The sequence below is a fragment of the Callorhinchus milii genome, unplaced genomic scaffold, assembly GCF_018977255.1.
Source record: "Callorhinchus milii isolate IMCB2004 unplaced genomic scaffold, IMCB_Cmil_1.0 Scaffold15, whole genome shotgun sequence".
Lineage (NCBI taxonomy): Eukaryota > Metazoa > Chordata > Chondrichthyes > Chimaeriformes > Callorhinchidae > Callorhinchus > Callorhinchus milii.
In genome coordinates, this window is record NW_024704756.1 from 4,743,061 (window position 1) to 4,794,996 (window position 51,936).

The window sequence follows — 51,936 nt, forward strand, 5'->3', positions numbered from 1 at the left end:
GATTCTCTGTCCTCACAGATTAGCGGAGTCTATATAGCCAAGTGGATAAAGTAATTAAGACTATGTCGATTAACGGCTTTGATAAGGAACTGGATAGAACCAGGATTTAGAGGAATGAGGATAACTACAGATTGAGATGATCAAGTGTTATGTGAATATGATGGGATACTGAGCTACTGCCATGATGGAAATGGCATCCTCAGGAAGACAAGTAGAATAAATGTTTTAGAGTGCTTCACAGTGATGGGCGTGCACTCCGAGGAATGGGGAGGGGGATGTAACCGTAGCTTTGGTCAAAGAGATCGGTATTTAGATGGGGTATAAAGACAGAGGGAAAGAGACAGGAAGTTCCATAGGTTGTGGGTAAAACCACTGAAGACTTTTGGCTGAAGTCAACCATGCAGGATGCAGGGAAACAATGACAAAGATAATATTTGGGATAGAGAGAAGCTTTCCAAGCATCTTTTAGAAAATCAAGCAGTTCAAGGAAATGGAGCTAATTGTATAATGTTTGCGGAAGGAACAGGTTTGTTGGGCTGAATGGCTTTCATCCTTTCTGTGTGTTATTTATTGTTAATTAATAATGATAATCCTTGCATTTTATACAGTACCTTATCACGTCGTGGAGACATTTCAAAGCACTTCACAGAATATATTGTAAAGTAGATTGACTGTATATTTTGCGGGTGAAACACAGCAGTCAATTGCGCACAGCAGGGTCCCACAAACAGTCGTTGATTGAGTGACTGCATTTTTTTGAAGGGATTATTATACCCGGAAAGCAGCACACGTCATCTGATGTGAAGTTTTATTGGGATTCCAGTTCTATTATTTGGAAGGTGCATTAGAAGCAGGAGTTGCTAACCCTGCGATACCCCTGTAAAGCACTGTCATACTAAATAATAGGATGCAAATTTCCAACACGTTCCAAGTTCCTGCCATCAACCTTGCCGTTGGGGGAAATTCTGAATCGAGATGAGGTGACCCCAGAGGGAAAATCAGAGCTGTTTTGTACAGTACACAGAGCAGCATTGGCAGATATTTGAAACACAGATCACCTACAAACCGTGACAGCTTGGAAATAGCATAACCCACCGGAGAGGGGGGTGGGGGGTGAGGGGTGGGGTAAGAGTAAAAAAATGGAAGTGGCAAAAAATGGATATAACCGGGAAACAAAGTACAAGCTTGGGATCTGGAATGGGATGATCTGATTGATTGCTATAATGATAATACTAATAATCCTTTCATTTGATATACCTTCCGGTTTATAATTTTGCTTAATGCAGCAGAGAAACATCACTGGCAGCAAATGACAAGAGATGAGAACCATCAGCAAGTCTGTGTTTCAACTTGGATCTTTGAATCACACAGAACATGAAATGGAAAATCACAAAGCAAAACAGCTATTGCTATTCTGGGACTCATATCCCATTTAAAGCTGTGTCAAAATATAAAATACACCATCAACCAAAACAGAACACGGTTTTTAATCACATTTTTAAGCAAACAGTAATGAAGTATAGGATTAAACAAATCTACATTCACACACACACACACACACACAACTGGAAATGCAAGAAAAATCAAGTTAACGTCTTAGAATCGAAATAAACTGAGAGGAAACCTTTTGAGGTTTATTACACAAAATAAAATCACTGTTTTTTGGGGGGGGAGAAGAGGGCAAAGTGACAATATAACGCATTTAAAAAAAACACTGAATGCAGAATATTGCAGACGATTAAAGGAGAGGAAATGCAAATGACAATTTTTGTAGCAAATAAAACCAAAAGGGATACGTGTGATGCCCGAGACCTTCTGTGAAAGGTGGAGAGGGAGGGAGGGAGGGAGAGGAGGAAGGAAGAGGAGGGAGTGAAGACTGGAGATAGATGAAAGTGGGGAGGGGAGAGGGGGAGGTGGGGGAGAGTGTTGGGGACACGCAGAGAAAGAGAGGAGAAGAAGGGAGTCGCCTGTGTTGCAAACAGCAGCTTTACAATCTGGGGCTGACAGAGGCGGGTTAGCAAGAGGCCAGAGCACAGAGCACAGGCAGAGAGAGAGAGAGACAGAGAGAGAGACAGAGCACAGAGCACAGGCAGAGAGAGAGAGAGACAGAGAGAGAGACAGAGCACAGAGCACAGGCAGAGAGAGAGAGAGACAGAGCACAGAGCACAGGCAGAGAGAGAGACAGAGAGAGAGAGACAGAGCACAGGCAGAGAGAGAGAGACAGAGCACAGAGCACAGGCAGAGAGAGAGAGAGACAGAGCACAGAGCACAGGCAGAGAGAGAGACAGAGAGAGACAGAGCACAGAGCACAGGCAGAGAGAGAGACAGAGAGAGAGAGACAGAGCACAGAGCACAGGCAGAGAGAGAGAGACAGAGAGAGAGAGACAGAGCACAGAGCACAGGCAGAGAGAGAGAGACAGAGAGAGAGAGACAGAGCACAGGCAGAGACAGAGAGACAGAGACAGAGAGAGAGAGACAGAGCACAGAGCACAGGCATAGAGAGAGAGAGACAGAGAGAGACAGAGCACAGGGACAGCACAGGCAGAGAGAGAGAGACAGAGCACAGAGACAGCACAGGCAGAGAGAGAGGCAGAGCAGAGAGACAGAGCAGAGACAGAGGACAGAGAACAGAGCACAGAGACAGGACAGAGACAGAGCAGAGAGAGAGACAGAGCAGAGAGAGAGACAGAGCAGAGAGAGAGAGAGAGAGACAGAGCAGAGAGACAGAGACAAGAGCACAGGGACAGCACAGGCAGAGAGAGACAGAGCAGAGAGACAGAGGACAGAGAACAGAGCACAGAGACAGAGCAGAGAGAGAGAGAGAGACAGACGACAGAGACAGAGAGAGACAACAGGAAAACACACCACACACACACACACACACACAAGCAGTTTCTTTCTGGCTGCTGGAGACATCCCTGCGAGTCAGTGATCCAGCAATTTCAGACCAAGGGAAACAGGGGGAGAGAGATCAGAACAGAGAGAGAGAGAGAGAACACACACACACACACACATATATATATATATAGACTATAGATAGATATTGTGCAGCTGTTGGGTTTATTTTTCTGTTTTCACATCTGTAAAGGATTTTGCCTGTGGCTCTGCCCCTGTGATGGTGCCTCGTGTGGACTGATCACGTCGGTGGGGTCGGAGGGGGAAGGGGAGAAGGTGGTGGAGGAGAAGGAGGAGGAGAAGGTGGTGGTGGAGGAGGAGGAGGAGAAGGTGGTGGTGGAGGAGGAGGTGGTGGAGGAGGAGGAGGAGAAGGTGGTGGTGGAGGAGGAGGTGGTGGAGGAGGAGGAGGAGAAGGTGGTGGTGAAGGAGGAGAAGGTGGTGGAGGAGAAGGAGGTGGTGGAGGAGGAGGAGGTGGAGGAGAAGGTGGTGGAGGAGAAGGAGGTGGTGGAGGAGGAGGAGGTGGAGGAGAAGGAGGAGGTGGTGGAGGAGGAGGAGGAGAAGGTGGTGGTGGTGGAGGAGAAGGTGGTGGAGGGGCAGAAGGTGGTGGAGGAGAAGGTGGTGGTGGACACAGTACAATGAAAAGCGAGAAGAAACTGACGCGGAAATGGCAGCAGCTGCCGGGGAGGAACACCTTCTGCTGCGATGGACGGATCATGATGGCCAGACAGAGGGGAGTGTTCTACCTGACGGTCTTCCTGATCGTGGGAACCAGCGGCTTGTTCTTCGGCTTTGAGTGAGTAACAATGAAGCAGGTTTTTTTTGTTGTTGTCTTGTCTGTCAGTCAGTCTGTGTGTCTGTCTGAGTGTCTGTGCGTCTGTGTCTGTGTCTGTGTGTGTGTGTGTGTGTCAGACAGAGGCAACAGCAATTGGGGTGTGTGTCTGTGTCTGTGTCTATGGGGGTGAAAGGGATGGTCATTGCTACACTTGCAAAAGTGTCTCTCTCTCTCTCTCTCTCTCTCTCACACAGACACTGACACAGTCCAATTTATTTCGTCTGATGTTTTATTTGAAATCCCAATCCACACTCCCACACAAACACATTTTTTTTTGTGAAAAATTTAAAAAAAATGCTACATTTGCAGCCTGATCTGAAATGATATATAATCTTAAAAGAGCCATTCCTCCTCCCCTCCCCTCCCCCCCCACCCTCTATACTGATTTATGGCTGACAAATGACATTAATTGAACGTGAATTGACATCAATAAGCGACATTCATTGTACTGTGGACCCGGTTGGATGGCTCGGCCTGCAAAAATACACAGTCACTACACTGGACAGCGATTCCGGCGACCAGCTTGGAGACGTCCTCCCGACGAGAAAGGCGCTGCATCAAGTGCACGGATTATTGTTGTTGACTGTATTGTTATAATCCCGCGTCCGTCTGTCAAATCTCAGATTTTCAGCTCGAGTTATTTTTGACTGATTTAACAGCAAACCGCCCCCCCCCACCCCGCACCCCCCCCCCCCCCCACACACACACCACGCAGAGGCATTTCGTTCCAATGACTTTGCAATCTGTCTCCTCATACCAATCGGGCTAGGCAGCGCTGTGATCTTGGCAGCAGTGGGTATTGTTAAAACCCTATTTCCTCTTGTGGAAATGCTTTAATCGCCCATCTGCCTCTGAAGTATTTATTAATGACGTTTCCTAAAAATCACGGCGGTATCATATTACACTAAAGTTCACGGAACGCTGTCTTAAAGAAGCACTGTCATGGGAGCCAGGACAACACGCAGTCAGTGATTTTCATTGTAAGTCACGAATGCCGGGAAACCGTTGGGATGTGTTTCTCTGTGATTGCAGACATCCATCAGAGTATTTGGCAAATCCTGATAAAATAATGTTTGCCAAACACTTTGCTAAGCGTAAATCCATTTACAAGAATGACATTTTTTTTTGTGCGTGTCATGAAATTATTCAGCACTTGCCTACAAAATATATAGTCAATTCACTTTACAGTGTATTCTGTGAAGCGCTTTGAGATGTCTCAACGACATGATAAGGCGCCAAATCATTATCATTATTATTTTCTCGTCCACAGCCACTGATTTTAAAGTTTGCTTTAAGCCTGCACCAATGGCTCACTGTGGGTCAACGGATTAAGTGGCTATGAGACATATGGTTTGATTCCTAATCTCTGCTGAGAGTACTGGGAGAGCACCTAAAGACATCGTCAGTGTCCCTGGGCTAGGGAGAGGAAAATTCCGCCTCCAGCTTTCCTGTGCGCCATCCAGTGACCTCTCGGGGTCTGCTTGGAGCTGAACTTCCTCCAAGGTGCCATGTTTGGCAGTGGAATGTCGGAATCCAGCCAGCCCTCTGTGGCGGTCTTGGTAGTCCAGTTCTTGAGCCAAGTGGGTCTGCTGTATTCCAAGGCACTGCTGATGACAGAACAGCTGGTCTGGCTTATTGGCAGGACATGGAAGGGCAGACCAATCACCGGATGCAGGGAATCCTTCCAATCAGCTCCTGTTAACCCTGCAAGCCACAACCGTAATGGGTAGGGTGGTCCTAGCTGGACAAGCAGCGGGAAAGCTTGCCAGACAGCAATATTAATGGCAAGCTATTCGGTTTTAGCTGGTTAGACTCCAGCAGTTACCTCAACGCACACTCTGGGGTCCCCAAGCCTTGACTCTTGACAACCTGCGCCTAATACTTTCCAGAATGAGGTAAGCAGGAAGCGTCCCTCCAGGATGAGAGTGCACATTCCATTCCAACAGTCTATCTCTGGGATTTCCAGGTGTCGGTGGGATGCACAGAATTCTCAGTTTGGGTTGGATACTCTTGAACACGGTGATGGGTTTCCGTATGTGTCAGACACCCGCCTGACCCAAGAAAAGAAAAAGGAATCCCCTGGAAATGGTATATGTGTGGACAACAACAGCGTTTTCTATAGCGTCCTTCACCGTGGTAATATCTTGAGGTGCTTTGGCTAACAGATATCAGCCCCAGGTGTGGTTTGGCTCTGTTGCTCTTCCTTGCCCCCGTGCTTGAGTGGCTTGGATGAGTCACTATCCAGATTTTCACTCAAAGGCACTTGTGCAACCAGCATGAAACGAGGAGAAATTGGTTATTTCATGATTTGAAATGATGGCTGCTGAGTATACGCTCAGCTGTTCCCGGGAGGGTGGTCCACGATGGAGAGCCAAACCTCAATCATGTCTTTGCTGTATCTTACTGTGCTCCTGTACAATGGGCTGATGTGGAAAAGAGGATAGGATGTAATTAACGTGAAATACATCTAAGAGCGGATGTGATTTTGTTTTATATAAAATTGTTTTTTTTAAAAACCAAAGGAACTCATCCAATGACCTACATTTATTTGTGTGTCAGCCTGGCTCGGGGAGAGTCACAATGTTTCGTCTCAAAGGCAGAAGGCTGTGGATTCATGCCCCATGTCGGGATTTTGAATTCATAATCGAGGCTGACACTCCAGTGTAGTGGTGGGGGAGCGGTGGACAGTTTTACGTGCTGTCCTTCGGATAAGGTATTAAACCAAGGTCCCACCTGCCTGATCAGCTGGATATTAAATATCCCATGGTATTATTTGAATACCTCAGATAAAATCAGTCACTCACTTCATAGCTATTTGTGGGACATTGGTATGTGAAAATTGGCTTCCGGGTTCACCTACAAAATACCACATTCATTACAATTTACAGCATATATCCTGTGAAGTGCTTTGAGACATCCTCTCAAATTTGACTAGGGAGCATCATGGCTGAGCCAGAGCCTGTGCACTTTCCAGAAGGGAAATTGGATAGAGCGCAGAAATGAAAGAAAATTTCCCTCATAATACTAATCCTTCCATTTGATGTAGCGCCTTATCACATCTTCGAGACGTCGCAAAGCGCTTCAAAGAATATATTGTGCAGTTAATTGACTATATATTTTGTGGGTGAAATCCAGGGGTGATGAGGCCAAAGTGGTGCCCCAACTGCTCCCTCTATTGCGATGAGGAGACAGCCTGGTTGACCCACTGACCTGAATGGTATTGGGCTGATGATAGAATAGCCAACTTCTGCACTCTTGCAACCAGCTTGTCTATGTAGAATTAGTTTTTTCCCAAACAACTGTACATGGGCCGCAAATGCACAGTTGTAATGTGCGGAAAATTTGAAAGCTTTTCATTTGTTAATGAAGCAAATTATGTATCAGGATGGATGTCGTGGGGGATGTTGAGTGCGATGCACTGTGGCAATGTGCACAGTTACTGTGGGACTTCACGTCGTAAATTCACGTCATGCCAGGGCTCTAAACCTACTGGGCCACGGAGCACCACTCCAGAAATAGAACTTGTGATGATGAGAATCGTTAGTGTAGTGCTGACTTTTTCTTTTGTCCACCCCCCACCACCGCTCCCTCCCATTTGTTTGGTTCACAAAACTGCCCCGCAGTATGAAACAAGAGGCTTTGGTGATCATTTGATGAGTGATCAATCCACGGAGCTGAACATGAGGAGTTATCAATACATGCTGTGTTTGAACCTGTACTCCTGTTTTCAAATCAACATTTATAGGACAGGATGACCCAACCCATTGCACTGCACATCCAGCTGCTTAGACCAGGGTCAGCTGGCACCACAGTGAGAATACGAGACCTCTCTCTGTGTTGGTCGCTGTACCACATGCTGTCTGACAGAAAGGGACAGGTTGCTAGTGGTAGAAAAGTGATCCTAGGAACATAGGAATTACTAGATGAAAAAAGGCCAAGGTCCATGTAGTTTGCATTCTGCCATCCTGGAGTTGCATACATGCTGCAATAATGGGGATGTTGATCGCAATTAATTCTGTATGGATTAGTCTACAACAGAGTGGAAAGCTATTGAACCTTAGATCCAAAGTTGGCTGGTTCTTCCAAGCATATTTCCATATTTCCATGTCTCAAATTACTCATATTATTACTAGATATTGTTTTCTAAAAGAAATATCTCATTTGTATTTGATTGAAATACAGTGCAGCCTTGCTCAGCCTCTGGGTCAGAAATGTTGCTCTGTTTAAAATGCAAGTGCTACTTAGTCTCTGTTTGTTCTTTCGTTTCCAAACATCAATAATTTATTTGCTTTATATTTGCCAAATGGTGTTTGAAAATATCTCGGAAATAACTGAAACCGAACAATTCAAATAGCTTTGTGCGACGATTCACAGTTCAGTCTTTGCAAACTTGGGCTGTGACCCAGGAACCAGTGCATCTGAACAAACTATTATTAATAATCTAACTTAATTTAGATTAAGGACTTGATTTGCGTGGAGGGATTGTAGTGTGGGGGAGCCGGGGTGAAGAAAGGTGTGCTTTGCGTTAAAGCTGTAGCGACTGTCATTAGACTAAATGGAAATTGATGAGGTATGCGTGAGATTTAATGCTTGGTTAAAGTGCTTTCTGGGGGATTTCTGTGTAAAAAGTGAATGGAGACAGTCAGCTGGGACTTTTGTGATGAATGTTCCTGGACTCAGATGATTTTTTTCCCTTTTCACAGATGTACTGTATAGTTTGTTTTAACAGTTGCTTTTTGGTTTACTAATCCAGAGTAGCCTGAGTTTTAAACTAAAGAAGCAGAATCTGACAAGTGGAAAATCAATCCCACCGTAACCTTTATTATAAAGTCATATTGAAATATTTCAGTAGTATTTCATTGTTAAACAGTTTTTCAGTATTGAAGGAAATGGATGGTATATCATGGTTTGAAATTAACTACATGTGTTTATGTAGCTTTTACTGGTTGATCTATTTTCCCTACATTTTATTGCTTTGGCACAATTCACTCCTAAGAGTGAATACACTAAGCTTCGTTCATTTATTTGCAAAATACAATACTAAAAGAAAATGAGTCACTCGTGTGGGACATTGCTGTGTGCAATTGGCTGCTGTGTTTCGCCCACAAAATACACAGTCACTACACTTTACAGGCTAACGTCTGGCAGACTGCTGATCATGGCTTGGCTTTGAAACTTTGTGTTGCTGAGAATTGGGTTCCACAGCCCAGAAGAGTTCAGAGTTCACTTTTTTTCATAAAAATAGCTGACCAGCAGTAACGCAGTTCAAAGACCAACGTTTATTGACTCCATGTAACTGCAGAAAAATTGTCCTTTCGGATGAAATGCAGAAGATGCTGTTTGACCAGAGTAACGCGCACTTTGCGTAGAGCAGTGGTGGAATGATCAAGGCTGAGTACAAGGCAGCAGTTTGCGTAGAGCAGTGGTGGAATGATCAAGGCTAAGTACAAGGCAGCAGTTTAACTCTTGTGGTCAATAAATATTTATTTGTTTATCATCATTGTACTTTAGTGCTATTTCTTCTGTGATATCTATTTTTGAAATTATTTGAATATTCCCAGTGATGATTTAGCTAAATGTTTCTGTTTCTCCACACAAAAAAAACTGCTTTTTTACATGACGTCATCGAGACATCTCAAAGCGCTTCAAGGGAATTACTGTAAAGTGCAGTGACTGAGTATTTGTAGGCTAACTCGGCAGCCAACTTGCGCACAGCAATATCACACAAACAGCCATGAAGTGAATGACCAATACAGCTGGGAGTGACTTGAATTAGCGAGCAACATGAAGCCCCGTTGGATTATTAGCGGGTGCAGTATTCAGTGAGTCAATTATCGTAACTCTTTACACACTTTTGGGTTTGGATAAAATCAGGCAACTGAATCTAGTTTTCAATAGTTTTAGTTGAAATTTTGAGACATCACCTATTTGTTCACCCAGGGTTAAATGTGAAGTGTTTTCGAATGAGAATTTAAGTCGCAGAATGGAAGTGAAAACAATTGGTCAGTGACTAACAGAGACACCTCAACTCCAATCGCAGTGAATTTAAGCTGATTTTTCTCTCAAGTTCTCAGACATACAGCTTCACTGGTCTTGGAAAAATACGTAGAGCTATTCTTTCTGTGCTGTTTGGGTTAATGCATTTTAGCGATCTATAAATTCACAACAAGAGATTGCGCTTTCCTGGAGCATAAACGTCTTGAAGCAGTTCCCAAAGATGACGAGAATCGTTGTGCACAGAAAGAAAGTAGGGGGTAATTTGAGAGTGTTGAGCAAAGGCACTGTTAAATGTTAAATGTTTTTAAGAGCTTTTTAAAGACGCAAGGAGAAAGGATTTTGGGATAGTTCCAGGGAGTGAAGACATGGCTGAGGCGAAAGGGTTACATTTGGAAGTTAATTGATCTGCTACTCAATTGACTTGAACCACAATAATTTAAATGTTCTTTGGCAGAGTAATACAGATAGCAATGTAGAGACATTTTTATGACTCCAATACAAAATGCACCAAGCAGGTTATGGAATAAAGAGGGCTGGGCTATGCCCTTGCAAGGAGGAAACTGTCAGAATGTGTGTCTTGTACTGATTTGTATGTTTGTGTGCCTTTAACATACTGTTTGTTTCGAGAACAATCGGTCCAGTCCTTCCTTCATTCTTTCCTTGGAACTGAATGTCCGAAAGGCTTTCAGATTAGACTTTCTAATTGAGGATTTACATTGTAGAATCAGTGTGGCCAATGGGTGTGAATATTAGCATGCATGCTTGGCTTAACTATTCAGTCGTGACCTAACCATTCAGTCTCCATGTTATAAACATGTATCACTTCCTAGCGTATGCATGTGTCTTGTCTCTGTGGTTTAACATTGGTGAGGGTTAAAAATTTGCTGGCTTGGGACGTCTCGAAGATGTGATAAGGCGCTATATCAAATGCAAGGATTGTTATTACTATTCTTATCATCTGGATTGGACACAATATTGCCTGGTTGAAGGAAGGATACTTTTTTTTTACAGTTGCCAAGCTGAGCTAGTATGAGTGAGATGTATTACTCATGCCCGATGGTGGGTATTCGCTGGGTGCTTCTCTGAGTTACAGCAGAGATGGAGATCGTTGTGGAGCCGTCTGACAGGAGTTATATAAATAATAATAATAATAATCCTTGCATTTGATATAGCACTTTCCACGTCTTCTAGAATATGCTGTAAAGTGAATTGTCTGTATATTTGTGGGCGAAACGTGGCAGCCAATTGCACACAGCAGTGTCGTGGATTGAAAATGATCAATTTATTATTGTTTTGTTTTTTTGGAGGGATTACTATTAGGCGTGTGGAGTAAGGAAACTTGCCCAAGGTTTCGCCCTGCCTGGAATTGAACCCAGGTGTCTCGCTTGCAAGGCGAGTGCTCTAACCACTGAACTACAGGACTTTGAGTTGCCGCAAAGTTGGTTTCAGGGCCTGACTGCCCAACTTGAGGTAGCAGTGGTAATAATATTGATAATCCTTGCATTTGATACAGTGCCTTATCACATCGTTGAAACGTCCCGAATGCTTCGCAGAATATACTGTAAAGTGTAGTGACTGTATACAGCCAAGCCAGAACATTTTTGACCAATGCAACACTGGCACTGAACTGTAGTATACAAATAACAACTTACAGCTGCTTTACATCTTTCTCAGCCTAATGACTGAACAAGAGAGTGCTTGGTTTCAGAGAGGCTTCAGGGAACTATGTCTTTTGATAATCACAGAGGTTCTCTATCAAGCTTCCTGGGATTCCAACTAATTTGAGCCGGCAGCTTTTTGTGTGGGTGGGAAGTGAATTGGCAGCTTGTCACTCTTTGAGGGAGAAATATCTTTTTATAGATGTTTCTCATTCAGCAGCCTTCTGGCCAGACAGCATCTGCCAAAGATCTTTTTCCCGTCACATTTCTGACAAACAACATTTGGACGTCGTGTTCATGCTTTGCTGCAACAACAACAACAACAACAACAAGTTATATTAAAATAGTGCCTTTCACGCGGGCTAGTGTCCCAGAGCGTTTTGAAGTTACTGCATTCCCCATTGCCCTTAAGCATTACTTTAAATGTGGTTGCTGCTCGAAATCAAAGGCTGGCAGCCTCTGACTGGAATTTGTACAATGCCAAAACAGGTCGGTCCATTCGGCAGACATTCCTAATGCAGTGATTGATCCTGTGGCAGAAGTGATAAAGCTAAGTATTGGAGAGGCACAGAATCTCTGATGCCCGATATTTCCTTACAGTTATTAATGGATAAATAGGAGCATTGGAGTCTGGCAGGTTCCAAAGAGAACAGATATCCTAAACTACAGTACTCCATCTCTCATGCCTCTCAATCGATGTTAATTTCTTCCTGATGCTTTTCGACCGACTTCACAGCCGTGTCTGGCCATTGTTCTGCTCTCGTTCCTGCACCTAGAGTGTTGTACAGTTTCCTCTTTCATATTCAGCCCTGTCCGCCTAATCTTGTTCCTATTTTCCTATGCAACACTGGAGTGAAAGTAATACTAATAATACTTGTATTTTGTTGTAGAACCTTATCACGTTATTAAGATGTGACAAGTGCTTCACAGGATATACAGCTCTGTAAAGTGAATTGACTGTATTTATTGGTGAAGCTGTATGCTATTACTTCAGCGCTCTTACATTTGTAAAATTGGCAGGCAAATTTAAATGAGTACACCTGTAAAGTGGGTTTACTATTTAATATTCAATAGTTGCCGTTTTGCCCATAAAATATGCAGTCAATTCACTTTACAGTATATTCTGTGAAGTGCTTTGAGACGTCTCGAAGAAGTGATAAGGCATTAAATCAAATGCAAGGATTATTATTATATTATTATTATGTATCCACGAAAACTGCCATCCTCTGCCATAAACTATCTTGAGAATAATTTGTTCAGCTAGTCGACTTCCTGAGGCTTATGGTCTTCTATATTTGCCATTTGTTTATGTATTAGACATGTTCTGAAGCTTTTTAGCTGATAAAAGCAACTGCCTTCACTTGCCTTTCTACCCTCAAAGGTATTTTTTTTAAAGAAGAACAAGCTTCCCTGAGCGTCTGAGCAGCTATTGCAGATCTATGTGAACATTGATATTTCTTGAATAAAATTCTTTGCTCTAGGAGCTAGTTAATGGGTCATCAATTCCTGGTGATGTCTTTCGACTGTGTTAATTTAAACACTAACTTATTGACAAAACACAACCTTGGGGAAAGCCCTGCCAGAGGCTATTTATCTTCATATTTTTCTTATTGCTGATGTAAAATTACCTCTGGTTAGTTTAAGAGATGAAAAAAAATTAGAATCATAGAATGTTACAGCACAGAAGGAGGCCATTCGGCCCATCGTGCGAGTGCTGGCTGTGTGAAAGAGCTGTCCAATTAGTCCCACTTCCCCACTCTTTCTCTTGTAATTTTTTCCTTTTCAAGTATATATCCAATTCCCTTTCGAAAGTTACGATTGAATCTGCTTCCACCGTCATTTCAGGCAGTATATCCCAGATTGTAGCAACTCGCTCTATGTAAAATAAATCTCCTCATCTCCCCTCTGGTTCTTTGGACGACTATCTTAAATCTGTGTCCGCTGGTTACCGACCCACTCGCCAATGGAAACAGTTTCTCCTTATTTACTCCATCAAAACCCCTCACCGCTCGTCTGTTTGTTCATTATTTTATCCTGGATAAAGTCTTAGGAGGGCGGGGCCCAGTCTTAAATGCTGAATGTACAGGATTGGAAATTGTAAAGACACAAAGGCCATCAAGATATGATTATTCCAGTTCCTCATCAGGAACCGCTGATGCCTGGATTTGAATATAACCTGATACATACAGGGCAGTAATTACTGTGCAGTGAATGTGCAGATAGCACTCTATACACAGGTGTATAAAGCAATCTCTTCCTCTAGTGAGATGCAAATCACCAGAAATACAGAGAAGTGAGCACGCAGAATAAACCACCCAGGGTGAAGCAGTGAGACAGTTCAAGAAGGAATTAGATAGGAATTTGGCATAGAAATTAATTTGTGAAGCGTTACATGGCTTTTGTTTATTTCTTTTCAAGAAATTATTGTAATTTTTCTTATTTGGACCTAATTTTGTTTGGGTAACGCTGCCCTTCCTAGCCTCGGGTTGCTGTGGATGTTAACCCTATTCTAAACAAGATCATTTTTTTGGAGCGGGGGTTCAGCTGGGTGCATGAGGAAACCCACCGCCTTGGTTAAGACTGAGAGTTTCACGTATGTTTGTCACCCACACATGTCAGTTTCCCATTTATCGGGAATTAAATGCGCATTCTCTCCCAGGAAGGACGCATCTTGCTCACCTAATTCAGGAGCGTGGTGTACTGGTTAGCAGTTGGAGCACTCGCCTTGCAAACAAAAGGACCTGGGTTCGATTCCCGGGCAGTGCGAAACGATGGGCAAGTTTCCTTACTCCACACACCTCTCTTTACCTCGATTGATGCATCACTTTTCCAGGGTAATAATCCCTTAAAAAAATAATGAGGTCACTCAATCCAGACTGTTGACGCTGCTGTGCGCAATTGGCTGCTGCGTTTCGCTGATAAATATACAGTGAATTCACTTTACAGTATATTTTGTGAAGTGCTTAGAGACATGTCGATTCAACAACAACTTGCATTTCTACAGGGCCCTTCACGAGGGGTAGCGTCCCGGGGGGGCTTCACAGTGGTGGTGATAAGACGCTATATTGAATGCAAGGATTATTATTATATTAGATTATAAGTATTAGGGCAAAGGTTGGGCAGGAGCCAATGCCTGGGTACCTAGTAATATGCGTTGGGGTAATTGCTGGCGTTTATATAGCTAAAACCTCATAGCTTACCATTGCGGGCACTGTCTGTCTGCCTAGGACCACCCTGCCCTTTAGCGTAGGGTTAACAGGAGTTCAAAACATGAGGCCTGATTGTTTTGAGGGGTTGAGGGCAAGGTATGGAGACAATAGGATCCATTCAGGCACAAATAAACACAGCCACTTTGTCCTCTTATTACTTAGGCACTTGACAGAAAACAGCAAGCGTCCTGCACCTGACTTATCCCAGGGATACGAAACCGCATAATGTACACATTTTGGAATAACAAGCGTGAATGCGTTGAATGCAGCAACTTTAAAATTAGAATAGTTGCTCAACAGGGATTCCTTTACTCTGCCCACGATTAACCGTTTTTTTCTTCTGTCATGCCTTATCAATGCACAAAAGCCCTCATTATGTAGAAGAGTATAAAAGGGATGTGCAGGCCTGGCCTTTTACACAGTGATTGAAAGCCTAATTCAGAGAGCCGCAGGGGAGCAGGCGAGAGATGCTACGATGTCTCGAAAGAAAATTGAATTGTGTTAAAATATCCTATCTAATTCCTTTCTTTAAAGAAGGAGATTCGCTTGAATCCTCCGTACCTTTACTTTTTATTTTAACAAAAAATATGAACCGTGTCCATTTGTGTGAGCAGAATAATTACATTAATTCAGATTCTAGTAGTCCTGGGTGGGGGTAAGGGGGAGAAATGTGTCAAAATCATAACGACTTTATAGTTCATGTACCTGGGGACTTTTCTTTTTAATTGGGTGTCAGCCTGGCTCGGTTGGCAGCTCTCTCACCTCTGAGTCATAAGTTTTAAGCCACATGTCAGGACTTTGAGCTCATAGTCTAAGATGATACGCCAATGCAAGGTTGAAGTGTGCTGCGTTGTCAGAAAGGTGCCCTCTTTCACATGAGGCATTAAACCGAGGTCCCATCTGTCTGCGACTAATACTCTCTGGAATTAGGTAACCAGGGTAAACATCCATCCTGGGAGAGAGCGTGGCTTCCATTCCAAACACTCGGAAATTTCCCTGTTTGTAGATCGCAAACGTAGGTAAAACTCTCAGTCTGGGTTGGCTAGTTTGTGTCCATGACACTGCTGTGCGCAATTGGCTGCCGCGTTTCACCCAGAAAATCCAGTTAATTCACTTTACTGTATAGCCTGAGACGTCTCAAAGACATGATAAGACGTTATGGCAAATGCAAAGATTATTATTGTAGTCTCAAGCATGGTGATGGCTTTCCACATGTGTTAAATACACATTTGTTCGGCTGAGCAAACGAATATGGCTCCAGGAAGCAGGCCACACATAGACATCCAGCTGAGGTGGCTGGACAGCGATCGGTTGTGGGAACGCTTGGTGACTTCCTCGTCTCAACAACAACAACAAGATTCCATTTATAAAGCGCCTTTCACGTCAGGAGGACGTCCCAAGGCGCTGCACAGTTGGGTCATGACCCGAGCAGGGGGGAAATGGTCAGGGGGAGGGGAGGGAGCGAGGAGGGGGGAAATGGTCAGGGTGAGGGGAGGGATGGGAGGGACCGAGAAGGGGGAAGAGAGTCGAGAGGGGAGCTGAAGGCTCGGTCAAAGAGAAAGGTCTTGAGACCGGCCTTGAAGGAGGAGAGGGAGGAAGCAAGGCGAAGACACTGGGGGATAGAGTTCCAGATCCTCGGGGCTGAGAGGCTGAACCCAACTGAAGCCAAATTGTAGCTCCCCCTAGTACCGACTTGGGCTGAGAAGAGGAAACTCAGTGGAGATGGAGCATTAAACCTGGGACTTTCCCCTGGTTGTGGCTCAGCTACTCACTCAATACATTTGTTGATCCATCTGAGGAGATCATAAGTGCCGCTTTAAATTGCCGAGCCTACTTAAGTTTGCAGAGCCTTTCAAGTCATAAAGTTTCCATTAACTTGACCAAGCCTCTGGTGACCTGCGAGCTATAAAGAGAGTTAGCACAAACATCTTGACTTGGTGTAAACAAGGGGTTATGAGAGTTCCTGAGAATAAGGAAAGTCATGCGAGTCATAATACTACTACTAATAATCCTTGCATTTGATATAGCGCCTTATGACATCATTGAGACGTATCAAAGCACTTAAACAACAACAACAAAATTACATTTATATAGCGCCTTTCACGTCGGGAGGACGTCCCAAAGCCCTGGACAATCAGTGTTTCAGACCCGAGCAGAGGTTCGGGATCGGGGAGGGTGGAGGGCAGGTGGGGAAAACAACAACAACAACAAGATTCCATTTATAAAGCGCCTTTCACGTCAGGAGGACGTCCCAAGGCGCTGCACAGTTGGGTCATGACCCGAGCAGGGGGAAATGGTCAGGGTGAGGGGAGGGAAGGGAGGGAGCGAGGAGGGGGAAATGGTCAGGGTGAGGGGAGGGAAGGAGGGAGCGAGGAGGGGAAGAGAGTCGAGAGGGGAGCTGAAGGCTCGGTCAAAGAGAAAGGTTTTGAGACCGGCCTTGAAGGAGGAAAGGGAGGAAGCAAGGCGAAGGCACTGGGGGATGGAGTTCCAGAGCCTGGGGGCTGAGAGGCTGAAGGCCCGACCACCGATGGTAGGGCGGTTGGGGCGGGGACGTGGAGCAGACCGGAGCCAGAGGAACGGAGGGTACGGGCAGGTAGGTAGGGGGATAGTAGGTCGGAGAGGTAGGAGGGAGCAAGGCCGTGAATGGCCTTGTAGGTGAGGATGAGGATCTTGAAATCAATCCTCTGGGGGATGGGGAGCCAGTGGAGGCGAGCGAGGGTGGGAGTGATGTGGTCGCGAAGCCTGGTGCGGGACAGTACACGAGCTGCAGAGTTCTGAATGACCTGCAGTGTGGAGGGAGGTGCGGGAAGGCCGATGAGGAGAGAGTTCCCATAGTCCAGCCTTGAGGTGACAAAGGCGTGGACCAGGGTTTCAGCAGCGTGAGGGGTGAGGTAGTGCCGTAATCTGGCGATGTTCCGGAGGTGATGGAAGGCGGTGCCAGTTGTGGTGCGGATGTGAGGGAGAAAGGACAGCTCAGGGTCGAACAAAACGCCGAGGTTCCTGACTGGCTTTGAGAGGTGGAGAGTGCAGCCTTGGATGCTGATGGTGTCAGTGCCTGAGGTGCGGAGGCGCTGACGTGAGCCAATCAGGAGGGCCTCAGTTTTGCGCACGTTGAGCTGAAGAAAGTTGTCTCTCGTCCAGGACTCGATGTCGGACAGGCAGGCTGTCAGGACATCGGTGGTCGTGGAGTTGAGAGTAGAGGAGGAAAGGTAGAGTTGGGTGTCATCCGCATACATGTGGAAGTTAACTCCATGTCTGCGGATGATGTCACCAAGGGAGAGCATATAGAGGGTGAAGAGGAGGGGACCAAGGACAGGGCCCTGAGGAACGCTGTACGAGACCATGCAGGGGCTGGAGGAGAAACCATTGGTGGAGAGACAGTGTGAGTGATAGTATCTGAATCATTCAAGGACAGAATGCATATATATTCTAAGGATTATTATTAGTATTATTATATATAGTGTATTATATATATGTGTATACATGCACTTACAGAGATCTTCTGCCCATAGCTGTGATTTACTTTAATAATCTAAAGCAACTCACTGTTGCAGTGACCTGCAGGTCTGTGGTAGTGGATTTGATTTCCGCTCTACAATCTGATCAAAACTGCAGTGGTGTGACGAGTAAACAGGCTGCGAACCTGAGCAAGTGAGGACCTCTGGGCGATAGGCAGGAACAGAAGAGCAAAGTAACATTTCACAGCCCACACATTTTGGACAATTCTGAAATTCAGTGTTAATTTTGAATCCTTTTTTCTGTGGTTCTTGAAATAGTTCTAATCGCGCCTCGCCAAATACGCTACGCAGAACAAACCATCAAATAACAAAAACAGAAGTCGCTGGGAACACTCAGCAGGTCAGGCAGCATCTATGGAGAAAGGAAAGTGAGTCAAAGTTTCGGTGTCCTCCCACCTTTCGTCAGAACTGGGGCATGTTGGGAGGGAGAGGCTTTTAAGGGCTAACCGAGAGGGGTGAGGCAGGGCAAGGAAGACAAAGGAGAAAATAGTGTAGAGGACAGGGGAAGAACTAACAGGAGATGTCACAAACTATCAGGAGATGTGTCTCCTCTGCCTATTATTCCCTGTCACATTAACCATCAGATCATGGCCTTCAGCCTTTCTGGCCCCACCCTTTGGAACTCCATACCACATTCCCTTCGCCTCGCTCCCTCCCTTGCCTCCTTCAAAGCGGGTCTGAGAACCCTCCTCTTCGACCGCGCCTTTGACCACCCTCCTACCCTCCCTGCCCTTCACCTTCCCCGATCCCGACCCCCAGCTCGGGTCCAAATCCCTGACTGTCCAGCGCCTTGGGACGTCCTCCCGACATGAAAGGCGCTATACAAATCTATCAGGCGATGTGAATCCTCTGCCTATTATTCCCTGTCACATTAACACTGGCTTGTGTTGACTCTGTGCTTTTCACATGACAAAACAGGATTGTTATCTGGTAAGGTGCAATCTCCACATGCCTTCACCTGTGGGTGAAGCCATTTAGCCCTGTATTACATTTCACAATCAATTAGTCACCATAAGCACAAAAAGAATTCACGTTTAGGGCCATTTTCTGGTTGTAAACTGGGTGTTATCGTTAAATGTAATCCCACTCGAAAGAGAAATCCAATGAGTGAGTTATACCCTCCCCGCCCTCCACCCTCCTGATCCCAACCACCAGCTCAGGTGTGGATACCTGACTGTCCAGCGCCATGGGCCGTTCTCCTGACGTTAAAGGCGCTATACAAATGTAATCTGTTGTTCAGTAAGCTGGTTATATTTGTAGCACTGGTGACTACTTGTTAAATATTTCACCGCAAAAGATGCGTGTTTCGCAACCCGCCCTTTTGTGAGCGGCATGAGGCTGAAATCCTATGGCTCTGACATTGGGAATCAGCGGATAGCTTGCGCACTGTTCCCGACAGCAAATTCTCAGCCAGGAGTGCAGCAGTTGCCTGGGTCTCTCATTCATTAACCAGTGCATCTGAGAGCGGCTGTTTACAGATCAGACACGTGCTTCAGAAGCCTCTGGCGATGTGTAAAGTGCGCTCTGGGTTCATTGCTGTTGCTGGGCAGGTGCACGGTTTGGACTTTGTTTTCACTGTGGTAGGATTGGCGTCTTGTTGAGGACAAAAGAGTCCTGTGCTGTTCGTGCTCCGACTTTCACTGATTGGATGGGCCACAGTGCATTTGGTGTTAAAGCTCCCACCGCGCCCCCCTCCCACTTCCCCCCTCCCACTCCCCCCACCAGTAACACTTTTATTTTTAAAAAGGGTTTTAATTTTTATTTGCTCAATATTTTACCTGTCACATGCTGACCTTTCAGACTGCATTTGTGTTCAGGAACAAGAGAGAAAGAAAAACAAAAACAAGGTTGGGCTCAACTGTGACTTGGCACTTACTGAATGTCTCAAAACAAGTTGTGTAAAGGTTCACGATGGAAGAAAAGCAACTTATATTCATGATAATCCTTGCATTTTAACGTCAAAACGTCTAAAATACTTCAGAGTTTTCTAAAGGTGAAGTGATTGTACAGGGTGACCAAAAAGTCATGTAAACTACCTATTATGTAAAAAAAAAAATCATTTCTTTTAAGACTTTTTAGACATTGTGATGGTATCATGACTTTTTGGTCACCTTGTATTTGTGGGTGAACGTGGCTGTCAATTTGCAAACAGCAAATGTCCTGCAAACCGCCCTGGAGTCTTACCAGTTTTATTTGGGGGATTGTTGGCTTGGCCAGGACACCGGGGATACTCCATTCTCTTTTTGATTCGTGCCATGAGATGTCTAACATCTACCTGGATAGACAGACGGAACCTGGGTTTAAAGTCTCATTCAAAGGACGGCACCTTATAGAATCATAGGATTATAGAGTTATACAGCACAGAAGGAGACCATTCGGCCCATTGTGCCTGTGCTGACTCTTTGAAAGAGCTGTTCAAATTAATCCCACTCCCCTGCTCTCTCCCCATTGCCTTGCAAATTTATCCTCCCCAAATATCAATCCACTTCTCACTTGAAAGTTAATATTGAATCTGCTTCCACCGCCCTTTCAGGCAGTGCATTCCAGATCCGAACCTCTGACATTACAGCTTACCTCCCAGCACCTCACAGTAATGTCAGCATAGATCACATGATTCCAAGTCCCGACCACAATCTTCTGACTCAGAGGCGAGTCAGGATGACACGTCTATATCACAAAAGACAGAAGAGGCAGAGCGGCTTGTAATTATATACATCGACTAAACTGCAGGGTTTGAAACAGTCTTGGGCCAATTATCATTGAAGCCAAAGAGCTGTGATACGCTATCCACTAAAGGCCCCGAGCACTTCACTGATTCAAACATTTAGGCATCAGGACCTTGCAGAATATGCAAGGCAATAGATTTCCTTGGGTGGGGTGGTGGGGGGCTTACGTGGATCAATTGCTGATGATTTAAATCTCCTTTATCATCGTTTTTAAGTCGATGAATGACCATCAAGCTATCTCAATTTTATCCCCACGGATGCCTCTCACACGGTAACTATACATCTTCCCATTTGAGGCAAACACTCTGTGCAATCTGTTTGGTTCTTGGTACCAAAGACACAAGGGTGAGGTGGAAGGGGCTCGGGAAACAAATGGGGCCTCTTCTACGGCAACGGAATGAGCTGTTTGTAAAAAAGGAACAGAGAGAAGCCTCCGTGAATCGTTTTAATGAAATCTAATGGTTTATTTCATAAACTGCAATTGCGTTAGTGCTGACATTCACCAGTCTCCTGGTAATAACGTGAGCAGGGTTGGGTTAATAGTCTGCCCTGAGTTAAAAGATTATCTAAGTACAAATGCAAAGCTTGGGCAATGATCAAATGAAACTACAGGCTGCTGAAAGCGGTGGTGGCCAATCTTTGTGGTCGGCCAACAAAATAAATGTTCTTGATTGAATATTTCAAGCGATATTCAATAACAAAATGGAAAACACACTACCAATTGAATACGGACCTATCTAGACTCCAAGAAGATTTTTGGGGCTGCTTCTTGATGGCTATCTGGGCCTCAGGTTTGCCACCACTGGCTTAAAGTATCATTTCGGACCTTTCTTTACTAGCTGTTAGCCCATAATGGAGATATCTGACATGTTGTTGAAGCTTTAAGTTTTTAATGTGGATGTGATTTCTGCTTCTAAGGCAGATGTGTCTTGACTCGCTCATTTCCAATACAGGAAGCAATGCTCTTTTGCTCTTTTATCTTCAATGCATCGAAATGCTATACTTGCCCATCATTATGAAAGGAATCCCTTGCATTTAGTGTTCAGCTCAGACTTATATTCATGATGATCCTTGCATTATAACTGTTTATCTAGTCCATTAAGGGCTGTAACTAGACAGTTAAACGTTCTTCTGGAATATCTATTTCAATCCACCACTGACAGGCCACTCACTCTTCACTGTTCTCCATGTGGAGTCCTGTAGCTCAGTGGTTAGAGCACTCGCTTTGCAAGCGAGATACCCAGGTTCGATTCCCAGCAGGGTGAAACCTTGGGCAAGTTTCCTTACTCCACACGACTGATAATAATTCCTCAAAAAACCCCAATAATAAATTGGTCATTTCAATCCATGACTGTTTGTGGGACACTGCTGTGTGCAATTGGCTGCCGCATTTCGTCCACAAAACAGTATATTCTGTGAATCACATTGAGACGTCTAGAAGACGTGAAAAGCGCTCTGTCAAATGCGAGGATTATTATTATGTCGCATGGCATAAATTACCAGCCCACGTGATTAGAAGCCACTTGTCAGGCCTTTGGCATTTTCCTGTGCTTGAGCGAATTTAGGATGTTGCCTTTTGTCACTTCTTCGGAGCAGGTGTCTGTGCGAATAAAGCAGCTGTTGATCCCAAGGGAGGCTCACAAACATTAGAAAATCACTGAGCTGCGATCCAGACATTTTCGGAGCCGGTTAATGTCTCCTCAGTTTGTGAATTGTTGAGGAAAGGTCAGGTGTGCCATGTTGGGAGAAATTGATTGTCAATGGATTTGTTTGTCCACACTCTGAGCATTCCTGCCCCATCAAAGACCAGAGCTACAAAAACTTGTAAAGAATTAAGGAAAAGGCCAATTCAACCTAATGTCATTCGCTGCTGGTGACCCTATCCTTGTTTTTAAGCCTTAGGGACTTGCCAGGCTCCCAGGAGGAACATCTAAGGAGCCAACAGTTTTTTGCCATATATAGCTTTACAAAGGGAGCAATTCCAAACTCTGCATTGCCACATACCAAGCTACGCACCAGGCTAAATAGACAAACAGCAGCAGGCCAGCCAGTGGAGAACAGTGCACGAGCATCTCACAAACCCACTTTCTCGACTGAGCTGTGTACAGTTGGATGCTATTTTCCTTTGGTTTTAGCAGGTTAGACTCCAGCAGGCCCCAAGCCTCGGCTCTTGACAACCTGCGCCTCATACTTTCCGGAATTGGGTAAGCAGGATGCTGAGGTTGGCCCTTGTGTGCTGTGACATTTGTAGTGGTGGTAGATGTGCCGCGGGGCAGCATTATTGCCATTTGTGTTCTCGTGGAGTCCTGTGGCTCAGTGGTTAGAGCACTCGCCTTGCAGGCGAGACACCTGGGTTCAATTCCAGGCAGGGCGAAACATTGGGCAAGTTTCCTTACTCCACACGCCTAATAATAATCCTTCCAAAACAAAACAATAATAAATTGGTCATTTCCAATCCACGACTGTTTGTGGGACGCCGCCTGTGCGCAATCGGCTGCCGCGTTTCGCCACAAAATATACGGTCAATTCACTTTACAGCATTTTCTGTAAAGCGCTTTGAGACGTCGAGAAGACATGAACAGCACTATATCAAATGCAAGGATTATTATTATTATTGTTATTAAAGAGCGAATTGTCCCACTGGTTTTTTTCTATTGTTAACATTGAGCTGGTCTTCAGACCTGTGTGTGAGCCTGCACAAACCAGAGTGTGCCTAACTGGCTGTTAGCTAGCTGTGCGCCCAAAGGAGTTGTCTACCCCAATCCCATTTCTCTGCTCTTTCCTCCAACCCCCTATAGCTGCACTCTTCAATTCTTTCTAATTCCTTTTTAAATGATTTGGCTTCCTCACCCATCTGCGCTAACACATTCCATTTTATAATAATGTATTGGCACTCACCTATAAAATGCACAGTCCACTACACTTTACAGGACAATCCTGAGATATCCTCCCTGACGTCAATGGCGCCGTATCAAATGTAATTATTATTACAGTAATATTATTGTGTAAAAGCATTTCTTCTAAAAATTATTGCTTCTACATTTCTGTTAATAATCTTGGATTTATAACCCTTGTTGTCAATTCACCAACCAGCGAAAATAATCTCTCACTGTTTATTTCCCAAAACCCTTTCATAATTTTGAGTGATTAACTGCAGATACTGGTTTCAGGCCATTAACTCCAATGGGATATGAGGTTGCAGCAAATTAGTGACGTAATGCACTCCAGGTTTTTTACTTGGTGAGATTATTGTGCTGCAGGAATTCACCAGCTTTGCTTAGAGCTGTTTGGGCTTCGTGAAAACTGTGGCAACAGTTTCTTTTTTACCACAACTTGTCCATTTGTGAATCCACCAAGACTTACCACTCAGCCAAGCGCTTTTCAGTCATCTTTTTTCTCCTCCTGGTGCTCGGTGCCCAGCCAGTTGTGTAATGCACTTTGAGACGTCCTCCTGAAACGAAAGGCGCTGTACAAATGTAAATTGTGTTGTGTTAATATTGTATTTACAGACAGGCCAACAGCCATAAATCAGCTCCATCTGTGGCTGTGCCAATATTGAACTGCATTTTTATTGATGCAACATAATTTTTTACTTCGACTTGTTTGGGGTAAGCACAGCATTGTGCCCTGTACACATGGTTCGGTTAGTCAGCTTTGACTCTCGTGGTGTTACGAGCTGAAAATTGATCTGGGTTCATTGAGCAACATGTGGAACAAATGTTTCAAATCTAAAGTTGCATTGCTTTATTACACCTTATTAAGGTTTTCCCTTAGCATAATGATTCACTGCTTCAAAGTAAGTCTCTGTCAAGGAAACCTGACGAAGATTTCACCCCACCCATCCACACATTAATAATGCTTTACGTAATAACATTCCTTCAAAATTCCCTCTTTATGATTCTGTAATAATCTTGGATTTCTATCCCTTGTTGCCAATTCACCAACCAGTGGAAATAATGTCACTGTTCATCCTCCCAAAACCTTTCACAATCTTGAGCACTTTGATAAGGTTCCTTCTCTGCCTTACTTTTTTTTAAAAAAGGTATTTTAATTTTACATTTACCGTAAAATCAGAACTTATATCATTGAGATGATTTGACTAACGTTAAACCAAATATCCAAACTGCTTCTCACAGTTTGGCTGTTTCAATTAAAAAAAAACAAGTAACAACAATACAACTTGCATTTGAATAGTGCCCCTCACACAGGGTTGCTCCAGATAACACAAGGCTGTTCACTTCACGACTGTTTGTGGAACATTGCTATGTGCAAATTGGCTGCAGCACTTTGCTTTCTAATGCATGGGCACAATACTTTGCAGAAAACTACGTGAAGCTTTTTGAGGTTTTCACTCTGCAAAATGCCAAGGAATTATTATAATTGGAATGTTTAAGCGCTAAAACAAAATGATGTGTTAATAAATATCTGTCATAACACTGGCACAGTGAGAGATGCAGATGATTAATGGCTGTTGGCTTACCTGTTGTTATTTCAAATAAATAGATAATTAAAAAAATTACTTGTAAATTTGTTGTGTAATTATAATTTAGAATTGTAAATAATTGTATTGGGTGCCTGACTCTTGAGTATTCACCTTTCAATTCCTGCCACCATTTCACATGGATCGCTCTCCTGTGAACGTTGCCTTAGTAAAATGTTCTTGGTACAATTTTCCACCTTATCTTAGCCTGTAAGGCAGTTGTTGTCTACCTGAACAGGCATGTCTCATCCGACACCCACCCACCTAGCACTGCATTGGGGTGTCAGCTTAGATTATGTCAGTTCAAGTCCCAATGTGGGATTTGAACCCACAATCTTCTGACTCAGAGGCGAGAGTGTTATCACTCAGCCAAGCTGACACACATGTGGAGGACAGATAGGGGTGGGTAAACAGAAGGATCAGTCATAGTGAACCCCACAAATTGATGATACTCCACATTCCCTATGGCCGATTCTCTGTCTGTTGATAAATGAATGGACACGGTGGTGGTGAGTGGTGGGGGTGTGGGGGGAGTTCACAGTGCGAAGTCACATTCTAAACATAAAGGTTGCGCAGACTCACTGATGACTGGAAATTCACCCCTCTTGGGGCATGATGCAGCCATCATCGTTGGTGCTATGCAGTAATTCAGTGACGTTCATCACTCGCACAGATCATTTGCCTGCAGGCAGCCTACTCCCACTGGAGGAGAAAAAGGAAATGAGAACAGTACCGTGTGCTAAAAGCAGCGTTAAAGGTAGAACTGCTTATAAAACTGCAGTGTGTTTGTGTGTGTGTGCGTGTACAAATGTTTGTATGTATATTTTTCCTCCCAATTTGACATTGGAAATTTGATAACCAGCATTTGCCATTTTATAACCCTCAGCTCCATGTGTGTGAATCCTTCTCATTTACATCTTGTCCACCAAGCCTTGCTGTAAATTTCAAATTGTGAGTTTGCTTGTAATTGTGTTGCGCATTCAATCCTAATGAGCCTGCTGTATGTACTATAACTGAATTCAGTATCACCCGTATAAAAATAACTTGGCTGCTAATGATTGAAAGTGAACCTGGAGAGCCATCTGCAAAGAGTTGCTTTGTTTCATTTTTTTTCACATTTGTTTCATGCCTGTTTACCTCGCAGTAAGTAGGAACCCGGTTGTTAGTCGATCGGGGTATTGTCTTCCGGGGGTAATAATCCCTCAAAAAAAATAAGGTTCCATATCAAATGCAAGGATTATTATATTTGATCTCACGGACTTGTCGGAGGTGGTGTTTTTTTTAATGAGTTGTTAAACCGAGGTCCTGTCTGCTAGATCAGGTGCACTTTAAACATCCCATCCCACTATTTGAAAAGAGAATGGGATTTCTCCCAGTGTCCTGGCCAACAATTCCTCAGATGAAATAGGAGATTCACTTCATGGCTGCTTGTGGGACACTGCTGTGGGCAAATTGGCTGTTATATTCATGTAGAGATACGCAGTCACTACACTTTACAGTATATCCTGTGAAGCGCTTTGAGACGTTTCAACAATGTGATAAGGCGTTATATTACATGCAAGGAGTGTAGTGATTGTATTTGTAAGTAGACTCAGCATCCAAATTGCCACAAATGTCCGTGAAGTGAACAATCAATCTTTAGTTAGCTTGAAATGAGAGTTTTACATCATTTTGCTCCTCTTTCCCTGTTCAATAAAGTGACAGCAATTTTCTGTTGGACGTGCTGGTTGAATCACTTTCAAAAGACGAGAAAGACCATGCCTACAAAGGTCGTCCAACATTTTGGATCCTACTGGAAATGACCCACCCGTCTTCTTTGCTTTGAGGAAGTGTTGGTTTCAAACCACAATGTTAAGCTATGTTCAGTTGTAAGAGTTAACCGACCATTGATTTTTAATCACAGTTTATCTAAAAAGCCATGCCTTTGCAAATCTACTTAGGTTCCCTGGGTACAGTTCCTGCACGCGATGCAGTTCAACTTGATGGACAGCATTCCATGCTGTTTATTTCCATACCGTGATGTAAGCTGCATCTCTCTGGGCTTTGGCCTAATTCTCACTGCCAGTGAACCGGTCCTTCCCTTGCCTCTCCCACAAGTTTCATTTGTAAAACTGCAGAGGCTGCTGAGGGTTGTTTCAATGAAGTACCTCCCTCCCACAAGCATTGCATTATACTACATTGTGTATTGGCTGTGGTCCAGGAACTCAGAGGTCTAATTTGGGGTATTTCTGAATGATATTCCTAAAATGAAGAATCCTGGATCTATAAATGGGGTTTCCTTCCAGACATTGTGATCACTTCATGAAAACCCAGGCTTTGTCTCTGGATCGGAAGCTAAGAAATACCGCAAATTATTCCTCATTTTTTTTCTTCTTCAATTGATATTTTTTAAACTGAATTGTCAAGTATACGTTAAGCCAGTGAAACTAAGCATTCTCCTTCCATTCCCTGCAAATGATTAATGAAGACACTTCAAAAAAATTCTGATCTTCATAGAATGATAGAATTTATAGCACAGAGGGAGGCCATTCCCCATCCAAGATCCATCTGAAGATCGACTACTTTGACTGCGCATCCCTTCTCTCTGGTACCCAGCCATGCTATTAACTCTTCCTACTTTGTGAAAGGTCCTATATAAATGTAAATTTGCATTGCATTCAGCCCATCACGTCTGTGTCAGTTGCTTGAAAGTGAATTCCATTTAGTCCTATTTTCCCTTCCTTTCGTCACACTCTTTGATGTGTCTCTTGATACAATGTTTGATTCCCTTTTAAAGGCTTTTATGGATTCTGCATCACCCACTTTTCTTCTGACCGGTTATTATTCCCCAGATTCCAGCCGTTTTGTATCAGAAGATCCAAATTTGATCCAAATTGAACTTTCCCAGTTTTAATGAGTGTGAGAATGAGAGGTTTAGCTGTGCTCGATCGCCAGTGGTGTTGCAATTTTGGGTTTGCAGAGCCCTCCGTGCTTGTTGCTGGAACTGAGACCACGGAATCTTCATTATCTGTCACCGAGGTTTCAAGGCAAAGCTTGTGACTTACCTTGAATGTCCTCTTCAAACCGATATGCGTCTGAAAAATACCAATCTTAAGTCTCGGAACAGATGTACGACACGCATTTTTCGCCCATTGTTATTGCATCAGATAATTTAAAGTTTCTTAGAGCAGATGTAATCCAAACCCCTGGTTCGATTCCTGGCAGGGCAAAACGTTAGGCAAGTTTCCTTATTCCACACACCTCTGTTTACCTAGCAGTAAGTAGGAATCTGATTAGTCAATTGGCAAATCGCTTTCTGTTGGGGGGGCGAGTAACATCTGTTTGTGAGACACTGCTGTGCGCAATTGGCTGCTGTGTTTTGCCCACAAAATTCACTTTACAGTATATTTTATTGAAGCCCTTTGAAATGTCTCAAGACACGATAAGGTGCTATGTCTAATGCAAGGATTATATTAATATAGAACAACATCACCAAATTACATTTGTGTAGCACCTTTCCATCCTGTGTGTGTGTCAAATTATAAGAAAAAATAAATTTCATATCTTCACACAATGATTCAGATTTTAAAAGAGAGGAGAGAGTGAAGATAATTAAACACTTCCAGCGAATGATTTGCAAATAGCCTTCAACATGTTTCTTATAGCCTGATAGACTTCACAATATGGGATATGTTCTCTCCTAAAACACTGGAACAAATGTTCCTTCCTATCTGATGTGAGATTCTGAGCTAGTCAGTCTTCTACAGCTCAAAATGCCACCTGGTCTTCTTAACAGAAGAACTTTAACAATAATAATAATCCTTGCATTTGATATCAGGTCTTCTAGACATCTCAAAGCGCTTCACAGAATATGCTGTAAAGTGAATTGACTGTATATTTATGAACGAAATGTGGCAGCCAATTGTGCACAGCAGTGTCCCACAAACAGTCGTGGATTGAAAATGACCAATTTATTATTGCTATTTTTATTATGGAGGGATTATTATTAGGCAAAGAATGAGGAAGCAGAGCGTTTACTTGAAGTGACATAGATCACTGATTGCACACTGGATGATGCAGTTGCGTGCCAATTGCAAGGATCTCAAGAGTATTGGCTTGCACATGCTTTGAAATCCATTCTAATCTTTACGGTGGTATAGTAATAAGACTTATAACAGAGGGTGTTCTTAAAATAGATCTGAGCACAGAGTGTAACCTATATACTGGATGTCAGTCACAAGACACAGGGGGACACAGCCTGCCCGCCCCCTCTCAGAACATTCGCACAAGACCATGTTCAATTTGTAGTGTGTTTTCAATTTTTTCTTGTTGGGATCCTTCTTGATTTACGGCATCAATCGAGAAATATCGAATCAAGAACATTTGCTTTGTTGGCCGACCATAAAGGTTGGCCAGCACTGGCCGAAATGAATGAATGACCTTTCCTTTCTAACTCCTGGCCCCTCATGTTATCTTGCTCTCTACAGGTGTCCGTACTTGGCGATCCATCTCTCGCCCGTAATCCCAGTCTTCGCTATCGTCCTCTTCCTCTTTGTGATGGGCATGCTGCTGCGAACCAGCTTCAGTGACCCCGGTGTCCTCCCGCGAGCCGAAGCAGACGAGGCTGCCTTCGTAGAGATGGAAATAGGTAGGAAAACAGACGCATTAAACACCCCACTTTTTTCACTCGGTATTCCTTTTTTGGGGGGGACCTTCTGCAATTGGAATCAGAACTTTTGGAAATTCACAGAAGCTTTCCTCTGACCCAAATACATGGTAATGTTTCGTGAATCCTTGTGTACAGCGGGAATTACAGGTGGCCTGAATTATGTGATTAAGAACTAATGCAAAGGATTGGCATTTAATTAAATAATGAATCGATAAATGAATCCTATTTGTTACTTGGTAAATTACACAATTAATGACATCTATAATTATTTTTGTACACTGCCTTGTGCCATATGGTGCATAATAATAAACACACTTTTACAATACAATGCAATATACATTTATATAGCGCCTTTCATATGGGAGGACGTCCCAATGCGCATTCCAATTCTGCGAGTGGGAGCTGAGGAGGGGAAAGGGAAGAGATGATCGAAAGAGCAGACAAAGCGGTATGTTTTGAGGCGTGCCGACTGTTTGTGGGACATTGCTGTGCGCAATTGGCTGCCGCGTTCGCCCACAAATTTACAGTCAATTCACTTTACAGTGTGTTCTGTGAAGCGCTTTGGGACGTCCTTCCGACGTGAAAAGTGCTATATCAAATGCAAGGATTATTATTAAAGATGGGAGGGAGGGAGCAAGTCAGATCTATTACGTGCTGTTTACACATGGCACACAATAGATTGCAGTGTTTTACTAGGACGCTTTACAGTAAATCCTGTGAAGCGTTTTAAGATGTCTTGATGTCGTTATGAGAAGCTATATCTAATGTAAGGATTATTATCATAATAATTATAATACCCGTGCTTCCTGGATATGGCTTTGTTGAAGTCCGCATGATAAAATGGTTTGGGTATAAGTGGATTTGCCGCTAGGCAAGAAATAGTGTGTAATCCAGTGTGAAACAGCAAAGCTTAGGTCTGGTAGGCAAAATGACCTTATGTTAATGTTCTGAGGAATGTACCATTCAATCTTCATAAAATTGTAAAAGCTTCATGCTGTAAAAGTTTATTTTACCATTACAACTACAAGCCCCAGAAAATAGATGCAGGAGATAAAGCAGCCAAACCCTCTTGGGAACTGGCAACAATCTGTGTGTGATCACAGGAGTGTAACTGTCCGCGTCTGAGAGAGCTGAGTGCTTTAATGTTTATAACTAGTGTAAGGAAAGCATGTCTGATCCAGTTAAAATCTATGGTTGACAGTGAGCAAGCTTTTAGAACGTTGTGTTTTGGGATTTATTCTCAAATTGGTTCCATCTGGTTCAAAGTGTCAGCCTGGCTCAGTGATAGCACTCTCGTCTCTGAGTCAGAAGGTTGTGGGTTCGAGCCCCACATGGGGACTCAGACTCACACTGTCCAAGATGACACTCCGATGCGGTGCCGGGGATGTCTTATTGTCAGAGTTGCTGTTAAACCGAGATCCCATCTGCCTGCTCAGGTGGATATTAAAGATCCCATGGCACTATATGAAAAAGGGAAGGGAGTTTCTCTCTCCTGGTGTCCTGGCCAACAATCCCTCAAATAAAAAGAATGGTCACTCACTTCATGGCTTTTTGTGGGACATTGTTGTGCTCAAATTGGCTACCGTGTTTGCCTGCACACAGTTGCTCCACTTCACAGAAAATTCCGTGAATCGCTTTGGGACAGCCTCCTGATGTGAAAGGCACTGAAACAAATGCAAAGATTATTATTATGTAGGTGCAGTGTTGCTAACACAACAACAACAACAACTCACATTTATATACTCACATTTACATAGCGCCTTTCATGGAGGGTAGTGTCTTGAAGAGCTTTGCCATGCTGACGTTGAATGATGTAGCTTAAGTCAGCATGAAACAGTCGTAATGGAAGAGTTACATTATCATTTTCAATTGCATGCAAGTATCTGCTGTGGGATTTTTTTTAATCAGGATAAATTGGTATTTTACAAAACATAATTGAATCAAGTGGAATAACCACTGATTGGATTAATTCACCGCGGTGGTCAAGTTCCACAGTCACTGAGGGATCTGATCCTAATCAGAATAGACTGAAGTTTCTTGTTCTGCTGCCCTCTCTCTCATCACTGCTTTTCTTGGAACCCCGTAGCGTATAGGTTAGCACTTGCCTCGCATGCAGTGGGTTCAATTCCCGGGCGAAACCTTAGGCAAGTTTCTTTATTCCACGTGCCTCTATTTACCTAGCAGTAAGTAGGAACCCGCTTGTTCGGTGATTGTCAGATTGGTATCCGGGGGTAAAAGTCCCTCGAAAAATAATAAATAAATCAATAATAAATAATTTAGTCATTCAATCCATGCCTGTTTGTGGGGCACTGCTGTGCGGAATTGGCTACTGTGTTTCACCCACAAAATATACAGTCAATTCACTTTATAATATATTCTGTGAAGCGCATTGAGATGTCTCAATGATGTGATAAGCGCCTTGGGACATTCCCGATGTGAAAGGCGCTATACAAATGTAATTTTGTATTGTATTGTATTGTATTGTATAAGGCGCTATATCAAATGCAAGGATTATTATTATTTTCATTACAATGTTGAATACGAACATAGGAACAGGAGTAGGCCATTCAACCCCTCAAGCCTGTTCCGCCACCCCCACCTCCAGAGACTGTACAGGAGGAGGTATTGGAGGTGATGGTGTGTGAGTGTAGCCGTTCTTCTGTTCTCAAATGTGAACAGTATGGTTGAATCAGTAATTTTAATTGCAGGCAGAGCAGCTTAGTATGGTTGTGTGCTTTTAATATTTAATAAGCTGCCATTCTTTATATGCTTTAGAACTGGAAACAATTCCGTCCAGATTGTCTCCTCACCCGTGTATTGGCAATTAGGTCTTAATGCAGCTATCTTTCTCTTCCACTCACCCATATTCCATCAGGGAGAGCATTTAGATAGAACACCAGTGGCTTTTAGTAGATTAATACATTCACCGAGATCAAAATCCTTTTATCCTTTCCTGCCCCTTAGACCATGGAGCCCTAGAAATTTACAGCTCAGAAGAAGGCCATTCGGCCCATCATATCTGTGCTGGATCATTTAACCCAACTCTTGCCATTATGTTCCCAGATCTTCACCGTCTCTGTAAAGCTCTACCAGATCTTTTCCTGCTTGCAAGGCTTTGTACGAGTACAAGTGCTCTCATTGTCCTGTCCAAAGATTCTACTTCTATCTAAAGTCAGCATTTTAGCTGTGAGACCGGACTTGAAACATGTTTACAAAGATTATTTTGGGACCCCCCCCCCCACCCACATCTCGGATTTTACTGAATCTCTTTGAAAAATATGGCGAACAAGATTTGGTGATTTCCAGTACAGACAGATTCAGTGAGAGAAGAGAGTGAGGTCAGTTTTTTCAAGGCAAGAAATGTGGTTGGTTGGTGGGTAAGGTTACATAACGTTACGTGGAGCAACAAAGCAGGGAAATGGGCCGTTTGGTTCAACTAGAATGCACCTGTGTTTATACGCCACACAAAAACCTCTCTATTCTCTTCTCCCTCACGTGTGCCCAGGATTTTGTGAATTTAAGTGATTTTTAAAGTTTTGGAAATTGTACAACAACATCAAATCGCATTCATACAGCGCCTTTCATGGCGGAAGGATGTCCCAAGGCACTGGACAGTTGAGGGTTTGCACCCAGGCTGGGGGTTGGAATCAAGAAGGATGGAGGGTAGCTGGGAGGGTGGTTGAAAGGTCTTGAGGCAGGCGAGGGAAGGGGTGATGCGGAGGGATTCCAGGTTGGAATTCCAGAGGATGGGGACTGTAAGGCTGAAGGTCTTGACTGCTGATAGTGGGGAGGACAGGGCAAGGGACGTGAAGCAAGCCACTGAGCGGAGGGAGCGGACAGGTTTGCATGGTGTTAATAGGTCGTAGATGTAGGGAGGAGGAAGGCCGTGGAGGGTTTTAGAAGCCAGGATAAGGATTTGACATTAAAAGATTTTTTTTAAATCATAAAAAGGGCACAGCTTTGTCAATACAGATGAAAAAGAGACATTGTTAGGGTTTGGAATTGCGAATACAGGTTACAGTAAACCCCTCCTCGAACACTGGTCAATTCTGCTTGACTGATGAGAACTGATTGTCCCAGTCAGGGGTCAGAGTGAACACCTGAGTCTGTGCTCCGCAGACATGAGGAGGCATTTGATCTAAAGCTTTTTCTGCTGATGTTTTTCGCTCTTATTTTTTCCTGCTCTTTCTCTTTTCCACTTTCCGCTTGGTTTCTCGTTCACTCGTAAACATCAGACTCGCTTTCCCACCCTAACCCCCTCCTTCGTTATGATTGAGATTATTTTCAAAATATTTTTCCTTCTCCCATCCTTCCTCCCTCACCCTCCATCCCTCCCTCTCACTCACTCCCGCCCTCTCACTCGCTCTCCCTCCTTCCCACTCGCTCCCTCTCTCTCACTTGCTCCCTCCTTTCCACTCGTCCTCCCTCCCTTCCTCCCTCCTTCCCTCCCAGCACTACTCATCTCCCCTTCTCCTCTTCCCCCTCTCCCTTTCTCTCTCCCCTTCCCCCATCACTCCCTCTGCCTCCACACCCCCCTCAACCCGACTCCCCTCACCACACTCTATCCATGCTCACTCTTCCTGGGTTGAAATCGGTGGTGATAAATAAAGCTCTCGCTGATGGCAGTGACTTATGTAGTGTTTTGTTTTTTTACATAAAAGAAAGGAGCCCTTTTCGAAAATGTCTAAGTTCATTTTTTTCTCATCCACTGGAGCGTGGTGCAGGCGAGTCTATATCAGCTAATGACCTTGCATTGTGCACGAGGCATGTGGAATTACTGATCCCTCCCTCCAATGACTCTGGGTTGTTCGGCTGCTTTGCTGGTGACTCACAGTCACAGACCCAGAATGTCAACATGAAGCAGCAATAATCCAGTTAATTATAGATGTGTTTTTTTTAAAAAAACTGTCGCAGAGACTGAACATCGAATCAGAAATAAAAGCTCCCGCTTTGGTTAAATCATTCGGTACCAGATTCCAGACGAGTTCCATCCACTCCATTTTTGTAGGATTTCAGAGTGTTCTGAATTTGGAGGATTTTGTAGGATTTCAGAGTGTTCTGATCCTTACATCCTTACATACATCCGTATGTAGTTTGAGACCGTTTTGTTACGAATTTCTTTTAAGAATTGCCGGGAAATGTCTTCAAGATTATGACTGAATTCGACAATTTGCCAACTCCTGCATGGTCTGAAATACTGCATTAATAGAGTGATGGAACCGTCGTCAAATACCTCCCCTGAGGACTTTGCTCTTTGATCTGCCTGAGTCACCTCCCCTCTCTCCTTGGCTCCGCTACTGTTAAGCGCTCTGAGACTCAACTCCGTGTGAAGAACATGATATAAATGCAGGTTGTTATTGTTAAAATTGCCCTTCACATCCATGTCCTGCTGCCCGGATGAAATATTGTTCTGACTTTTACTATCTCAAAGCCATTTAGCATGTTATAGACCTCAATAAGCTCCTCTGTGACACAGAGCCATCTCTACTCAGGGCTGAAGAGACCCGGTTTACCTACTTGCATCTTGTTCTCTTTATTACACGCCCATTTTCGCTTTTTGTTACTTGTGGCATTGAAAGCTGCTCCTTTTCTCACTACCGTGACTTACTGAGACATGATGTTGATGTTGTGCCTTTCCGTTTCTCTCCCTTTCTCCCCTCTCCAACACGCACGCACGCACACACACACATACACCACACACACACGGACTCACACGCACACACTAACTTATTCACACACACACACACACACACACACAAATACTTTCTAACTCATTCACGTATACACACACACACACTCTCTCATACACACATACACAGAGGCAGCCAATGGGAATGTGCCAGCAGGCCAGAGGCCACCGCCGCGAATCAAAGACATTCAGATCAACAATCAGATCATCAAACTGAAATACTGCTACACGTGCAAGATATTTCGTCCACCCCGGGCATCCCACTGTAGCGTCTGCGATAACTGTGTTGGTGAGTGCCATCTTTGTTCTCTTCTGAACCTGTTTAACTCATGTTCATACTTTGGTGAAAGAAGCATTTGAGGGTTCTGAGAAAGAGAGTATTGTGTGGTTTATTTCAAGCCAGACTGCAGTGGCCTTTCCTAGTCCTGTATATTCCTGTGGTCATGAATGATAAATCTGAATTGAATTGAACTGACGTGAATTGGGATCAACTGTGGGAGTCTTTGTGACTCACATCAGGACTGTTTCTGTGTTCTAGGTTTCCGCTATTGCTTAAATGTACAAAGTAGTAGCTCCTCTCTAACCGTATTAAACTTCTCAAAAGTGTAGATAAATTGATGCCAGCATGATTTAGATTCAGAAGATTGTGGGTTCAAGCCCCACTTTGGAGCTTTGAGCTCCAGGTCTAGGCTGATATTCCAGAGCAGTGCTGGGCGAGCATAGTGTATTGAGACATCTCAATGAAGTGACAAAGTACTAAATCGAATGATTATTATTGTTGTTATCAATTGATTTGTAGCCTGAAAAGTCACTTCTTAAGCCTGTGAGAGCGTTTCATCTTGAAAGTGTAAGTTTGTATAGATTTGGGAAAAATTCGTGAAAACGTTTCCTAAAAATAATCTTCTTCCGAATTAAGATTGAATTCAATAATTGCGATTTAGTGTTTCAATATTTCGATTTTAAAACAAATTAACAATATTTTTTTCTCTCTCTCTCCCTCTCAACCCTCTCTCTCTCTCTCATTCCCCAGAACGCTTTGACCATCACTGCCCGTGGGTTGGAAACTGTGTGGGGAAGAGAAATTACCGATTCTTTTACCTCTTCACTTTGTCACTGTCCTTCCTCACCGTCTACATCTTTGCTTTTGATATTGTCCACGTGGCACTGAGTAAGTTAACCAACAACAACAACAACAACAACAACATACATTTACATAGCATACCTCCCATAGGGTAGGGTCCCAACAGCAAGTCATTAACCGAGCACACGGGGGAGTTGGTGAAAACGGACCATGTAATAATATAGTCAAGAGAAGTGTGGAAGGAGAGTTTAGGTGAATATTTTTCACTCTGAGAGATGTTGATAAGTGGAAAGATCTGCCAAGTTAAGTGGCAGAGACAGAGTCCATTTGTGAGTTTCAAGAGGGAAGTAGACAGGTATGTTAAAGATAGCATGGGGGATAAGGCAAGGCAATGGGATTGAATGAACACCTCTGCGAGCCGTTGTAGTCTTTATGGGTTGAATGGTCTCCTTCTGTGCTGTAAATTTCTATTATTCTAAAGCTAGTGGATTCCTTAATCGTTGAAAAGATTGATAGCAGTTGAGTCCAGGAATTAAACCTTTGAGTGATGGCTAGAATGCAAGTGCTTTGAGACAACCCCCGATCTGAAAGGCACCATATAAGTGTAACCTGTGTTGTATTGTATCCCCAAATCCTGTTGTACTGATGACCATTTTCCTAGTGTTCAGAATTGTATGAAATTTTGCAAAAACAAGTCTTCAAGTCTGTCTTAATTTGGAGACAGATTTGTCCGTAATTCCAAAGAAGAACTGTGAAAAATCAGCTTCTGAATTTTGTTATCCCAAACTCCACAACATCTGACGTTTTAAGGCAACTGTCTTAAGACTTAAGAACAAAAGGATTTTCAGAGCCCGGTTACATGCGTGTCAGTTTCTTTTGGCGTCTGAGGCAGCTAATTAGAATGTGCCCATCTTGACTGAGCAACATCCTGCTGCAGTGTGCTTCCAGTTGATAAGTAGGAAGTGTTTTGTCAGATGATTTCTCAGACACAACTATTGCCAGACTGTATGAGCCTCCTACATATGGTATTTTAACCAGTGGGAACTGAAATTACTTCATCCATTCTGAGGACATGATTCATAGCGTCCGAGTTCAGTGTTAGCGGCAGTCAGCTACGTGGATTAATTTGGTTCCTCAAACACAGACCAAACCAGCCAGATCTCATCAGTGCTTACATCTAATTTTAGAAGTAATCAATATGGACAAAACAAAAACCAGGATCACAACATGCTCTTTTCGCCTTCGGGTTTGCCCCCTGCTTCACGCCTGTGTTTAATGTTAATGTATTTTCTTTCTATTTTTTTTTCGTCGCTCAGGGTCGGTGGACAATGGCTTTTTGAGCACACTGAAAGACACTCCTGGAACATATCCTTGCTGAGAAACGTGCTCATGGTGAAACTTATTAGGACAGGAGCTCATTTTAAACACTTGCGCCCTGCCGGGATGCATGTGGGCATTTTTACATTGCGGACTCTTTAAAGGCAACTTGTAATTTCCTTTACAGGGTGCGTTTGCTTACAAAAAGTCACTCCACTTTACAGGTAATCCTGTGAAGCTCTTTGAGACATCCTCCTAACTGGCAAACCACTCTGTCAAACGTGAGGACTATTATTGTTGTTATTTGTGGCATTGAAAGATGATAATGCAGTACCTGAGGCATTAATAATCCTCACATTTGATAAAGTGCCTCATCACGTCATCGAAAAGTCTCAAAAAGCTTCACAAGATTTACTATCTAGTGTGGTGACCATGTATTTATAGACAAGCACGGCAGCCACTTTTGCACAGCAATGCCCCACAAATTGCCATAAAGCGAGTGACCTATTTTATCTGGGGGATTGTGGTCAGGTCAATGTTTTATCAATGTTTTACTGGCATCACTGCATTGTAGTGTTCATTTTTGTTCTTTATTAATGTTCCTTAACTCCTCCATCACGGTGCTGGAGGTGGTGATCTGTTTCTTCACGCTATGGTCTGTTATTGGTCTCTCTGGATTTCACACCTATCTCATTGCCCTCAACCAGACCACCAATGAAGATGTAAGTACAATGTGATGGGCTAACATTTACTCACAATGCAAGGGTTTGGAGATTCTCCGACTGTTTAATAGGGAGATAGTAGAGGTAGATTGGGTTCACAAATTCAAGAGGCAATTTAATGACTACTTTAATAAGGGCAGATTTAACAAGGATCAGAGCAGTGCAGGTTTATTTTGGTTTGTTTTAATGTTATTGGCGATCAAATGCTCTAAAATGCTGAGAAAATAAGATACATCTAGACCCAGGTGGAATACCTTCCCCTGATCTCAACTTGGCAACTGCCCTAGGGTAATGATCAGTGCATTTGTAACATTAATACCATCGATTGTGATTTGCTGTCTGTAAGTGAGGCTTAAACCTCACTGCATTCATGTGAGGTACAATTGATGGACACACAGATGCAGCCACATGTATCTAGGCAAAGGGTTTGCTGTGATTTTGCTGAGTTTGGGTTTTACAGGCGTGTAACAGAGAATGTGTTGCTTTTGCTTAACGGGATTTTGCCTGCATCGCAAAAGGTCTGTCTTCTCTTTCACAGATTAAAGGTTCCTGGTCAGGGAAGAACGGAATTCATAACCCTTACAGCCATGGGGCTGTAATCAAAAACTGCTGTGAGATCCTCTGTGGGCCAGTGCCCCCAAGGTAAGGAAGCTGTCTTCATTTGGACAATACTTGCTATTCGTATCTTCATGACTATTTGCAACAATTTGCATAACAATTTGCAAAACAGTGGAGTCCTGAGGCTCAGTGGTTAGAGCACTCGCCTCGCAAGTGAAAGACTGAGGTTCGATTCCCCGCCGGGCGAAATGTTGGGCAAGTTTCCTTACTCCACACACCTCTGTTTACCGAGTACTAAGTAGGAATCTGGTTGTTAGTCGATTGGCTACTTGTTTTTCCAGGGTTAATAATTCCTTAAAAAAANTAATAAATTGGTCACTTCAATCCACGACTGACTATTTGTGGAACACTGCTGTACCCAATTGGCTGCCGCGTTTTGCCCACAAAATATACAGTATATTCAAAGGTCTGATGGTTTTCAGTCTTGAGAGAAGATGACTCTAGAGGGGTCTTTATAGAGGTGGATAACATGTAAATGGGATCAAAGAAAGTATACCCAGAATTAATACTTTAAAATGCACGAAGATGGTAGAACAAGAAGACATATGGAGTTGCAAAGAGCAATTTCAGGATAGACACCAGGAAAGTGTTTCTGTTCCCAGATGGTAATTAACAAGAAGGGTGGTTGAGGGCAAAGTACAAGGTGCAGTTGGCAAGAGCCAAGGCTTGAAGATTGGAATAATAATATATGAAGAATGGCCACTTGAGAAGTATTGGAGGTGGGCTGATGCCTGTCAGGAACCATACACCAGCAAACATCAGCACCTACAGCAATAGCTGGACGGGAAAGTAAAGTGGGGAACTCTGTGCTCCCAAAAATTCCATTGTGCGCTTTTCCCCCTGGCGCAAACTGCACCTCTGCCTTCTAACTACAGAATAGTACTGCTGTGGCCCATATTGTCCTGCTTTCTGGAGCAGAGATATAGGTAGCAATATCAAGAACAACTTGCATTTATATAGCGCCCTTCACACAGGTTAGCATCTTGGAGCGCTTAACAGTGGTGGAGCCTGACTCTGAGCTGGGGAGAGGTGACCAAAGGCACGGTTGAAGAGGAAGGTCTTCAGGTGTGATCTGAAAATGGTGAAGAAGGGGACAAGGTGGAGGGATTGAGGGAGAAAGTTCCAAAGTTTCAAGGTGTAGTGGCTGAAAGAATTGCTGCCGATGATGGAACGGAGGGGACGAGGAACACGCAGGAGGCCAGAGCCAGCTGAGTGGAGGGGAGGGTGGGGGAGTGGGGAGTGAGCAGGTTGGAGGGGTAGAGAGGAGCCAGGGTGTGAAAGGATTTGTAACGAAAACAGATGACCTCCAAGGGAAGATGTAAAAGGTTTTTATGCACACCCTTCCCCGTCTCTCTGTTAAATCACAACTCAACTCAAGCTCTGTTTCTCTTTAGTGTTCTTGACAGAAGAGGGCTCATTCTGGTCGATGCTGGTGTGTCGGTTACAGGCAACCGCAGTACAAAGACAGCGATGCAATCTACGGTAAGACATGTGTGTATTAAGTGACGATTCTGTGGTTCGGTCAGTGTTGAGGAGACTGTATGTGTGTTCACTGGGTTGATTGGATTCAACTGATAACTAGAGTGAACATGCTGAACAGCACATCACTAGAGGACAATCTGTGCGCAAAATAGAATAGTGCAGGAAGCAAGTTCGCTGCCTGAAAATGGATTGGATGACATTGTTGAAGTTTGGTGCTGTGACTATTCTCAGTGGGTGGGAGGTAAGCAGCTTGAGTTGGCTCCAAGGTGACATGCATGGCAACGGGATGCCAGAATCAAGTCAACCCTCTGTAGCGGTCTCGGTAGTCCGATTCCTGACCCAGATAAGTCTGCAATACTCCCAAGGTACTGCTGACGACAGACAAGCCAGCCTGGCTCGTCGACAGGACTTGGAGGGTCAGAATGGACCAGGGATTCTTCCTTGTTTGGCTCCTGTTAACCCTGCAAGCCAAAGCTTTAGCAGGTTGGGTGGTCCTGGCTGGACAAGCAGTGAGAAGCTTCAAGAAGAAAAAAAATAGTTGAGCGATGTTTCTTTTTTGACTAATATCATTGGGTTTTTCATTTTCTAGCAATGCAAATAGTAAAAATGGGGGATGAAGCCATTATTAACATTATTGAAAGATAAAAAGCAAAATTTGTAAAATCAGTAAAGAATCAAAGTGTATTTATTCACAATCGATAAAGGTATTTTGTTTGGGTGATAGATTCATAGTTATAATTAGGGTATAATTATAATTAATTATTGTTTGAGTGATAGGTAAATAGTTGATCGTGGTAGATTTTGCCCACAAAATACAGTCACTCCACTTGACAATATATTCGGTGAAGCGCTTTGTGACGTCTCAATGATGCGATAAGGCGCTATATCAAATACAAGGATTATTATTATTTTTAATAATAGTAAGCATCATTTTGTTCCTTTTTTTTCCAGGGTAGGTAGTTGCGTGACTGCAGGTGACAAAAAGGGTTGCAAAAGGTAAGGTTTTGTTTCTAAAAACAGCTGCCTTTTATCTTTCAGGCAAGTAGACCTTCACTGATAGCCAGCGAGCAGGCGTCAGTCAAGCCAAACACCCTGGTGCCCGGCCAAACCGAACCGGATGCAAAAGAGACACTTGGTGTGGACAAGCCACCACCACAATCCCCACCACCGCAGGAGCTGAAGGTGAAGCCTGGTTCAGGGGTCCTCCGGAGGGAATCGAGCACAACAGAAGCTTTGCACCAAGCGCCTGCCTTTTAGCCAGCTTCACTTGTGGACTAAGTGAGAACGAAACGGGAGGACGCAGTTTGTAGAACGAGGTGGGGAGAGCCTACGTTCCACAGAAATGAAGGGGCGAACCTCGTCGGATCCCGTGATTTCCAACCAATTCAGTATTGTACAATTTATATGAAGGAGTCTTCTTTTATTTTGGTTGGTGGGGGGGGGGGCGGGGGAGAGGGGGAAAGGGGAGGGGAGCAAAGAAGTGTCAGACTACGAATGTTAAAATTGGGGAATGTTTAAAATGGGATGAAGACGTCTACTCTGAAGCCTTTTTTCACGTGACGTATCTATTTGAGCTCGATTTGAATATTGTACTCGCATTCTCGGCTAACACTCAACCTCTAAAAACACCAGTGACGCAGGGCAAATCCTACAAAAGACAAGTTGCTGCGAGACCGTTCCATCCAGGGTACGTTTTTGCAACCCCCCCATTGCAAATAAGTCGCAAGATAATTGCTCCAGATATTTTGCGGGGCTGTGATGTTTGAGGAGGATGGCACGAGTGACTTTTTGATGACTAGAAGCTGGCTAGTTGCAGCTCCCACCTGCTTACAGGCAACTTACAGGCCAGTTGTTAATGGTGGCTGGGGTATCTGTCTGAGTCCATATGAAACAGGTGCGAGCAGATCGTGTGTCAACAGGCATGTGAGTACATGGATGCAGCCATATTGACCCGCACCCTGTATTTACAGAGGGCTGTGCTCATTTGCTTGGTGTGCAATGGAATTGATGGTGTCAGTCCGGGGGTTGTTAACTCCAATCTTCAAACCACTATTTACACAACACAAGTGTTCTTGTACAGTCTTTGTGAGCAGGGCCACTCCAATAATGGTGCACTCACACCCTGCTGATCTGGGCAAACTCGTTCACAGGAAACGCTGAACCTCTCAATCCATACGTCTTTGTGAGACAAGGTCAGGTGGGTTTGTTTGTAGGTGATACTGCCCCAAGGCCTTGTACAGTACATTGAGGAATTACAGCAGTATGGAGCTGGGAAAAGGTTGAAGAAAATAATTTGCAATGAAGAAGTCACCGGAGTTGCTTTGTATGGTGACGGGAATGATTGAATTAATATTGATTCTCAATAACTCTGTTCCACGTGCACTGCTATCGGGAAATGTACCACTTGCGAAACAGCCGGGCACCAGCTCTGCCCGCTACCAGAGCTTAAAGACAATTCTATAACTTCAGGAAAGGGAACAACACATGCAGGACTTGATGATTCGGCTGAGAGCCTGTCAATTAGTGCTTCACAGTGCTCAGAGCCTCTGTCTTCGAGAAGGTTCAAGGGGAAGAAAGAACCGGAGGTCACAGATCAGTGAGCTCAGTGAGATTAGTACCTGACTTTAGTTTTGAAGCTGCCAAACTGCTGCACTGACACCTAAACTATTAGATTGGAAGGAATATAAAAGGGGTGTGGGATGGGTGGGGGGGTGGGAAAGACATTGGAGGGAATGGGACTAAACAGGTACCTTTGATTGAGAGCTGGCACAGCAATGAATTGACCACCTTCTGTGCTGAAGGATTCTGTTGAATGCTTTGTTCTGGCATCCCTTTACCAGCCATCTGCAGTGCCTTTTGTCAAACTGGGGAACCCATCAAAGATGTGTGCGCAGTTGGGTGCATCCAATAGTAGCATCTTACTGGTACAACTGTGCACCTCCATTGTATCCGCAGTAATACACGGGAGTAGAAATCTATTAGACTGGTGAGAACGTGATCGTGCAGTAGGACTATCAACAACAACAACTACTTGCATCTATATAGAGGGCTTCATGCAAGGTAGTGTCTGGGAGTGCCTCACTGTTTAACTGTTGTGCAAAAGTCCAATGTATTTTGCCATTCCATTAACCTCGTATGTGATTGTGACTGCTCAATCGATTAATCTTTATTGTTTGGGTTGGTGGGGTGTGGGGGGGAAGAGAGAGAAAGTTGCAATTATTGAGCTTCAGCAACTAATTCTTATAAATGCTCAAATTTTGGTTCCAGTTTTGTAAGGTGAGCCTGTGGGCTGAAATCAGATGTTGTAAAATAGTTTACATTGTGGTTTGCATAATCTGAAAATCTGAAACACTAACTCTTCAACACTTAGAACCAGGAATCCAGTGTATTGTTGGACTTCTTGGGTTAAGCATTTCTGAAGCCCGTTGACTATCACATGAGCGATAGTGTTGGAGATTTTTTCGCCATTTGTCAATCTTGAGTTCTCATCTTTCAGCAGATCTGAAAAACCAATTCCAAGATCCGGTGGAAATCACCAAGTCCAAAGTCAAACCTGCCCTTTCGACAATGTCTTGAATTTTTATTATGAAGTCAAAAAAAGCTTTCGGGTGTTGCTAATTCTGATTATTTGGCTGGGCTCGGTTCGTGGTTGAGATGTCACACACTTTGGGCAATTTAGAACATTTAATAACCACTTACTTCCAGCCAAGGTCAACAACACAAAACTTGCGTTTGCATAGCATCATTCATGTAAGATTGTGTCTTAGAGCACTGAACAGTGGCAGACTTGTATGCTGAGCTCACAGGGAGAAGTGACCGTAAGCATAGTGGAAGAGGTGGGATTTGAAGGTGGATAGAGAAGTGGTTGGTTGGAATCAGTGAGTTAATTAGGGATGTAATGATTGAAAGGCTTGGCCACCAATGGTGGTGGTGTGGAATGAGGGATACGCAACTGGTGTGTGGAAGGGCCCAGGCAGAAGAGTGGAATCTGAGCTGTCAGAGAGATGAGGTGCTCAGTCAATCCAGATTAATTCCAGATTAAATCGGTTGAATCACTCTGACCGGAATCTGTGGTGCTCTGAGCTGCAGTGTATCCAGGTGAGGAGTTGTTTTAATTCTCAGTTTCCTCGTTTGTGAGGATGCACCACTTTAGGAAGAATCTGATAAAGTTAGTGCTCAACCTGTGGGTAAGCAATGGCCATCCATTGAAGGAGAACTGTGTGAAAACGCATCATCTCCCAATGATGCTTGATGTCTTGGTGACATTGTGGCAAGCAATTCCTCTCTGTATCATGATGAATGGGGATTCATGTATAAAGTGTGTTGTGTGTTTATAAAGAGGACACAGTATTATCTCCCATGTTATGTCAGGGCAAGGAATAGAGTGAGGAGGTTTCTATAATTTTAAGATGTCCTCAACATGGGGCTTTCATTTCACTCTTTGATCTTCCACTCTACTTTTCTCAGGGTTTGAGAAATGAAGACATACCAAACCTATTTTTTTTGTCTGGGGCAGGTGGGGTGAGGGCAAGGAATAATGATCAGTTGCCTAACTGGTGATATTGACCTGAAGCTTAAATAGCCTTAGTTATATTGATTCTAGCAAAGTCCTACAGGGAACCCCAGGTCAGAAACTGTAGACTTGAGTTTAGTATTTAAGCATTGAAAGTTTAAAAAATTTGCACAAAATAAATGCATTGCTGACATTTCTTTCTATTTTTTCCGCTTTGTAGGATGCTAGGGATTCTGTGGCAAAGCCTGTTGTTTAAAATGATTGCTCTTCACTTTCTTATCATGAAATGTTTTTATGTCTGTCTGTCTTTATTGTATTGTCTAAATATTTATTTAAAGATATGAAGTGCTTTAACCCACAATGAATTCCAGTTCAATCCTGAGACAATGTTGAGAATTGATGTTTCATGTCATGCAACTTGTCACTGTAGGCATGTGGAGTCTGCAGCTTTGATGTGTATTCTACGAGTGCTTTATTTGAACGTCAATGGCTGAGAGTATGGTAAGCGGAGAGTTAGGAGAGTCTATGAAGGGGCTAACATTTTTCATACACAAATGTGAGGGAACACCAATATGGTAACAGTAACTCCTCTCAGGACTGATTCTGTTATTTTAAGGTATTTTAAATGAAGATCATGCAATGATTGATCCTGCCAAATGGATGGAATTTGTAGATGTAGTCGGCTTTGTTATATGCCATAGATTTTTTTTTCATTGTGCCCATTTAGCTTTCACAGAAGATGTGAATTAATGGAGTTGTTGGAGGGAGAGAGAGAGAGAGAGAGAGAAAGAGAGAGTGCTTTTGCAAATGTAAAAGGTTTGCTAAGGAAACAGTCTTAGATTTAACCCTTGGTTGGAAGTGTATCTCATGGAATTGCTTGGTAGAAACTCTTCAATTAGGATATCTAAGCCTGTTTTGAAGTTTGCTTCTTTGTGGTCTCATCCTATTTTTATTTCTTGTTGCAAAGCTGCACCTTTAACTGACTCCAGACGTGATAATGTGCAGGGAATTGTTCCGAGAAATTTTTGCCGAAAGCTGTTTCGGAACTGTGGAGAGTTTCTTGAAATGACTCGATTACTTAATTGTTCTGTGATTCTAGATCAGTAGCAGTAGGATAAAGTGCAATGTGAGTAGCTGAATGTAATTTATTTTTTAGTCGAAGGTAACTAGTTATGTGATTAATTTCTGTGAAGTTTGTAAGAAAATGTTAACTAGGCATTTGGAGTGCATGTGTATCATGCATTAGTTTGCTATTGGAAGAAAGGTTCAGGGTTTAAGAATGTATCTGGGTGTATTTTGTGATATCTAAATTGACTTTGGGAGGTCCTATGCCAACTCATTCACAAGGACTGTCATAGCTTATGCCTTGATCGTCGTCTTGAGTAAACTAAAAATACAGTTGAACTCTTAATCGGAGTCCTGTAGCTCAGTGGTTAGAGCACTCGCTTTGCAAGTGAGAGACCTGAGTTCAATTCCAAGCAGAGGGCGAAACCTTGGGCAAGTTTCCTTACTCCACACAGAGCCTAATAATAATCCCTCCCCCAAAAAAACCCCAAAACAATAATAAAAATTGGTCATTTTCAATCTACGACTGTTTGTGGGACATTGCTGTGCGCAATTGGCTGCCGCGTTCGCCCACAAATATACAGTCAATTCACTTTACAGTGTGTTCTGTGAAGCGCTTTGGGACGTCCTCCCGACGTGAAAAGCGCTATACCAAATGCAAGGATTATTATTATTATTATTAATCATCTCATTGATATATCAAGTACTGAATAATATGCGATGAACACATTGCTAAGATAATGACTGCCCAGCATAATAAATGCATACATGGTATTGAGCTTAGTTTCATTCTTTAATAGCAGTCAGTTTGCAGAACGTGTGTCTGTTTCAGTGTTACGCTTGACAAAGTTTGACTCAAGAATGTAGTACGTGTTTGAGAAAATCACTGTTTGCAGTAACTGACTGGCAACTGGTAACCCTGGGCTTCTAGCATTAATTAAGTCTGTAATTTGAGTCAGTGAGGTCCAGTTTAAGAATGCATGAACTCTGTGATCAGAGAGTAGTTTACCTGGTCAGAGCAGGTGGTCTGTCTGTCTATCTTTCTGTCTCTGCCTCAATCTTTCTCTTTTCACCGATTTTCCCCCCCACCCCCCAAGTCTCTTCTTCAGCTGTTTCTCCACTAACTTGGAACTCGCTAGAACCTAGACTTGTCTTTCAAATCTGTTTTTGTCTACACTGTTGGATTGACCGAGTCCTGTACATTCCTAACTGAAGTAACCGCTATGAATAAAGAGCAACTTAAAATGTCTCTCCTCAAAACAGAACACAAAGCAGTAACCCCAAATGTAAGCTTATAACCAAGGACATTTTGTTTCTGCAGTTTATCACTTCTAGTACTTTGCCAAGTGTTTGAATTGTTGATATTTTTCTTGTAAAGATATTCAGAATTGGATTTTTTAAAAAATACATTAGCTTGAACATGGTCCGAATATCACCATTAGAGGAAAAACTTCCAGTAAAACATAGGTACTTTTATTGTTCAAACTATTATATATTTGGAATGTGGGTTAGGGAAAGGGGAATGTGACTTCACAGTTTTTTATAGATGCGGATAAGGTTTATGGAGTAAACTTACTGACGACTGATGAAGTGGTTTGCAATGGTAGAGTCGATCGAAGAGTCTTGCAATTTAAGGTCATGTTTGAATGTTGTATTCATAACATGAGTTCAAATGCTACTTTTTCACCTCTTTGCTTGAGTTCAAATCCAAGCTGCAGGGTCTTAGCCAATTAAACTCCAGTGGTAACTTTTAAAGCACACTCTTGAGATCCCTGGAGCTTGGCTCTTGCCAATTTGCACCTAATCTCCGGGATTTGGTGAGTTAGGGGAGCGTTCCCCCCGGGAGAGAATGTGTCCTGCACATCTGACAAACGTAAACCCTACGGATCTGGAACTCGTTTGTTTGGTTGGGAAGCTTTTTAAGTATGGCGCTGGGCTTCAGTGTGTGTCGAACATCTCGAAAAGTAATCGTGGAGGAAAATGTTTGGTTGAAAGGGTGGAACATTGTTTAATCACCCTGCTTTCAATACTGCCACCTGGATTCAGATCCAGGCCAGAGAGTGAGAAATACTTGCTCTCGTTTTAGGAGGTGAGAGTATTCTCTTTTGTTTCTGGTCATTTTATTCCAGCTCCCAGTAGTCTTTGAGTCTATATTGGCTAATCATTAGTACGTGAAGATGTCTCAGTAAGACCATAACATGAATGATTCAATGGGAGAGGATGGGGGGGAGAGAGGAGGGGAACAAAGCAATGCCATGTACCCATCGCACAAAGTTAACCTTTGAAGTACACAATTAACTCCGAACCCAGACAGCTGAGTATCCTAACTGACCCATCTCCATATCTGAGCTGTGGTTGCTTGATGCTCTCGTGGAGACTGATGTTTGAAATAAGTTTAGCGTCGAGTACTCTCTCTCTCTCTCTCTCTCTGCTTTTGGTATGTGCAGTATAGCGTTGGTCATTCTTCCAATAACCCTTGAGAAATGTGTTTACCAAAAACTATATTCTAAGCATTATTCGTATTCCCATAAAAATCAGCAGGAGAGCATACCGATCTGCTGAAGAGACTATTGCTTGGCCACTTGACGTCTTGTTTCGTGTGGCGTAACTGAGAATGTCATGGAACATAGCTACAGCTCTGGTCCATGCGATTAGTATGTTCTGTCTCATACCCTATAAGGAAGCATTCCCTTTCCCATCATTCCCTCCCCCCCCTTATTCTATGTGTCTTCAAAAGCCTTTTATCTCAGGTTTAATGTTTTTGTTTTGTTGGTGATGTCATGTGCTATTGTCTGAAATAAAACGTGTACAATTAAATGCAAAAAAAAGGAACATTTTGTATTCATTGTTTATAATGAAAATGTTTTAAAAAGTTACAGCTTTTAAATACTCTGATGGTACTTGGTGATTTTTTTTGTTAATTTATCATTTCATTTATTTCATTTTATTCAATTTTTTTCTACAAAATCAATAACAATGTATGTAACTGTAAATAAAACAGGAATATTCTGGTGTTGTGTATAAATATAAATACACTTCTTGTACTTAATTTTTATCTTGTGTCTGTGTTTTCGTTTTCTGTTGCCAAATGCAGAGTAAAATGTTTTGTGTAGGCTTGCCAACCGATTCTGAAAACACATACTTTGGTGACGAGACATGCATTCTAAGCTGTTCTTTGGATGAGGCGGTAAACGGAGGTCTTGTCTATGCCTGTTCAGGTGGACGTTAACGATCCCATTGCACTGCGCGAAAGGAGAAGGGAATTTCTCCCAGTGTCCTGACCAACAATCCTCCAGATAAAATTGATCGTTCACTCTCGGGGCATTGCTAAGTACAAATTAGCTGCCGCGTTTGTCTACAAAATAAACGGTCACTACACTTTATGTCAAAACACTTTGAGACATCTCACATCTCAATGATGTGATAAGGTGCTGTATCAAATGCAAGGATAATTATTATAGCTAACAATACATTTGATTTGAAGAAGGGATTTAAAGTATCAAATACTGCATGTGGTTGAAATTTCCAATGGCCCAGTGACTTTAGAGAAACCTGAGGAGGTTAATGAATCCATTGCACCTTAAGTTAATTTTTAATTTAATTTTCCTTTAACTTTTGTTTTGAATTGTGCGAAATTTACTCTTGGTTTATTGTGCATCGCAGATCATGTTGTTGCAAATCATGTAGTAGCTGTACATACATTAAGCATATTGATGCAGTTCATGTGGTCATTTGAGTTCTATCGAGTGTTGACCTCGCTTGGAAGGAGATTTGGGTTGAAGACGGAAGCTGAATCTACGTCCTAAGTAAAACCTCAGTTGATGACTTGTTCTGTTTCTAGATTGAAAGAGCAAGCGTAAGAGATAATGGGGCTGCAGCAACCTTTGTGAAGTGCCACTTCTGACCCATGTCATCAAAACTGCATGTGCTATGCCACATGGAGCATGTCCACACTCCAGAATGTCTTGGGCAAATTTAGGGATGGAGTCCAGACTGTCTGATCGGATCACGGTGGAAAATGTAGGCAGATGATTTTTAAAACCATGAAATGTTTTACCCATATAACCAAAGGCTCTTAATGTGTGTTTTTGGATGCACTAAGCCCTCTAAGTGTAAAGAGCGTGTGTGCCTGCCGCTGACTGCTCTCAGCAAGCGAACGCTTTGTTGTCAACTGAATCTTGTTTGCTGATGTTTCAAGATTGTCTTTGACAATAAAGGAAAAATTTAACAGGTTCAGTCCCAGTCTAGGTTCTCAGAAAATATCCTCTTGATTTACGAACAATAACAACAACTCGCACTTATATAGGGCTCTCCACGCAGGGTAGCATCTCAGAGCTTACTAAGAGGTCCTTCTAGGCACTATTTTTACTGAGCTTTTATTTGCAAATGTGAATCAATTTCCTGCTTCTCTTCATTGATTGAATCTATTTAACTTTGACATGTCCTTTGCAACGAAGGGACAGCATCTTAGCAATTGTACAGCAAGCTGTTCCTAACCTTATATAATAATAATAATAGTAATCCTTGCATTTGATATTGCGCTTTTCACGTCTTCTAGACGTCTCAAAGTGCTTCACAGAATATACTGTAAAGTGAATTAACTGTATATTTTGTGGGCGAAACACAGTAGCCAATTGCGCACAGCAGTGTCCCACAAACAGTCATGGATTGAGTGACCAAATTATTATTGTTTTTTTTTGAGGGATTATTATCAGGGGTATGGAGTAAGAAAACTTGCCCAAGGTAACCTTGAACTGTAAACCCAAAGTATATTGATCAATTGATTATCTGGCATTCTCTTGTCTATTCTAAAAATTTTTTTTAGCTACAGGTGCAATGTGTAGATCTATATTATGATTGGTATAACGAACAGTGTTATCACACATGGGTTGCGGTGACTGCAGATATATTCTGTTTATCTGCACTTAAGTTACTGTGACAGGATCCAACAGATGTAAATAATTGGACTGAAAAATACTGAAGTGAATCACCTGTGAAATGTATAACTGGTAAACTGCAGTGAAATAGTGTGGCTCTTCAAAAGTGGATACAAAAATGCTCAACCCGAGAGTTACGTAAGTTCAGGTATTGTGTAATGTGTATAGGTTATGTATTAGCCTGGTTCGGTTGGTAGCACTCTGGCCTCTTGAAGGCTGTGGATTCAAGTCTCAGACCGTGATTTTGAACTCGCATATTCTACGCTGACACTAATGCAGTGCTGGGGGAGTGCTGTGTTGTTGGAGGTGTTGATCTTTGGATGAGATGTTCCCTCTCTCCCTTGCCTCCTTCAAGGCACGTCTCAAGACCCTCCTCGTCGGCCACCCTCCCCTCCACCCTCCTTGATCCCAACCCACTCCCCCCACTCCCCCCCCTGCTCTGGTCCAAATCTCTGACTGTCCAGCGCCTTGGGACGTCCTCCCTGACGTGAAAGGCACTATACAAATGTAATTTTGTATTGTATGTTAAACCGAAGTCCATTCTGCCTG

At 43.2% G+C, this 51,936-nt stretch overlaps 1 protein-coding gene across 2 annotated transcripts; it reads left to right on the forward strand.

Annotated features, from left to right (window-relative positions):
- The first annotated feature begins 3,199 nt into the window (after positions 1–3,199).
- zdhhc9 (zinc finger DHHC-type palmitoyltransferase 9) lies at positions 3,200–42,302 on the forward strand. Of its 2 annotated transcripts, XM_042340668.1 has the most exons (10): positions 3,200–3,204; positions 3,496–3,688; positions 29,782–29,942; positions 35,783–35,941; positions 36,683–36,820; positions 38,050–38,098; positions 38,670–38,772; positions 39,311–39,414; positions 40,785–40,872; positions 41,911–42,302. In XM_042340668.1, exons 2-10 carry the CDS (start codon positions 3,531–3,533, stop codon positions 42,127–42,129), a joined length of 1,179 nt encoding a protein of 392 aa, XP_042196602.1. In that variant the 5' UTR covers positions 3,200–3,204; positions 3,496–3,530; the 3' UTR covers positions 42,130–42,302. The 2 variants fall into 2 exon arrangements, with proteins under 2 accessions (XP_042196602.1, XP_007889913.1); XM_007891722.2 differs by lacking the exon at positions 3,200–3,204 and having other exon boundaries at positions 3,471–3,688.
- The last annotated feature ends 9,634 nt before the right edge of the window (positions 42,303–51,936 follow it).

Coding starts and splice junctions, on each gene's coding strand:
- zdhhc9 (XM_042340668.1), top strand. CDS start 3,531: ATGAAAAGCGAGAAGAAACTGACGCGGAAATGGCAGCAGCTGCCGGGG. Junction 29,943..35,782: donor CTTCGTAGAGATGGAAATAG/GTAGGAAAACAG, acceptor ACACATACACAG/AGGCAGCCAATGGGAATGTG. Junction 35,942..36,682: donor CGTCTGCGATAACTGTGTTG/GTGAGTGCCATC, acceptor CTCATTCCCCAG/AACGCTTTGACCATCACTGC.